Raw genomic sequence first — 70,669 nt, 5'->3', positions numbered from 1 at the left:
GATATGGAAGTCGATAAAACGTTATCTACAGTGAATCAGTACCCGCCATTTAGGGTAATTTAAATAGCTTGGATGATTTAATAATGGTTTTATTCCATACAATATTACATATACGTGGGAGATTTTTTGTTGTTACACTAACATGAGAAAGAGATTTGAGAAAGTGAAAAACAAACCCACTGTCCATTTTCTCGAAGCAACGAAAACATTTTCAAAACAAAAATGGTTAATAGTAATTAAATGGATTAATTTACGTGAGAGATTTTTTTGTAGGATATAGTAAATATACAGAGCTTAATTAACATGTAATTGTTATGTACACATAGTTGTTATTTTTATATAAAAAAATATTTTTAATAAAGAAAATTATTGGGAGCTGGTTTTGGTGTCAAGCTGGGAGAAAATATAAATACATAATGAGTATATGTTTGAGAACTGCATATTAAAAAATCTCGAGTGTCGGATTCATGTTTTGATATATTTTTTCTATTTTAATAATAGTTTGGATTTATTAAAACCATGTGACATATTTTGTGGAGATTTTTTTTTAAATATAGTATTTGCAACATAGGTTATCACATCTCAAAAAATCTCTAGTGTGAGAATTCATGTAGAGCTCTCATACATTATGAACTGTGCTGACCCGCCTAAAAGTGGAGTGAGACAGGACTAGGGGAGCCATAGGACCAACACTGGATGGCACGCTCAGAATAATGAAGTTTTAGGTTACGAGTATGTACCTATATCCTAAAACGTAAAACACGAAGATAATATCTACAGTATTTATTTCTACAAACTTAACATTAACTTTGGCCTAATATTACAGGGGGAACCACCTCTGCGCTCCGTCTAATCGTATGACCTCGCCGTTCAACATAGGGTTTTCCACTATACTTGATACGAGATGGGCGAATTCTTCCGGCTTGCCCAATCTTGAGGGGAATGGAGTCATACGTTTGAGGAACTCTACCATTTTCTCTGGTAAGTATGAGACTAGGGGCGTGTCGAAAATACCTGTAGACGAAAGAGTACCAATTTTAACATTATTACAAACCAGGGTTCGAAAGGATAATTATCAGTGATAGTTATCTTCATAATTATCGCAATAATTATCGTGATTTTTATGCCTGCTAATTATCGATTTGATAATAACCTATTACGCCCCGATTAAATTTTACCATTTAATTACACAAACGGGTCTACCGCGATATAATTTCATTGTTTTTACCTTTAATTCCGACGTTTCAGCTGAGTTGCACCAGCTGTGGTCACGGAAAGACTCTGACTCTGACTGAGACTCTTTGTGTAATTAAATATGTGTACAAAACGCGAGAGTTTAAAGTGTTATAAATTTTACTATCAAAGAATTCAAAGTATATAAATGTAGCACCATCACCACCACGAGTACCTGGGATAATTATCCGATATTTATCGGATAATTATCGCGATAATTATCAAAGACTATAATTATCTGGATAATTTCGAACCCTGTTACAAACGGTAAGACGCACGGCATGGCATGTACTCGTGTCGAAGGCCAAGACTCATTTTGTGTTGCTGCATCAATAAGTAGTAGTCGGATACATTAAGGACAGGCATACCGCCTGCACCCGCTTGATACTGATAAATTTCTAATATAGACAGGCATACTCATATAACAATAAACTCATGTTGTACAACTCACCAGCAGCGATGGTGACCACCCTGATCCCTCTGGGCGCCAGATCCCTGGCTATGGGTAACGTCATGCCCACGATGGCAGCTGTGGATGCGGCGATGGCGGCCTGCCCTTTTAAATTAAAAACATATCACTATTATCACTTCTGCATATAGGTCTTAAGTTCATTTAAATAACCAGCAGCTTGGATAGTTGGATTACAGACGAGGAAAGAACAAACTAAGCAGGTGTGGTCTGTGCTTACCACACATACTTTTAGGTGCACTTTTTAAATGCTATGCCGCGTGTAGAACTACTGAGTTGCATCCTACGCCATTTTACACACTTTTTACAAATATTTGTAGATATAACACTGATTTAAACTTTCACGATTTTTACACATTATTAAATTGTCAACTTAAGCCAGTCTTCTCCGAGACCACGGGGACAAGGCCGTCCTCGAAACGTCGGAGGTAAATCTTAAAACTTAGATACGCGATTAAGTCCCGTTGTACAATTTAATAATGTGTAGATATTACAAGAGGTCGTAACATAGGGCGCAGCTGATATGTTATGTGGCTGCTATACTAAATTTGGACAGGAGCACCTATGTATGTTGTGTTATGTAGGTATAGTTGTCATATGTAGGTATAAGCGTCTTATAGTTGAGGTGATATGTGCTTCAAAGTATAAATCATTCGCCAATAAATTGAGAGTATTAATTACTTTTAAAAGCTTACCTATGTCACCTTCATATGCTATTGTGGAAGCAGTGTTGACTACCACCCCTCTTTGTCCTTGCTCATTGGGTTTGTTTTGACCCATCAGTCCCACAGCCAGGCGGGTCACATTGAATGTGCCGATGGTATTTATCTGAAATTATAAGCTTTCATTTTATATAGGCCTTAACTAACAAATTATAAAATTTAGAAAGCTATTTAACAAAGAATTTCATATTTCCCAAGTTTTTGTCAAAGAATAAACTCCAAACTTTTTCTTATCACTTGTTGCCATGGTAATGTTCCCCCGGAGGTCACTCTTAATACTCGGGTTTTATGGTATTTAAATAAACAAAACATGATTTTATTGTGGTAGTTATAAACCCTTTCCATAATAGGCCATCTACTAAGCATAATGTGGAAAAATCTTCTAACAAACTATGCCACTATTGACACTATTGTCCCCTGGCTGACAGGACATAATAACAACAAGAAATAGTTGATCAACCCAATTTTGAAAGAAACCCCAATAAACAAACCTCAAAGTGACACTTACATTAACACATTTCTGGAAACCTTCCAGGTCACATGGTCTGTCTTTATTGAAGTTGTATATCTGGTGCGTGGCAACATGTCCGGCACAGTTGACTAGTGTGTCTAGCCGCCCAAACTTGTCCTTGGCCAGCTGGAGCGCTTTCTTCACATCATCCTCGGATGTGATCTGAAGAAGACTTGTCTTATAACTAATGATCGGAGACAGGTAGCTATTTATGTCAGTTTAAAGTGAAAGTTGAAAACGTTACCCGATTTTAATATACGAATTCAAATAAAAATTAATAAAATACTCACACAACCTGGGGAAGCTATAACTTCACTGCCAAATTGTTTAGCCACTTGCTCTGCTCGTGTGGCCTGAAGATCAAGGATAACAACTCTTCCTCCATGGTTTATGAACCTCTCAACTGTGGCTTTACCCAGACCTGAAGCACCACCGGTAACTAAACTAACCATACCCTGAAATATTACAAAGTGAGGTTATGTTTGATATACTATTTGCATAGTTTTAATTAGACCACAACCAAATTATTTATATACCTTAAGCATTTTGTTTAAATATTACTTTCTGTTAAAAGTTTATGATGTATCCAAGTTATCCAAATAGAACACAATTTTTAATTTCCCCTTTCCTTCCTTCGGCAAGTTTACTTTTTTTGCAAATGTCAAAACAAATAAAATATGTTCGAGCCATTGATAACAACGACGCTTTTGGTAATATTCAGGATGGTAATTAGGATTTTTATTGATTCCACATACTAAATATGATTTATAGAATATAGAGATATAGGTATTATAGTTACCGGAAAAATATGAAATAACATTTCTTATTACAGTAGAAAAATGTTGATAAAATAAAAAAAAATCGACCTCGTCGTAGCTCGAACAGCACAAGCCAAATTCAATAATTCTAATTCACCATTTTACTATGGTGTTTGTTTGTGTGATTTTTTCATAGTTTTTATTAAATTAATACTGAATTTTGACTGACAACGACAATAGTGAAGTATACTATAATTGGAAATGGCTAAAGTAGAGCAACCCATGTTTATATTGCCCAAAAAACGCAATGGCAAAAAACAAAATTCGATAACTGGTCATGTAGACCACATAATTGCTGTTCAGGTTCGTAATTTGTAACAACTAGCACATAAATTTACTTATTTGTGATAAGGCAAACTGGATTATTCCCACACGCGAGTCACTAAGCAATTTGAATCATATTAGAGCCATTTTTGGTCCAAGAAGCGTTAGCGTCATCGTCGCTCATCTTAATTTTTAATATTTATACGTTGATGAAAGTTGATGAACTTAAACTTAGACTACAAATTTGTATTGTATCCAATATATATTATATACTTAGACCTATTTACAAATTACTTACTTTTGTTAAAAGATATCCTACTTTAATTTGTCTCTTGATTCTATTACAGTAATTTGTTTTTTTTTTGAACAGGGAGCTGAGACTGATTTGCCAACCAAATACAAGAATGGCCTTTCACCAGTCACAGAACATGTTGTTAATGGAATCATACACTCCACCATGGAGGGACTCAAGTCCAACATGAAAATTAATCTTCCCATAATAACTGATGTCAATGATGAAGACATCAATGACTCAAACTTAGAGGCTGAACCCCAGAAGTCACAGAGTTCACAAAAAAATGGCTACCAGGCCCTCTCGATGATGAATAGCCGAGAAATCATTGACTTGTCTCCAATTTATGAGAACTCTTCAGATGCATGTTCAAGCCATGATGACCTCAGAGAGGCCAATGATGATATACAGAAAAGCTGCAAGTTTCTGAACGAACACAATGAGAGTAACTCTGCTACTCCAAATAGCATGTCTCAAACCCAATCGGAAAATAGCTTTGAAATGGGTCCACTTACTGACAGTCTCAAAAATAGTGCCAAACGAAAAAAGCGAGTCAACATTGTGCAAGAAATAATTGAAACTGAGAATACCGATACAGAGATCACAGCTTTGCGGATTGATTCTGAAGGGTCTACACCAGACTGCTCTTTGACAGACTATTCCAGAGAGTCCTACTTGACCATGACGGGAACAATAAAAAGAGGAAAGAAGAAAGGCCAAAATGTTGATGTCAAACTCAATATTTCTCGAGAAGAACTTGAAATCATTGAAGCAGCTATCGTAGCAGAGGAGTACAATAAGATGGACATATCTAAATGCTCAGTCTACAATGGTCCACACATTTTTATCTTCAGTCTCCTATGCATACCATTTGTGGCTTGTGTGTCTGCACTGTATTCATTTTACATGGGCACAATGACTTGGTACAACATCTTTAGCCATGTTACTGAAGATCTGAATTGGGTTAGGAAAGCAATGTTTGCACCGATAGTGATATTGTCTTATCCATTTTTGATAGTGATTTTTACTGTAGGCCTTGGCTTGTATGCAGGTATTGTGCAGCTGACATTCAGTGGAGCAAATTGGTGGAAGGATGTATGTGATTTTGAGAAAGGTTTTTATGGGTGGCTTTGTAACTCTTTAGGTATGTCAGAGTGTAGCCCTTATGAGGTTGTTATACTTATGGATGTTAAGCCATAAATTAAATGTTCAGACTGAATAATGCAGGAATATATACTGCTTACTTTAGAGGTATGAAAACTAATATATACCTAGAAACTCCACTTGTCTCAGAAGGGTTAGAAAATAGTAAAAAGCTTTTTGTATTGTATTGTATGGATTGAGTGATGTTGTAAGCTATGTGTTACACATTGTTGTGTATTGTAATAGTTTTTAATTACTATTTGAATGCAAATAGAATTGTTCAGAAGCCATATATCTAAATTAATCTTAGGCTTCATAAAATTGAATTTTGACTTTTCTAGTTTCAATTTAATGCAACTTAACTAAAAATTGCTGAAAAGTATATACTGGCATAAATCTCATAGTATGTAAGTTGACTGATGTATTCTAGAGTTATAAGTAATATTTACAATAATTTTATTTATATCAGCAGTAATGAACTGTGTTTAAATGATTGAAATAATTATAATACTTATTTTAGTACAATTATAAGTTATAGGACCTTCTGTTAGGTACTCAATTTATCTTCCATTTTTGGAGACATAAATTTTCTAGTCATATTTTATAATTTATGAATAATTTATATACATTTAATTTTATGAAGTAGATATATTATGCATGAAATTGTGTAGGTAATATTTTTACATATCCATGAGATAAGTTTAAGGTAAATAAAGCAAGTGAAACATTTAAATCATATGCTTAGGAAAATTTATTGATTTCTATAATGCTATAGTTGTTTGCGAGCAGCATTATGTGAGTGAACATAAATTTTGTATATTTAACTTACAACATAATCAGCATTGTAATGAAGACTGATGTATTCTAGTCACTATTGTGGTATCCATTTATATGCAATAAAATATTTTACAAAACAATATTTTTTTCTAATCTACTCTATCCAAGGTAACTACACTAAAAAGATTAAGATGTGTCTTTGGCTTTACTCTGGTCCGGGTCAGGTTGCTTCTGTTTCAACTCTGTATCTATCCTCTCTTTAGCTCTCACAATCTTGGACTGTAAGTAGAAAGAACCCCCTTTCGATTTATCATTGGCGGAAAACAAATGTTCATAGTTCTTTTGCACTTTTTCTGGATCTAGTTTATCTAAGTTTAATATTTGCATAGCTTCTTCTAACGTGAGTCCGGTTGACGCATTGGCTGCAGCTCTCCGGGCACCAGCTTCGCCACCACCAGCTCTCTTCGCTGCTTCTTGAGATGCAGCAATTTCTTGTTTCAAAGCTCTAGCAAAAGCCCGACCAACAACTTGAGCCCCAACAACTATAATTTGAGCTATGTATTTTGCCATATTTATTGCTAGGGTTATTTACTAGCTACTTTGTTTGTTAAAACATGAATAAGGTAGATGAAAAACTAAATTCGGTCCATAATATAAATATGGAAATCCACTAAATATATTATTACGACATAAGATGACTTATTTGAAATGAAAGACAGATGATAGATTGACATAACATTACCATATTTATAGGTTAAGGTTCATTCGTATAATGAGTCACTGGGCCAAACTGGGCTATGCTATAATCTAAATGATCTGTAAAATAAATTAACAAAAATATTTGTTTCAAATCGTTTTTTACTGTTTTTTTTTAGAACAAGTTTTGTAGTAATCCATTTAAATTGAATTTATTATAATGGTTCATGTTTTGAACGCATCTTTTACACCACGTAAACTATTTCAACTACTTATTAATCCGCTGACGGTAACGAAAGTTTGCAATAAAGTGATAGACTCGAACAAACTAACTGATATTTCGCGCGTATTTTGACATTTTATTTTTTAACCTGTTTGTTGTTGAGTGGCATCGTGTTTTTCTGTTATTTTATTGTAATTGTGTTAAGTTTCAGTGTTGTACCTTAAACTAGTAACTTTTACGCTTAAGTAACAATGGTAAGTCATTTTTTATTCGTTATTTAAGCTGGAATGTTGTTAAATCGTGTGGTGCTTTACAGCGGTTGGTCATCAGACAAAGCCTTGGATATCTCAGTGTTTGATGGTAGTTGTATGTGTCTGTGTAGAGTTCCCCGGCCCCAGACACGCCATCAGACCGCGATGGAGCGCGGTCCCGCATGACATCACCGGCGCGCGACTATGAGATGTTTGAGGACGAGAGCGCCATACTCGGAGACAACCCGCTCGAGGAGGAGGAGGAAGATGGGGAGGAGCTGTTCAATGATAACATGGAGGCGTGAGTTTATCATTTCTGCTCTTCATTTTGTATAATACTCTTTCTGTCTTTAGCCCTTTTCTACCCTTCAGGTCAGGTGTAGGTCTCCTTCATTTTGCGCCACTCGTCACGGTCCTGTGCAACCTGGAGCCACTTCTTCTGTATAATACTGTGAGCCAGTAAACTCTGAATCCAGAATGCTCTTGAATGAATGAAAAATGCTTATGTGCCTACCTAATTTATAGTGACTATAAAAAAAACGAATTCCTAAGAAAACAAATGTGTATATGTCAGCGGCCGATAGTAAGATCAGGCAGATCGTAATGTTCCTGTGTAATGTTTTGACGATAGTGACATTAAACCAATATATAGGTGGGATAGGTTCGTTAGGTTAGGTAATTCTTCCCTAAAACAGACATATTAAATTTATTGAAAACGGGTCACTCACGTATTTTAAGTCGAAAACGCTCGAATTGTTTCACTCCGTACCGAGGAACATCATCAGGAGCTTGCGTTAATGGTGACGGACTGGCGCAGACGTGAAAGTGAAACATGTCAAGAGTTTTCAACTTGAAACACGTGAGTGACCCGTTTTCAATATATTTAATATGAAGGTAATTAGTACTAGGACTGTGGGATGCTAGAGGTTAAACCACATGATCTTATTCTGCAGGGACTACCGCCCCATGCCAGGATTGGATCGCTATGATGCTGCAGACCTGGATGATGACAACTATGACCCCATGTCCATCGAAGACCGGCGGGCCGCTGAACAAGAGCTCCGCCGCAGGGACAGAGAGGAAGGGAGGAGGCGGGATGACCAGGGCCTGCTTTATGGTGAGCATTTAATTACTGAATTTCACAGGGTTGCTATCCATTCCCATTATTTTTGTATCTTTTACCTGAATTAAGTATGGTAATTGAAAGATATTTTTTTTCTTATATAATATCTACAATCAGTTGCAAGACTATTATCAGATTGGTTCAGGGAAGTATGGTGTTTCCAGAATGATAGGGCCATATACAGCTCTTTTAAGTCGCCTGACATAGTCCGGCTTAAGGATGGTCAGTGGATTTGGATGCATGGTCATCATAGCGCTTCATTATAGCGTTTTGCCTCTTCAAGGACAGTTGGCATTTCTAGGTATTTCGTGGATTTCACTGTTACGAGTGCTGGGTTGGCACCTTGGCAGCCCACAAAATCCTTAAAATATTATTTTGGGCTTTTTGAAGGCAGAGGATGTTTGACTTGCTGGTAGAAGACCATATCTGGATCCCATATGTCCAGATTGTTTTGATGATTGAACAATACATTTGAAAGATACATTGATACACAATTTTTAACTTTTATATTTTGTCCCAAGGTCTCACTAGGTATTGATAAAGTAAGTACATGGTAAAGGTAACAATAATCTTTTCTAATACTAGTATTTTAGAGACAAAAAAAATTAGAGCATATTTTTGTAACAACCTCCGCCTCCTAGCCTAGTTGTAGAGGGTTGCCACTGAAGCTAGAGGTCCCAGGGTTTTATGGTGTTTATCATGAATATTTATTGCTGAGTTATGAATATTGAATATACAATACAATATCTGTTATATATATCGTCGCCTAGTAACATAAGCCTCATTTAGCTTATTGTGGGGCTAGTTTGATGTTTGTAAGATTGGAGGTATTTATTATTCATTTATTTCTTAATTTTTTTAACGTAGATGAATCAGATGAAGAGGATGGTGATGCCCCGCGGGCCAAGCGTCGCCGGGCCGCCGAAAAGGCCGCCACCGGAGCCGAGGAACAGGTCGAAGAGGGCATCGAGAGTATTGAGAACCTGGAAGACACCAAGGGGTATACCACCAAGGAGTGGGTGTCCATGCTGGGACCCAGGACGGAGATTGCTAACAGGTAAACATGGCCAACAGCAAGCACACAGTACTATTAGTGTTTAATGTGCATTTGACGGCCTCCGTAGCCTAGTCGGTAGTGACCCTGCCTACGAAGCTGGAGGTCCCGGGTTCGAATCCCGGTAAGGGCATTTATTTGTGTGTTCATCACAAATATTTGTTCCTTAGTTATGGATGTTTTCTATGTATTTAAGTACTTATATGTATCTATATTATTATATATATCGTCGTCTAGTACCCACAACACAAGCCTTATGAGCTTACCGTGGGACTAGGTCGATTTGTGTAAGATTGTCCCATAATATTTATTTATTATTTATTTATTTGACTAATAAAAATAATATGATGGAGTCTGTGCGGAAAGAGAATTCAGAATTGTAGAATGTATGGGCTTTGGGCTATTACATTCCATAACTCTTCTCTTTCCGCACGGACTCTAAAAGTTTACGTTTTTAAACTCGAATATCTTTACTAAAAGGTAACAAAAAAGTGCGAATTAGTTTTGATGTTAAACATTTTTTTTTTTTTTTCAATTTGGGACAAATAACAGTAACACACAGGGTTAAAGTGTGAGACCAACAACAACCATTATAAAATTATATTTCATTTTGTGCGTCTACAGATTCAAGAACTTCCTCCGCACATTCACAAACAGCAAAGGCCAGTATGTGTACAAAGAGCGTATACGACGTATGTGCGAACACAATCAAGCCTCCTTCCATGTGGAGTTTGATGTCCTTGCCCGGCGAGAGCAGGTATGTGTATTTGTTCAGTCGCCATCAGATATATCGGAGCGGCCAAGGTGTTCACAATATCTGAACAAGCACTCTAACGCCTTGACAATAGAGGCGTGCTCAGATATTTGTGAGCACCTTGGCCGTTCCGATATATCTGATGGCGACTGTAAATGAAGACATAAACTACATTGTAAGGTCAATATGGTTAAGAAAGAGTCTCCTAACATTTCAACCATAGGCCACAATTTTTGTGAGAGAGACTGTATGGCTTTTGACTAGGCTTTCAGCTGGTCGAATTAAAGACTCATGGACCATAGGTCAAAGAACAATGGTTGAGAAGATTAAAATGTAATAAAGTTGCCCACTAACTGCAATCATTAAATGATTGTCAGATGACAACCAAAATTCAGTACTTAAGAGCCATAATGAACCATACTAATAACAAAACAAGGTAGATTTCTGTTTACTTATTTTTATGTTGCAAGACTAATTGTATCAGGCCATATTTATTTCCAGGTGCTCGCGTACTTTTTGCCCGAGGCTCCATTCCAGATGCTGCAAATCTTCGACGAGGTGGCTAAAGATGTGGTTCTGCAAATGTTCCCAAGCTACGAGCGAGTTACGTCAGAGATACACGTGCGGATATCGGACTTACCACTCATTGGTATTGCCACCCATACATTATCATAGTAATGTGTTGCATTATGTTATACTTACAAGCAAAATCGACTGCGACGCACGGCTTTCTTTTTCCACATATGGCTTTTACTCCTGGATTCTACCAATGTTGACGTGTAGACTTTTGACCAATATGAGAAGAAAATGTTCAGTTTCATTTTTAAGGAAAAATCGGCTGGAAAATTTAAAAAAAAACTAATAGGCGTGGCTTAGCTTTGGACGTTTTACTCGGCTTGTATCAAAATCAAGACTATTCAAGACTTACAAGTATAGGTAATGTTCATCATGATAACGTTGCACTGCAAAGGGTTTTCATCTTAAACTGCAAGCATACAGTAAAAGTAGTTTCGCAAATAGCATCAGTAAACTATAAATAAATGTCATATACTAAGAAAAAGTGACCAAGGCCTCCAGCATCAGTATAGTTGAAAAACATTGCTTCACTTCTTTCTTTCTTCCAGAGGAACTCAGAACCTTCCGCAAACTTCACTTGAATCAGTTGGTGCGAACTGTAGGCGTCATCACGGCTACCACCGGAGTACTACCTCAGTTGTCTGTGGTCAAGTATGACTGTAACCGGTGCGGATATATCTTGGGTCCGTTTGTGCAGTCGCAGAACTCGGAAGTGAAGCCTGGCTCTTGTCCCGAGTGTCAGAGTGCTGGGCCTTTCATGGTAAGATTTAACTAAAGGTACATTAGAATAAGTATCTGCGCGGCGAACTTTTGTTCATAGCGCAAGTAGGCATTTCTTACTTTTTACAGTTTTTACTTATAATTTAAAAAAGTTTTTTTTTTTCGTTTAACTGTTTTTATAGTGTCAAATCCCGATACACTTAACATCACTATCACTACATCGTATAAAACAAAGTCGCATCCCGCCCTCTGTCTGTCCCTATGTATGCTTAGATCTTTAAAACTACGCAACGGATTTTGATGCGTTTTTATTTTTATTTTTAACAGATAGAGTGATTCAAGAGGAAGGTTTATGTATAATTTGTTAACCCGTGCGAAGCCGGGGCGGGTCGCTAGTTATTGGAATAAATTTAAACCGCTTAAGAAAAAACAAGGTAGCATTTTCTCAAGGATTTTTTTTATGTGAAAAAAAATGCATTCGGAATTCAGTTATTGGCAAGAAGCTAGTAAACTACATAAGTACAGATACCTACATAGTACCTACAATATTAAGGGCCACCCCACATCTAGCGTCTTTCGAGCGTCGGCGTCTACAACTCTATGGCCACGCATTGCGTCGACGTTCGGCCATAGAGTTGTAGACGCCGACGCTCGAAAGACGCTAGATGTGGGGTGGCCCTAAATTGTATTTCATGGCATATTCTTTTTTTTTTAATTGGACAATCTGCTTGTCCATGATTTTGACCAATCACTGATCTTTCCAGGTAAACATGGAGCAGACAGTATACAGAAACTACCAGAAGGTGACCATCCAAGAGTCCCCCGGGCGTATCCCCGCTGGCCGCATCCCGCGCTCCAAGGACTGCGTCCTGCTGGCCGACCTGTGCGACCGCTGCAAGCCGGGGGATGAGGTCGACCTTACCGGCATTTACACTAATAATTATGATGGCTCGCTTAACACGGAGCAGGTAATGATTAGTTTAATGATGTTTTCTTTTAATAAAGGTATATATCAGCGGTCGGCGACCTTTTAACAGCCAAGGGCCACATAGTAGTTAACGAAGTTGACGCGGGCCGCACAAATATTTGTGACTTTATCAGGCATTGTCATTTGTCAATATTACATACGGAATAGCCAGGGGGGCTCGCGGGCCGCAAGTGAGAGATTTGCGGGCCGCACAGAACAAGACATCCTCTAGACTGCGCATAGTAACGCTACCCCCTCTGCCACTTATATGGTAGTTTTGCTCCATCTTCGAGTCAATCCCGTGCCGTGATTGGTCCTTGTCTTTGAACGGACCAATCACGGCACGGGATTCGCTCACCTCGTCCCCCCGCACCCCCGTATTTTTGGCAGCATCGGTTTCATGAAATAATTGCTCTAAACTCCGTCTAGAGGATTCCTAGTCTATGACTGTACCATATGTTCTCGTGAATATACTTTCATTTCATTTCATTTAAAAAGGTATATATAGAAGTATAAGTGCAAATTAAAGTAACAGGCTCCACTGACGCATAATCCTGCACTTTAGTCAACTGACTTCTTTTATTCCTCAAAACTTGTGAAATTTAAAATAAAAACGAGTGTTTGGTTAACTTAACTGCCATTAGCCGAGTCCACACAGCGAGAACGCGCGTATGCTCGCTCTGTGTGGACCCGCCGATTCCGCAACAACGGATCTACAGCTGACATTCACGAGACATGCATGCATCTCCCTTAAACCGCTTTGCGACGTATCGCCCGGAATTTTTACCTGGCACTATTTTATTTCTGCACATGTTATTATAATATACTTTTTTAAGCCTGGCCGTGGCCTGTTAAGTTTTAATTTAGTATATAGTTAATTTTAATGTAAAGTTTGTAAGATTTTTATGTAAATTGGTTTTGTTGCTTTTTTATAAATCTCTTTATATCTAATTAATATTCTTACACTAATCTCATTTCCCAGGGTTTCCCAGTGTTCGCAACAGTAATCATCGCCAACTACATAGTAGTGAAGGACTGCAAGCACATAGTAGAATCCCTCACAGACGAAGATATAGCTAACATCGTCAAATTATCCAAGGACCCTCGTATAGGGGAGCGTATTGTTCAGAGCATGGCGCCCAGTATCTATGGACACGATTATATCAAGAGAGGCCTTGCGTTGGCGCTGTTTGGTGGTGAATCTAAGAACCCAGGTGTGTATTAAAACTTAGTTGTAACTTAAGGGGTCCCTGACAAACTTAAGCGGGTATCACACTAGCCCCAGCTATTCTAGCCGTTGCTCTCTTTATAGACTTTGTTACTTAAGTAACATATGTGATTGATACAGCAATATTTTTTTTATAAACAAACAAACAAATATATTTTTGTTAAACAAATATTCCATAGCTGTTGGAATACCTTGTTGCAATAAATAAATAATAATAATAATAATAATGTGAGTCTATATACGTCCCACTGCTGGGCACAGGCCTCCTCTCATGCGCGAGAGGGCTTGGGCTATAGTCCCCACGCTAGCCCAATGCGGATTGGGGACTTCACATACACCTTTGAATTTCTTCGCAGATGTATGCAGGTTTCCTCACGATGTTTTCCTTCGAATAAATCAATAAATTACCATAAATTTAATGTGATTATATAATAAATAAACTGTTTTTCAACAGGCGATAAGCACAAAGTGAGAGGCGATATCAACGTACTAATCTGTGGCGACCCCGGTACTGCCAAATCTCAGTTCCTCAAGTACACAGAAAAGGTAAATGTCATAGCCACAAATGTCAAGTATAATGCCGAGTGAAATTCAACTTTGTTTCCAAGTCATAAAGTTTATTTTTGTTGTAGATTGCTCCAAGAGCGGTGTTTACCACTGGCCAAGGTGCTAGCGCCGTCGGTTTGACAGCTTACGTGAGGAAGAACCCCACCACAAGGTAAGCTGTAAGGTTAAGGCTTATCATATGGTTGTACCTTAGTACACAAACCAAAAGTCTTAATGACAACCAAATTTTACATTTAATTATTACATTTATTACGATTGAACTAGGGTATCAATATGCCAATCCTGGGTTTGAATCCGATTTAGGCCATTTATACTAAGAATATTAAATTTTGTGAAGTTAAGGGACGTTTAGAGACGGGCAGTATCCTGCCAAAAAACCGGCAAAGTACGAGTCGGACTCGCATTCCAAGGGTTCCGTACATTAAGTCCGACTCACGCTTGACTGCACATTTCATATAGGTTTTCCTGTCATCTATAGGTAAAGAACTATTTTGTGTATCTTTTTCAAAATGTTAGACCCAATAGTTTCGGAGATAAAGGGGCGGGGGGGGGGGGGATGGTCGTACAGACAGACAGACGCACGAGTGATCCTATAAGGGTTCCGTATCTTACTTTTGGGGTACGGAACCCAGTTTTCTAAACTAAGCTTTAATATCTTAGGGACTGGACGCTAGAAGCCGGCGCGCTAGTACTAGCGGACCGGGGCGTGTGCCTCATCGACGAGTTCGACAAGATGAACGACCAGGACCGCACCTCCATCCACGAGGCCATGGAGCAGCAGTCCATCTCCATCTCCAAGGCTGGCATCGTCACTTCCCTGCATGCCAGGTAACTACCCCGCTGGGATCGTCTTTAGCACTAATAATGTCTCATATTGTTAATGAACCGCATGCTAGATGGCGCTGTACCGTCCAGTGAAAATCCTGAATCGCGCTATTAAGATTTTTCTTGGGATTATGACCTGACTCGTACAGATTGTGTATAGTTTACTAATTGCTCGCTAGATGGCACTGTACCGTCCAGTGAAAATCCTGAATCGCGTTATTAAGATTTTTCTTGGGATTATGACCCCCTGACTCGTGCAGATTGTGTATAGTTTACTAATTACTCGCTAGATGGCGCTGTACCGTCCAGTGAAAATCCTGAATCGCGCTATTAAGATTTTTCTTGCGATTTTGACCCAGACTCGTACAGATTGTGTATAGTTTACTAATTGCTCGCTAGATGGCACTGTACCGTCCAGTGAAAATCCTGAATCGCGCTATTAAGATTTTTCTTGGGATTATGACCCCCTGACTCGTGCAGATTGTGTATAGTTTACTAATTACTCGCTAGATGGCGCTGTACCGTCCAGTGAAAATCCTGAATCGCGCTATTAAGATTTTTTCTTGGGATTCTGACCCCCTGACTCGTGCAGATTGTGTATAGTTTACTAATTACTCGCTAGATGGCGCTGTACCGTCCAGTGAAAATCCTGAATCATGCTATTAAGATTTTTCTCGGAATTATGACCCCCCTGAGTCGTGCCATGCTCGTGCGGATTGAGTATAGTTTGCTAATTGCTCGCTAGATGGCGCTGTACCGTACAGTGGAAATCCTGAATCGCGCTATTAAGATTTTTCTTGGAATTATGACCCCCTGACTCGTGCAGATTGTGTATAGTTTACTAACTCGCTAGATGGCGCTGTACCGTCCAGTGAACATCCTGAATCGCGCTATTAAGATTTTTCTTGCGATAATGACCCAGACTCGTACAGATTGTGTATAGTTTACTAATTGCTCGCTAGATGGCGCTGTACCGTACAGTGAAGATTTTTCTTGCTATAATGACCCCCTGACTCGTGCAGATTGTGTATAATTTACTAATTGCTCGCTATATGGCGCTGTACCGGCCAGTGAAAATACTGAATCGCGCTATCAAGATTTTTCTTGCGATAATGACCCAGACTCGTACAGATTGTGTATAGTTTACTAATTGCTCGCTAGATGGCGCTGTACCGACCAGTGAAAATCCTGAATCGCGCTATTAAGATTTTTCTCGGAATTATGACCTGACTCGTGCGGATTACGTATAGTTTACTAATTGCTCGCTAGATGGCGCTGTACCGTCCAGTGAAAATCCTGAATCGCGCTATCAAGATTTTTCTTGCGATAATGACCCAGACTCGTACAGATTGTGTATAGTTTACTAATTACTCGCTAGATGGCGCTGTACCGACCAATGAACATCCTGAATCGCGCTATTAAGATTTTTCTTGCGATAATGACCCAGACTCGTACAGATTGTGTATAGTTTATTAATTGCTCGCTAGATGGCGCTGTACCGTACAGTGAAAATCCTGAATCGCGCTATTAAGATTTTTCTTGCGATAATGACCCAGACTAGTACAGATTGTGTATAGTTTGCTAATTGCTCGCTAGATGGCGCTGTACTGTCCAGTAAAAATCTTAAATCGCGCTATGAAGATTTTAATTTGCCTAGCGTCTGATTTCCAACGTTAATTCTTCATTCATTATTTCCGCAGGTGTTCAATAATAGCAGCGGCCAATCCGATTGGCGGGCGGTACGACGCGTCCCTGACGTTCTCCGAGAACGTTAACCTGTCGGAACCGATCCTGTCGCGTTTCGACGTGCTGTGCGTCGTGCGGGACGAACCGGAGCCGATGCGTGACGCGCACCTCGCCAAGTAAGTTCATACTCAGCTCACTGGTTGTCCGGGATCCCGGGATCCGCTGGTCTATTTCGTATCTCTATATATCTAATCTAATTCGTAGAATAGGCACAGGAACTGGATTAACATATCGTGTGCGGCGCGTCATAGTGAACCTTGTCCGAATGCACGGAGTTTGATATTGGGCTGTAAGCCACGCGCGTCATTTGACGTCTATGGCCGTCAAAGGAGAAACTGGCCGCCATTTGTCCTTCCAAATCGAAAAGACACTAGGCCTTATTAGCTTATTAAGAGATTAAGAGTAGTAATTAAAGCCGGGTTCATATTTGTCTGTCGTGTTATGTTGTGATGCATCAGAACGGTATCGGTTTCATACATTTAATATAGTTGTCTTCACATTTCTCTGATGCCGTGTGTTGTGACGGTGTATGAAACCGATACCGTTCTGATGCATCACAACACAACACGACAGACAAATGTGAACCCGGCTTAAGTTGTATGCTCCAAAAACCAGAAAACGTAAACGTAAATTGGCAAACAAAAACGCTTACTTTGCGGTTTAACGTAGGTTTACGAAGTTACGTTTAATATTACCTACTGATCATCTTATAGGTATGGAGAAACAAGAATAAAAAATAAAATAAAGCATTCAGCAGACTACCTACACCTTGCTCAAAATATGTGGCTTGGCCGTTTCATTACTACAAAAACTAAAGGATAACATACTAACTAGTAATAAAGAGTGAATACATTTTTCACCTTACGTCCATGTGACGGTAGCGAAACGGCCGAGCCATATTACCTCTTCTCGTCAACATTTTACATGAAAATGTTTTTGGTGGGATCCCATTGCAAAACCGTGTGTAACACGTGCCTTCAACTATTGTTCTCAGATTCGTGGTATCCTCCCACATCCGTCACCACCCAACGCAGCGCGGCCAGGCCACTGAAGAGGCCGAGCCGGCCGACCCGGAGTTCGCGCTGTCGCAACACTTGCTCAAGAAGTACATCGTGTACGCGAGGGAGAACGTGCGCCCCAAACTACAGGTACGAATATATGAACAGTAGGTAGCTATACCTCATTCAACTTGAGTACTGGAAAACTCAGAATGCAAGTCATTGGCCAGAGATAAGAGCGTTGCATGCACATATGATGGGTTTACATGGCACTCAAATTTCAGTCAACTTCCGTCTCCGTACGGTGCGGACGTGTTTTAGTGATCTTCTTTTGTTTTCTTTTTACCTGGCTCTGTTATTGTAATTGTACTATTATCCAAACGAAGGCGTGTAAGCCGGGACTGCCTGTGAGGTGCGATGGTTCACGCCCATTGACCGTTTCTTGTCCCTTTCATTCGCATACAAAAGTGCGAAAGAGAGGGCGCTTTGCTAACTATTTAAGTTGAATGGGTAATGTTCGCGATCCCAGGATGACTGTCCAAACAGTACATTGTGGGAAACGCTGATATGTGTTTAGTGGGTAGGCTCCTTCCCCTTTTTCTCAGTAGAAAGAGCAGGAAGGTGAGAGTCCCCCCCCCCCCATATTGGACTCACCCCAGGGCCAGGGGGACGATGCGTAACTGCATTTCTACACCGACAATCTTAATCAATCTTCTTACAATACGATACAAATACTCTTTATTGCAGACCTCATTACAGAAAACAATACAAATACGTAATACAGAAAAGGTTCTTAATAAATTTTTACTGTTTTATTTATCAGAATATGGATCAAGACAAAGTGGCAAAGATGTACAGTCAACTGCGTCAGGAATCTCTCGCCACGGGCAGCTTACCTATCACCGTCAGACACATTGAATCTGGTAAGTTATCATTAGATTGGGAATATCAGTTCAATATGCAAAGTAGGTGCTGGTCAATTTTTGTGTTTTCAAAGAAAGTGTTTGCAACACTTGGGAGTACTAATCTAGAAAATGTCGAGTTATAATTATGTATAGAAATGACCTACATACTTAAGTAGCGGAGTACAAGATAGACGTTGGTAAACCGGTAAAAACAGCGTCATATTTTTCTTCCTCGCGTTATCCCGGGCATTCCCGGCATTTAGCCACGACTCATGGGTCCGCTTGGCAATTAATCCCAAGAATTGACGTAGGCACTATGTTTCACGAAAGCGACTGCCATCTGACCTTCCAACCCAGATTGGAAACTAGGCCTTATATTGGGATTAGTCCGGTTTCCTCACGATGTTTTCCTTCGCCGAAAAGCAACTGGTAAATATCATATGATATTTCGTACATAAATTAAAAACAGCGTGTTATAATATACCTAGATTAAATATACATGTATGTAAAGTTAAATAACATAGTGTTTAGTTTTAGCTTAGTAAGTTAAGTACATCGCTTTCTCTATCAATTTGCGCCTGTGTATTTGTAACTCTGATCTAAGCTGGTTTCCTACAGGACATGCATCGCCTAGTGTAGGAATCAGGCCAACTACAGGATAAGCATTCTTCATTCTTTCAAATTTTATATCTGTAAAGTTCACTCAGTAATATAAGTATGTATACCTATATTGTGTGTAATTAACCTGAATTTGTAAAGATAAATATAGTACATTATTGTCGAGGTTCGGAAGTAGCTACTTGCAGGCTGAGGATTCGTTAATTGAATCCGAAGCCAGCAAGTAGCCTTCCAGCCGAGTCATATATAGTGCTTTTCTCAAAAATGGTGCAAGAAATAGAAATATTTTACAGAAGCAACGTTCAAATTTTCACAGAAAAAGGTAAAACCATTAAAAAGATTTGCTTGCCGCCTTAAAAAAAAAAGAAGTTGTGCTGAAAATATGCCAACCTATTTGAGACACCTAAATAGTCGCGGTACCAACATTAAACCTGTAACAGAATATCGAGAAAGAGATAGGTATCTGTTTCTCGCTCTCACTTATGAGTGCGACGCTCCAAGGTCGCGGTGCGGTGCGATAGTCTGTTACAGGCTTTATAATAAGTGCTGATCATCTGTTTGGCTGTTTAAGGGACCTATGCCTTCATTTGATATGGCCATTTCAAGTTTTAAAAAGTTTGGAACTCGTTAAATAATGGAATTTGTATGCAACATTGCAGTCTCGATTTCGGGACTGCAATGTTGCATACAAATTCCTTTAACTTTTTAACTTTTTAATTTTTTGACTGACCATAAACTACGCACTTCGCGACCAATTTTTTAACCGGCAACGTCGACTTTGCCGTCCATTTTTGAGAAAAATATGTTTTATGTTTATATGTTTTTATACTCATCATAACATTTGCCTGGCAGTGATCCGCATGAGCGAGGCGCACGCGCGCATGCACCTGCGCGCGCAGGTGAGCGAGCAGGACGTCAACATCGCCATCCGCACCATGCTCGAGAGCTTCGTCGACACGCAGAAGTACAGCGTCATGCGCGCCATGCGACAGGTATGACGGCTTTACTTATGCCTATTGTGCTGCTTATTTTAATGGTCTCACTCGAGTAGGTATTTTTGCTTAAAAAATACTGAAAAGGAGAAAGTCAGAAACAAGAATTGAAGTTAGCGGAATGTGCCAACGGAAAATTCTCAAAATTGCAAAGTTTTCATTCAATCTTTTCAGTTCCGTTCCGACACTTTGTATGAGGAATATTTTTTTTTTTTTCAAAATGGATTCTTGTAATTTTTTTAGATTTTTTTTATAACTTTTTGGAAGTAATTTCACATCTGTACCTATCTGCCTCTAAGCCCGTATACTTACAACCTTATGTGCCAACGGAAAATTCTCAAAATTGCAAAATTTTCATTCAATCTTTTCAGTTCCGTTCCGACATTTTGTATGAGGAATAATTTTTTTTTTTTTTTTTTTTCAAAAATGGATTCTTGTAATTTTTTTAGATTTTATAACTTTTTGGAAGTAATTTCACATCTGTATCTATCTGCCTCTAAGCCCGTATACTTACAACCTTATATGCACACACCACTGACAATCCAACCTCTAGACTGAGCTTAGGCCAATTCTTTCATGAAACCGATGCTGCCAAAAATACGGGGGTGCGGGGGGACGAGGTGAGCGAATCCCGTGCCGTGATTGGTCCGTTCAAAGACACGGACCAATCACGGCACGGGATTGACTCGAAGATGGAGTAACGCTACCGTATGTGTGGCAGAGGGGGTAGCGCGACTATGCTATGTCTAGAGGTTGGATTGTCTGTGGCACACACTAATATTTCCATTTGTTCCAGACATTCCAAAAATATCTCTCGTACAAGAAGGACCACAGCGAACTCCTGTACTACATCCTCCGCCAACTCACGATGGACCAGCTCGCGTACATGCGCGGCCTGCACAACCACTCTCAATCCACCATTGAAATATCAGAGCGGGACCTCCTGGAGCGAGCGAGACAGATCAACATTACCGACCTGAAGCCTTTCTATGACAGCCGCATCTTCAAGATGAACAGTTTCAGCTATGATCAGAAGAGGAAGGTGATTATACATACGCTGCCCGAAACGCCTGCTGAGGCTTAGTTTTGGAGACTATTTTTGTATGGCTTAAAATTGAAAAGTTTTCGAAAGTAATTTTCGGACTCGTCTCATTTAAGTTCGGCCAGTGATCAGTGAATACTGTACTACATACTGTTTTATTCTCAAATCAAATCATCAGTTGCAAATTGTCGCCAACTAAAACTGGGTAATTGTTTATACAATACAAGTTATATATTTGGCAAAATTCTTACAGCATAAACCAAACCAGCAAGGAATGGAGCCATAAAAAAGGTACAAAGTTTGCCTTGTAGTTTTTGTAAATGCTGATTTTAACATCACTTTTTGATTATTATTTTTTTGATGTCAGTCAAAAACATGTATTACGGGTCATACTCGTATTTTTGTAAAAGTTTTGAAGATGTACTCGAATCATCACATATTCTCTTGTAATTATTAAAGTTTATAATATAAATAATCATCTACTTACAAGTCATTTTCATTGTAAAAATGTTCACTTATGCAGGACATAATTAGTAGAACTACCCACCTCATTGTAATATTTAGTTTTTAAGGTTGTATTGCTTTAAATTAAGATATATATAAGTGCCTTACTTTATAGTACAAAAATGAATCAGTTCTTTTACTTTTTGACCTTTTTTCAATAAACATTTTGTCTACAGTATTGCAGTGTGTTTACATTTTAAATGAAACTTTCCTGATACAAGTAATAGTCGCGTTTGAAAATAAAACTGAAAATATCAAATTACAAATAAACCCAAATACACAGCAGTGCTCCCAGTCGACAATCACCTCCGAAAAATATTAACGCTCTTGCATATTCGAGCGATAGAGAGGCAGATAAAGAAATTTCGATTTTCGCGGTAGGACCTCAAGACTCATTAGCACGACATGCGTTGTCGCGCGCGACTGTATACTGAAATTGCGCGCTTGACATATGGAGTCACTCTCCACAACGCAATTCGTAGGTAGTTAGGTAAAAAAAAAATGAAGTGTAGGGGTGTAAAGTTTCAAAAGCTACATGAGTTGTGTCGATTGCACAAAGAAATGTGAACAGATCAAGAAAGTTAACACAATGGATATTCCGGAAGGAACTTGATCAAAAAGGAAGGACAACGATATAAACTCTGTTCCGAGCTTTGGTGTACCAGTGTACCAAATACTAGAAGCTACCTGCACAAATTTGGCAGTAAGATACATCATACTTGACGTAGCAATTTGTATTTTTGGACGCCAATGACCGATATATCCACACCGTAGGTTCAACGCCAAAGACCGATTAGTCGGTCACATAATATCACAGAGCAACATTAAGACCTACGTACATTATGCATAAAGTTCAATTTCAGTTTTGACACTTCGGTGATGTGACGTCAGCGTGACAGCTTTTGTGTTTGACACGGCGTCGAAAAGGTTAAGCTAACAGTGAACGCATATTAAGCTAAGGACTAACGTCCCGAGCTTTGGTGTACCAGTGTATCCAATACTCACTAACTGCACAAACTTGGCAGGAAGATACATCATACTTGACGTAGCAATTTGTATTAACCTTTTCGACGCCGTGTCAAACACAAAAGGTGTCACGCTGACGCCACGTCACCGAAGTGTCAAAACTGAAATTGAACTTTATGCATATGCACGTAGGTCTATGTTGCTCTGTGGTCTGTGACCGATTAATCGGTCTTTGGCGTTGAACCTACGGTGCGGATATATCGGTCATTGGCGTCCAAAAGGTTAAAACTTGGCGTGGTCCGACTCTAGAACCTGAATGAACTGGTAAAACGTGTAAAGAGTTGGTGTATGTTCAGTTCAGCCAAATGAAACCACATAATGTCATCCATCAATTATTTAATTTACTTTTTTATCAAAATTCATGAGTTGACTATAGAAATAAACTAAAATGTATTTGTAATGATAATTTGAAGACATTTATTTGATCAAACATGTCTTATAAATATGCATACATACAGATATTCTAAACATGTACTCTACTGTGGCTACTACTGCTATCTTACGTCACTGCAAGTATAGTACAAAGCATGGAAACAATAATACACTAACATTACATGTCATGAGTAAAATTGTAAAATCTTAACTTAGTTCAATAGGTACAGAATAACACAGAAAATAAGATAATATTTCTATTCTATCATATCCTACGCCCGCATATCTCCACCATACGCCACGAGTATAAACTGCTATAAATCCATCTACAAATTTACATGGGTAATTCTATATACAATGGACTCGTGTTTTGTTCAATTATATAAACCGTTTGGTCTTTGACCTAATCAAAAACTCTAAAATTACCCATGCAAATATCTCAGGTGACCTAAACATAGTATGTATCTTCACTAATCTTACTCTAATAAGTTAAAATCCTTTTTATAAAATTACCCTCATCACCAATAAACAAATTATAATGTTTCAACAATATCTTCACAACACAGACTAACTCACTGAAGTTACAATTTAATTGTTTATTAGCAATTAGGTAACAGACATCACAAGAAACTACACACATTCATAAAACCTAAGTCTAGCATTGTAAATTAAATAAAAATCAAATCACACAAAAAAATATCAATCAAGTGGATTTATACAATACTAGTTACTGGCATGCCTGCTCTAATAGTGGTAACACACTATCGCACCGCACCGCGACCTTGGTGCGTCACACCCATAAGTGAGAGTGAGGAAGAGATATCTGTTTCTCACTCTTACTTATAGGTGTGACACACCAAGGTCGCGGTGCGGTGTGATAGTGTGTTACAACATTAAGGATGCTAATGTTTACAGACATGAATGTTTACAGTTCAAGTACAATCCAATTCTAGAACTGGCTAGCATGAAAAAGCACTTTTCCTTGAGGCGGGCACCAGCAAAAGGAATTGTCTAAACCACGTTTTATACAAAAAATAATCTTTTTAAATAAAATGACCAGCATTGTTACTGCTTCTAAACCTCCTATCTCACAGTAAGTGTTTATGGCGGTAGTGTGAGGCTTCACATCTCATCATTTTTAAAACACAAGTGTAAAGTAGGGTAGTTATAATATGCATCATCATTAGGGCCTTCTTCTACAGCCAATATATCTGTTACAAATTGTCCTTGATGTCTTAGCTTAAAACACCAAAAACAAGTGACTAACTTCCATTTTATCTAATTTTCCTGGTGTTGTCCCGGCTTTTTGCTACGGCTCATGGGAGCCCTCGGGTTGGGGCAAAGAACATATAAAGATATAGATATCTAACAGTTTCATATAGAAAGCTCAATAACCTAGAGAAAATTGACACTGCACACCTTTCTAACCCAACTGGTTAAGTTTAATGCTAATAAAAACTTTACTGTGAGAAGGTCCTACAATTACCATGAGCTTATTTATGCATCACTCCCCGAGCCAGAGTTGCTGCTGTCGCTGTCACTCTCCGAGTCGCTGCTGCTGTCACTGTCTGAGGAACTGGAATTGGAGCTTGAGGAGTCAGAGTTGTCTGAAGAGCTGTCAGAACAGTCAGAGCAGCTGGACTCATTGCGCTTCTTTTTCTTGCTTGGAATTTTGCAACTTCCACCACTGTTGACAAAAATAACATTTTAAAAGTTGTATTTAATACATTGGGTGCAGGAATATGTGTCACATAAAAGTATATATAAACAGCGCCGACAGCTCTTCCTGAAGACTAGGGAAGAGAGAAAGTTGATGATAAAAGTAGCATGATTATTTAAATAGCCGTTATTTTTAACTAAATTTCTTTAAAAATCCTAATGGTATATAGAGGTATAATGCATAATCCAGTTATATTTGAATTCAGTTACAACTAATTTAAATCCGAGGGTAGTTTTAAATTTATGACAGATTTAAATTAAAAACGCAGAAACTTTTTTATTAAAATAACTGATTTGTTCATGTCGTGTCTTACCTATAAATAGAAGAAAAGAAAAGAGGTGGTTGACCTGAGGAATACTATTGCCAAGAAATGACTCTTACCTGCACTGCGGTTCTTCTTTAGTTTCCTTAGCCTTCAAGTTCTTCTTAAGGACCTGGGTTCGGGACGGGCGAACCAGTATCTTGCGTTTTCCTTTGCACTCGTAGCTCCAGTGGCCGAACTCGAGGCACTTCTGGCATTTGATGCCTTGAGGGAATGCCGCGGCCAAGGCTGCTTGCCTACAATTAAAAAATCCGTAAATACCTGGAAAAACTATTAAACTGCACTAAACCATTTAGTTTATTTAAAGAAATCTTACTTTTTCCTATCGGATTGGTGTCTGTTGTACGGCCCCAGAGTCATCTTGATATGCTGAAGAACGTTTGAGATTCAAATTAAAAGGTCGGTTACTTTTGTAGGTAGTCGCGAAACGAAAAATAAGACTGGCCAGCTGTTTTCTTTAAGGCACCGGTTCTCGTGGCTCCCAAAACAATAATGATTTTGATTACAAATCTTCACAAAAATAGTCGAGCGTGGAAAACGGACGACAACTTAAGTGTCAAAATATTTACGTTCTGAAATATTATGTCTGGTCATAAACAATGTAACGAGGCGTACTTTCCTATGGATTTTTATTTTTCACTGAAATATACTCTACTTCATAGTTGATTAAGGTTAAATCTATTACAATTTGAGCATAATATGTTTAATTCATAAATTAATGCTTAATTTTAGACAGTGTCTAGTATTAGTATAAACATGTTTGCAACAGGCGTATTCCTGAACGATTTGTCTATTGTCTATATCCTGTCTTGAATTTTGAATCATTTTTCACTGAACATTATTTATATGAGATTTAAATTTAGACTTTACTGTAAGGAGATAAGGAGTAATTTCAATAATATGTTTATAGAAAATTAACGATTTTCGCTTACTTTCATTTACTTGAATGACAGTTTACGTCAATTACGTGGACGTGCCCGGACTTGCTTTTGCGTGTTTTCTTCGTCATCCGTTTAATGTTTAACATAATTTCCTCCAATCATAGCGAAGTAAACTTGTTACTGATTGGTTCAGTTAACCCAAAATATGATAGGTTTCGAAGTGTATTCGTCCAGTCAGTGAAAAAAGCACAGTTTTTGCGAGAGCCTTGGAGCGAGGGCTGTGATATTATTGAAAGTTTCGTAATAATAAATTAATAACTATCTTTCCAGTTTGAAATGTCCGAAAATAATTTTACGGTAGTAAAATGTCGGAATGGTATTGGAAGGTTATAGCTTTGAAGGCCGCATTCGTTCTTACATGCTTTGTAAGTTCATTTCGAGCCGAAGACACTGTCCATAAATTACCGTTTTGTAACCCTCACAATGTAAATACGGACAAAAATGAGTAAGTATCATCTATTTACTTCATTTACCAGCTCCTAGTCATATTCAAACCTGTAATTTATCTCAAATAAGGACAGAAATAGTTGCTTTAATTTTGTAAACAAACTTATGTATATCTTATTTGCGTTCACATTCATATATTTATTTTAGAATTACCTGAACACTACTAAATTACTAAACCTGAGCTTACTAAATTATTTGCCTGCCTGACTTGTTCTAAATATAATGTGTGATCTGAAATGGAAAGTATTGTATCCTTTACAGTCTTTACACTTTATCTTCTTCTTCTTTCTTGTTTGTTATTTTTACGTATTGTTTGCTTTATACATCACAATAGCATTGCATTACATATGCGTTCCTTTTATTACTGTATTCTATAAACCAGCAGTTCTCAATCTTTTTTTTGACGGAACCCTTTTGGAAAGCGAAATACTTGATGGAACCCTACAATAAAACAATAGTTTTTAGAAGTGTATTTTTTTATTAATAAGCATAATAATTATGCTTATTTTATTATTCTAAATTCTTGCGGAACCCCTGCAGGGGTGTCGCAGAACCCTAGGGTTCCGTGGAACACACTTTGAGAATGGCTGCTATAAACAATTTAGTTACTACTTTGTTGATTCCTTTAATTTGCACTTTGTGAAACTGTAAAGAATAGATACTTGACTAATTGCAGCCATGTTTTCAGTCTAATGATAGTAAGCACGTTAGATGGCAAGCTGACAGCGTTCTCAACAGTGGACGGATCCAAGGCTTGGGAAATTGCGACTCAGCCCCTTCTGTCATCTAATTTACATCACGTTGAAGTAAGAAATATTTTTTATACATAAAATCTGCCATATATTTTTTATTTATAATCTGGTATTGATTATAACTATTGCATGCCTACTCTTAGGGCTAGATGTGGGGTACATCTAGCGTCTTTCGAGCGTCGGCATCTACCGGCGTCTGGTCAGCGCTATGGAAAATGACGTCGCTGCGCAGTTGCGTCGACGTTGCGTCGAGCGCGGCCATAGAGTTGTAGACGCCGACGCTCGAAAGACGCTAGATGTGGGGTGGCCCTTAGTCTTTCATGTGCCTAAGACACTTTGCTACAGTATTAACACAAGTATATTTAATTTTTCCCTATTGCATTAGTAAAATATATTATATTTTAAATAAATAAATGTATTCCTTCCCTACAGACAGAATCGTAACTATGATTATTTTATTAGAAAATTGCCTTCAAATGTCAAACACAATCCCTTAAATGTACCCATATTCTTAGTTCTATTATAAGCAGAGATCGGACAGATTGGCGTCATTGCTCGCAATAATGTGGACATGACTCCAAACTAGATTAAATAATTAATCATTTAATTATTTTTTTTACCTGAGATTTAACTTTGTTCCCTAGTCAATAAATAGCACTTAAATATATTTTTGATATAAAAAATGAGTACCTATAGAAAATTTGGAAAACATACTGATTATTTTCTTTAATAAATTTACATTATAAGAAATATTTGTGTTATTTATTGATTAGGAATCAAAATTAAACCTCAGGTAAGAAATTAATTAAATGATTAATTATTTAATCAAATTTGGAGTCATGTCCACATTATTGCGAGCGATGACGCCAATTTGTCCGATCTCTGATTATAAGCTAAATCAGATATAAAAAAAACTGATCCTGTAACATTGCATTTATCATAATAAATAGCCATCTTCAAAAATATATCTGAGCTTAAAGTGCCACAACCCAACAAAATGTATAAATATTATACACAAATTATATATTTTATACACAGATGTATATAAAAAAAGTGTTAGCAATAATCAATATATTTTTTCAGAGAGTGGCCATAAAAATACCTATATTGCACTGAACTAAAGAGTTATAATGTATTTAGCTCACAGCAGGAGGCAAGTGGGTGCGCCTGGTGCCGTCTCTCCGAGGCACCCTGTACAGCCTCAGCGGAGACAACATTGAGCCTTTACCTTTCGATGCAGACCAGCTCTTATCATCCTCATTCAAGTACTCCGAAGACTTAGTCATAGCTGGTAAGTTACAGTTTTACATCATCATCATCTTCCTCGCGTTGTCCCAGCATTTTGCCACGGCTCATGGGAGCCTAGGGGTCCGCTTGGCAACTAATCCCAAGAACTGGCGAAAGCACTAGTTTTTACGAAAGCGACCGGTTTCCTCATGATGTTTTCCTTCACCGAAAAGCGCCTGGTAAATATCAAATGATATTTCGTACATAGATTTCGAAAAACTCATTGGTACGAACCGGGGTTTGAACCCGCGACCTCCGGATTGCAAGTCACACGCTCTTACCGCTAGGCTACCAGCGCTACAGTTACAGTTTTACATATGTACTTAAATTAGATGGTGAATACTTATTTACTTAGAAAAGACCAACTAATTTGCATACTATCTGTTATTACTCAGACTCATTGTTTTTTTTTACATTGCATTGCGAGAGTTTTTTTTTAAGCACAGAGTGGTTTGTTGGCAGACGAGGCTCCTTTATGTTTATGCTATATGTTATTACTACTGTGCTGTGTAATTACTCTACTAACCTAAGCTTTTCGACAAACATGGCCAGATAGATTTACAGAAATGTTAATGATTACTTGAATAAGAAATATTATAAAAAACATTCCACCAGATTGTTGCTACAAAATCTACTATTTAAAGTTTTGATATGCTATGTTTTGCTTTTACACCCTTATATTATGGAAAATCATAGTATCAAAAAATTATTTGCTATGATTTTCGAATGTATGAAAAGATCTGCTTTCATAAGCTTTATCAGTGGTCAGGTTAGAAGACCAGCAATGTTCATGGCATTCTATATATCTGCCGTCAAATGGTAAAAAGCTGCAACTCAAGTTACAGCGTTTTAAGTAACCTTGGATCAAATGATTCCTTTCATGTTCTTCTATATCATCCCCTTTTTACAGATTTTTGATATCTCTTTTAATTAAGTCTGTAGAAAACTGTCAAAACGCGGCAACTATACTCGGAGCATACCAAAACATTGTAATAAGAGTTAACGCGTTTTTATTTCAAATACATGATATGATATATTGATGACATTGGGTAAAGCAGAACGCTGTAAGTGCTACCTGCAGCGTTCTGCTTGCATTATAATATTGTTAAATTAAGAGCATAGAATACGCCAAAATGCGGCAAGAGACTGAGAAAATGATCGTTATATCGTTTATTAAAGTTTTAAATCATAAAGTCCAATTACTTAACTAAAATTAAGTTAATTTAATTTTTTTAAATTATATATCCATCTTAAGCACTGCACTTACAATGTTTTCTTTTTTCAATTAATCAGTTTATGAGTTATAACTTATAAACCTAATAGCCAAAACGATGTAACTAGGAAATAACTGTGGCAAAATGATGTAACTATGGAGTTACAGCATTTTGCTAAGACATGTTATTTTTTGTAGAATCTATTGGCAAAACACTTTATAGCTAATATTTAAGTAAATACACTAATTTATAAAATTTTCTTTAGACGTCTATATTAAATGCACTATTAGTTATATATTGATTAAATTTGAATATGGTATGGAGTTCATAAATAATAGGTGTTACAAGGCCGAACTGTTTAAACCTTTAAACGCGTTTTTCTCAAAACTATGTTTTTTGACTTGCAGCGTTCTAGCATTTGACGGCAGATATTCTATATATTCTTGTTATAAAATACAACAGGCTATATCTTCAGTGAGTCAACATTTTGTTTGGGTGTACTATAATTTCTTATCAAGCCTTGTTGATAAGAGTAATCTACTCACAGTAGATTTTAATTGTTTATCAAATGTGGACAGGTTGCATGGCGTGGTTGATAAACTTGTTAGGAGACAACAGAAATATATAATCTCTATTTTACCTAAACTTTAACTGGTAGGAAGCCTTTATTCAAAGAAGTTTTACTGTGCAATCACTACATAGTATAAAATAAAGTCGCTTCCCGCGGTCTGTCTGTCTGTCTGTATGTATGCTTAGATATTTAAAACTACTCAACGGATTTTGATGCGGTTTTTTTAATAGATAGAGTGATTCAAGAGGAAGGTTTATGTATAATTAACCCGTGCGAAGCCGGGGCGGGTCGCTAGTAACATATAAATAATATGAAATAGTAATAATTGTTGTTAGGAACAAGCCAGTACTGGGTTATAATAGGTATTATAAGAAGTTTAAATTAGTATAATATGCCAGATGACTTCAGAAATTAACTCTTATCACTGATTTAAACTTTCACGATTTTTACACATTATTAAATTGTACAACGGGACTTAATCGCGTATCTAAGTTTACCTCCGACATTTCGAGGACGGCGTTGTCCCCGTGGTCTCGGAGAAGACTGGCTAAGTTGACATAAAACGTCACAAAACTTAGATACGCGATTAAGTCCCGTTGTACAATTTAATAATTAACTCTTATGTTTAAAAGTCATATACCTAGTAGAGGTTTGCATGTGATAGGATACATAATTGCGAATACCATTGTGCGCTTCGTCACTTTAGGTCAGCGGTCGGCAACCTGCGGCATAAATATTAACAGAGTGCGGCCCGCGTCAACTTCGTTAACTACTATGTGGCCCTTGGCTGCTAAAAGGTTGCCGACCGCTGCTTTAGGTAAATGATGGTGGTGTGATTTTCCGTATAGTTCTATCATCCACATGGACCATTTGGACACCTTATTGCGAGGGCATAAGGTCCACCAAAATCAGTGCAGTGTTAGCTTCGACTGCATAGACGAACTCTAGACACGATACGATTATTTAAACTAGTAATATGGTTCATCGGTCAAATTACCTATTAAAAATGTATTCTTTAGCTGCTATATATAACAACACTAATTATTATTTATTTCTAAGAGCATTAAACATGTTCAAGGTTGTGCTTAATGAAGATTATCCGATTCCAATGAAATGGAATATTGATTTAGTAAGGTTTCCGAACAGATAACTTCGTAGGTGTGTAGATATCCAGATAGAATGGTAGTAAACAATTAAATCACAAAAATCGTTATTTAAAAAAACAAAAAAGGGTTCTACAAAAAATCATTGAAAATTAGGTTTTAGTATTTTGTATTAAGGTTCCTTTTTGAACTATACGCGCCTAGTGTTCGTGTTTAAACTGGTTTACAAACGCGCTACGGCTATGAGTAATTCTGGTGATATTGACAAAGCAAAGTAAAAGTCTACGGTGACTCATCGTAAAACGAGAGTTATGCCTAACATCAGTCAATAATGCGTTCAAGGCTGTGCCTTTATTAATTACCTGCACAACATAGGTGTTATAGGCATGTGGCGCATCAATACTGGCTGATTTTGAAGCAAAATGTAGGCAACTCTACTCTAACAAGGTAACTTGTTGTTTCGTAAGGCGGTCAAATCGTTATTGACAAGATATATTAGGAACATAAATATCTTCTTAAAACTTCACATTGGATAGGTATAGAAGAAAAACTTGTTAAAAATATTCGTTTTGCTATTGTGCGTTTTTTTTCCTGTTACGCTTTTTCACTCGAAATGAAAGAAATGGCTTATATTTATATGGTGTGGAACTTTTAGTGGGCGCAAGAATCGTAACATAGGTACTGGTACTACTTATAGTTACTTTACTTTTGTCAACTTTCAAATATGACTGACACACACAGAATGACAACATACTATGTATTTGTCTGTTTACAGGTGCAAAAGAAACTCTCTGGCAAGGCATAGACACAACAACGGGCAGCGTGCTCTACGAATGTGGCTCCGCGGGCTGCAGCACCGAACAGCAAGCAACCGCCGCCGGAAGGCATGTGCTAGTGCTCCGCCGCCATGCGAATACTGTGCGAGCCCTAGACCCGCGCTCCGGGCAGGAGAAGTAAGTGTATACAATGATATTATATAACCATAGATAGGTTATACTCATACTTGAGGAGCACAAAAAATACTTCCATATTTATTTCTGTGCCTACGAAAAAATCTGTTATTTTGGATTCATTTTCTCATTCCATCCATCATTGTCACACTCGTTGTTAAACATAAGGTCGTCTCTTTCTCTTTCGGTGTGCGGGAGCTCGTTAGCACGTGCACATGTCTCGCTTGTCCTGCCGCGAATAAAGGTAACTTGTCCAATTTGTCACAAGGTAAGCGCTAATATAACCTATCTTGAGTTATAAATCATTGAGTGCATATACTTTCCCCTTTATTATATATTATAAACGTCTGCTAAGTTAATCAGCTGATGATCATCGTTCCTCCCTCTCCATGACATAACGACAGATAGGGACAAACGACGATCATCCACTGATTGAGTTAGCAGCTGTTTATGATTTAACGCCATTTAAAATTACCTAGATTGTCCGGCAGATGGCGCTGTTAAGGGCGGGGCGAATGCTTCAACGCGCAAGCGTTCGTTTTTACGGAAAAGTAGCATATTTGCGCTCCGGGCAGGAGGAGTGAAGTTTACTCATTTGTTCGATAGACGGCGCTGTCACGTGCAGAATGCTACATCGCGCATGCGCTAGTTATACGAAGAAATGTATAGTGCTATGAAGTCCAGTAGGCGTATTATGGCTGAAGTTTTTGACAACCATACAGAAATATCAGCAACTTAAAGATACCCTACAAACTTTCCTCTAACATATTTTGGTTGTTCATGTCTCAGTGTAAGGCCTGAGTGAACGCTCGGAGCGGAGCGTTCGGCGGGGCGTGCAGCGTGGCGTCGGGCTCACAAGTGATTTGAGCAGCGTGCACTAAGGCCGCTCCTATACGTTTGCATATGTTTGACATGCACGCCGCACGCCCCGCCCCGCTACACGCCCAACATGAGCGTTCACTCAGGCCTTACACTAAAGCTTTGGATTCCTCCGAAAACGGTGCCGTCATATTACGGCCGCTATATAGCGTTGACTGACGTCACTAGAACGTTGTCTATGTAAACAAGATGGCGCGGTTTCCTAGACGTACGTTACGTTGATTGTCAACGTAACGTAAGATGACGGCCGTCATGACCTTGTCGATAGTTTCGTGAACGTTTTATTAGATAGCGGTGACGCCATTTTGAATAAATGATTCCGTACTACGATTATTTTCCTCTTCTGATGATATTTCATCCTCCAAGTAAATTATAGATGATCAAGCAAATCTTGTCAGTAGGAAAAGGCGCGAAATTCAAATTTTCTATGGGACGTTATCCCATCGCGCCTACATTTTTCAAATTTGCCGCTTTGACCTTGGTGGATGACGGTGTGTTATGACGCCGTGGTACTTTCCACATGTCGCCACCGTAAAGACGACCGTCTTTTGCGGCCGCTATATGACGGCCGTCATATGACGGCACCGTTTTCGGAGGAATCCAAAGCTTAAGGCAACCACGCTTATGGTATTGCCCTGTTCACAGATGGAACTTCAGTGTAGCCGAGCATCAGCTAGCTTTATCAGCCAGCCCGGACTGCTTAGGTCCGGCCTCGGCCGGTGCCGGTCCGGTGGCCGTGCACGTCGCCATGCCGGAGGGTACGGTCGGCGTCGCAAGGCCCGGCGAGACCGAGTATCTGTGGCAGCAGCAGGTACAGAATACCATCCTTATTATTAGTACTACACTCAGAATTGTAGGTTAAGTAAAGTCGGTCAGTTATCCGTCAGTTCGAACTGCTTGGTTCCTGGTACTTAGTGACAGTCGAAACGGTTTTTAGGGTTCCGTACCCAAAGGGTAAAAACGGGACCCTATTACTAAGACTCCGCTGTCCGTCCGTCCGTCCGTCCGTCCGTCTGTCACCAGGCTGTATCTCACGAACCGTGGTAGCTAGACAGTTGAAATTTTCACAGATAATGTATTTCTGTTGCCGCTATGACAACAAATGCTAAAAACAATAAAATAAAGATTTAAGTGGGGCTCCCATACAACAAACGTGATTTTTGACCGAAGTTAAGCAACGTCGGGCGGGGTCAGTATTTGGATGGGTGACCGTTTTTTTGCTTGTTTTGCTCTATTTTTTGTTGATGGTGCGGAACCCTCCGTGAGCGAGTCCGACTCGCACTTGGCCGGTTTTTTTATTAAGTTATTCTAAGTCAGGGGTTACCAATTATTTTTTTCAGGGGTCCGGTTCTTTATATATAATGACCATTGCGGTCCGTTTCTTCTTGAGTTTATAAAAAATAAAATAGGTCGGCGGTCCGCCATTTGGTGATCACTGTTCTGAGTATTATAGTTATAAGATGACATGTGAAAGAGCTAGCTTAAGCCTCTTTACATAATAAACATTTTAATTTAAAAAACACGGTCACAATGAACGGAGCTCACAAGGAATTATTCTAGAAATGAGATTGTGTTTATTTTAAAATAATTTTGGAGCAAAAACATGTTTCTTCGGATCATTCTAATTTCTACGTATTCTGATAGTACATTTATTTTTCTGATGTCGTTTTACGATTTACAGCTAGAAGCGCCAGTAGCGGGCATGTGGCGCCTCCAAGCGGGCGCTTTGAAAACTATCGACGTACTGTGGGAATGTACGAGAGCCCTGACAGATGATGGCGCCCTACCTCCACAACTTTATATTGGCGTGCACCGGACACAGGTAATAATAGGCTACTTGGGCCATTAGCAGGCATGTGGCGCCTGCAAGCGGGCGCTTTGAAAACTATCGACGTACTGTGGGAATGTACGAGAGCCCTGACAGATGATGGCGCCCTACCTCCACAACTTTATATTGGCGTGCACCGGACACAGGTAATAATAGGCTACTTGGGCCATTAGCAGGCATGTGGCGCCTGCAAGCGGGCGCTTTGAAAACTATCGACGTACTGTGGGAATGTACGAGAGCCCTGACAGATGATGGCGCCCTACCTCCACAACTTTATATTGGCGTGCACCGGACACAGGTAATAATAGGCTACTTGGGCCATTAGCAGGCATGTGGCGCCTCCAAGCGGGCGCTTTGAAAACTATCGACGTACTGTGGGAATGTACGAGAGCCCTGACAGATGATGGCGCCCTACCTCCACAACTTTATATTGGCGTGCACCGGACACAGGTAACACTATAGTCTACTTGGGCCTATTATGAAACGTGGCTCCCAATAATACCTTTCTAAATATAAAAATTTAAAATGTATTAATTTCTATGTATTGATTTATTTGTTAGATCCTGTCCTCTCCCAAGGCTCAAATATGGGTCAAAAAAGGATAGGGCCATACGTACATTATTAAACAACTTTCATTTTAAGTCGATGCTCTTGGGACAGGACAAGTCATATCAAGGCCACATCAATTTCTTACTATAAAGGTGTACCACGATCCCGACTATCGGGTCGTCCGGCCTGGTAACGAAATTATAATACCCGATAGTCGGGATTTCGGCACTAAATGTGTTAAGTCAGAAGTCAGAAGTGACCTATGTAAAATGGATTCATATCTTTTCTCCGTGGTATCTTAAATGTTTTCTGCGTTATAAGTGCTATCCGCAATACAAACTGATGCCCGGTCTAGGGTTGTAAAACTTCTCATTCGGACTTGGATGATCGTATCGAGAGCACAGAATAAATAATAGTTCTAGGTACAGAACATTCACTCTCTAACAAAACGCGTCTATTACAACAGACATAACCGCTAGGTGGCGCAAGCGCGAGCAGGCGTGCGTTCCGTAGCGGTGCGCGGCAACTACTATGGCTAGACACCAAAATTGGTGTGGGCCGCATGTACCTACTTGTAGGTACTTGTAGCGACGCGACGAAATCGCGGCGTGACCCACGCCTGGCGAGAGTGAAACGGGCAGTAATATGACCCCGTCAGTTTGGTTTGAAAATTTTACCTATTACCTACTTGCCTTGCCTTGTTTATTGATAGCTTAAATTAATTTTGTCCATAGCTATACATCCAAGAAAGCCACCACTACACCCAGAAACTAGAAAGTTCTGTAGCAGCGTCACGAATACCTTGGAAGCTGAAGCAATCACGGCCATTACTCAACGGCGGCGACACTGCGCTCTCACTACAAGACCCTCCGGCCAATTCGCTCGTCACATTATACACGGCTCCGGTGACTTGTAAGTAGAGACATAACTGCTTTGTAATAAGGTCTAATTTTGATTATAAATGACGGATAATTCCGTTTGCATGAGTTACTTGACAAGAAAAAGATTATAGAAGCTAAAACAATCGTGTCCTTTATTCAACAGCGGCATTATTGCGTTGAAAGAGTTGCGTTAAGAAAGTGTAGAACTGTAGAAAACTCACGTGGGTTCGCCACACACGTATACTACCTCTATGACGCTTAAGCCACGAGTTAGTCTTCGGGCTCACGATCTAGATGCTAACTCTCGGACGGCCTTTAAGTTCGTTTTAGGGTTCCGTACCCAAAGGGTAAAAACGCCAAAAACGGGACCCTATTACTAAGACTCCTCTGTCCGTCTGTCTTTTACCAGGCTGTATCTCATGAATCGTGATGAAATTTTCACAGATGATGTATTTTTATATTTGCGGCTAAAGATGTATTTTATAATTGTTGATGTGTTTTTAGAGTTCCGTACCCAAAGGGTAAAAACGGGACCCTATTACTAAGACTTCGCTGTCCGTCCGTCCGTCCGTCCGTCCGTCCGTCCGTCCGTCCGTCTGTCACCAGGCTGTATCTCACGAACCGTGATAGCTAGTTAGTTGAAATTTTCACAGATGATGTATTTCTGTTGCCGCTATAACAACAAATACTAAAAACAGAATAAAATAAAGATTTAAGTGGGGCTCCCATACAACAAACGTGATTTTTGACCGAAGTTAAGCAACGTCGGGCGGGGTCAGTACTTGGATGGGTGACCGTTTTTTGCTCTATTTTTTGTTGATGGTGCGGAACCCTCCGTGAACCGTCCGACTCGCACTTGGCCGCTTTTTTGTTTGTATGTAAATTCCATGTTGACGTGTAAAAGTGCCATTGTGGCCTATTTGCTGAATAAATGTTAATGTTTGACTATTTCCAGCTAACCGCGGCTTTTTCCTCTACCTCCAAGAGACCTGCGAGCAGGCGGTGCAAGTGACCGAGGACTTCCCCGAGCCCCCCCCCACCAACGAGCACCACCACATCCACGTGCACGTGTCCTCGCTCTGGTTCTGGTGGAAGGAGGTGCTGCTCATCGCCGTCAGCTCCGCGCTGCTGATGAACCTCATGATCTGGCCGAGGTTCTTCGCGCCCAAGTTCAGGCCACATACCCCGATGCCTGTAGACCAAGTTAGTTGACGCTGATTCTAAGTTCACCTCAGTACCTTATGTTATTGCAAAGATTCATTAATTGTAAAGTGTCATTCAATTGAACTTGCTATGTAAACAAAAGTCACTAGTAAATTGACATTTAGAGACAGTTTGAATATGGCGGTTTGTTTACATAGTTAGCAAGTTCCATAGAATGACACTTTAGTTATAAGTAAAGTCTATGAAAATATCATGACATCGAGACAGCTGAAGACAATAAATAGCACTGCACGGCCCCATGTTTTAGTGGTAGACCGAAATGTCACACGTAAATTTTTGGGATACATCCCAGTTCGCAGTCAAACACTAAACAGGAATTGAAGTGTCTACTTAGATAAGCATTTATTATTGACATACATTACGGTGCACAAACTTGGTCATTAACTGAGGCTCTAAAATCGAAACTCAAGGTTTGCCAGCGTGCGATGGAGCGTAGTATATTAGGTGTTCGCAGAACTGATCGGATCAGAAACACGGAACTACGCTCCAGAACTAGAGTTGTAGATGTAGGCGTCAAGACCGCTAAGCTTAAGTGGGACTGGGCTGGACATGTCTGCCGCATGCACCCAGAAAGGTGGGCCAAAATGGTTACTGAGTGGGACCCACGGAACACAATAGACGGTGCAGGCCGGAGTTCAGGCAGACCGAAAAGGAGATGGCGGGACGATTTGGACGCATTCTACCCCAAATGGTGGGAAAATGCCGATGACGGTCGAGTGGAAAAAACGAGGGGAGGCCTTTGCCCAGCAGTGGGACACCAAAATAGGCTAGAGAAAAAATACTTTCCCAATTATTTCAAGTTCAATGGAGTATCAAAAGTTACCGACTTGGCACGCCTTTTGCGTCTCCTCATAACTACCTCTTCGTTTGCAGATTACTTTACATTAATATGTTTCAACTGTTTTAGGAGGTGGTAATAGTAGAGCGGCATTACGACCGCCCCCCTTCAACCGTGGCTGAATACTGCGGCCGCTATGAGAACGACTTCACGCCGCTGCGCTGTTTGGGGCAAGGCGGCTTCGGAGTCGTATTCGAGGCGAGAAACAACATAGACCACTGCTCGTATGCTGTCAAGAGGATCACACTACCTAGGAGGTATGTATAACTGAAAATGTATTGTTACCTTATTAGACATCTAGGTAACTAAAATGTGAATTTGATTTGATTTTAAATCTGTTTGAAGTTTACTAGTCCAGTGAAACTATATTCGAATTACTTGGGTAATGGTTGCTTTTATTACGTTACCTCTTTGGCGTCTTAAATAATAAAACTCCAGAATATCTCTTTTCCAAAATTAACATTTCAACATTTCACAACCGTCATGGCACTAGGTCAACTCGGCGCTGTCTCTTAGAAATTTACCCTCATAGAACGATTGCATTTACCGGTTGTTTCCGATATCTCGCGACCAAATGCTGAAATGATATCCCTCCACCTGTAAGACGGCTCAAAAATAAGCTAACTTTTAAACACCAGTTTAAAAAGATACTGCTTGATAAACAAAAAACAGGGATACCATACGGCTTTTTGGTTGCGGATTTCAGGATCTAATCGGTAATTCGGAGAATCTCTAGGAGATCTTGAGTCAAACCCTACGCACTTTCTCACTTTAATTTTATGACCACTGTAATTCTTATTTTTGTTTTCGTCGTGTTTGTAATCTACTTACCTATTTGTAAAATGTGTGTTGTTGCAGCAAACAAATAAACGATTTATCTATCTATCTAAAGTCTATTTTTTTATTCGGTAGACTGAAATGACAGTTAATAGTATGAAATGACATTTCATGTTCATACTATTAACTGTCATTTCAGTCTACCGAATAAAAAAATAGACTTTATCTATCTATCAATGGAAAGCCACATATTTGTTCTCAAGTATGTAATAATTGTTGCAGAGAATCGAAGCGTGAGCGAGTGCTGCGCGAAGTCCGCGCCCTAGCGAAGCTCGAGCACGAGAACATAGTCCGGTACTTCAACTCGTGGGTGGAGGAGCCCCCGCCCAACTGGCAGGAGCAGCGGGACGCCGTGTGGAAACGGTATGTACTTGTTCAAGAGAGTGTGTGTGAGAGAGAGGGAGAGAGGGCGAGTGCTGCGCGAAGTACACGCCCTAGCGAAGCTCGAGCACGAGAACATAGTCCGGTACTTCAACTCGTGGGTGGAGGAGCCCCCGCCCAACTGGCAGGAGCAGCGGGACGCCGTGTGGAAACGGTATGTACTTGTTCAAGAGAGTGTGTGTGAGAGAGAGGGAGAGAGGGCGAGTGCTGCGCGAAGTACACGCCCTAGCGAAGCTCGAGCACGAGAACATAGTCCGGTACTTCAACTCGTGGGTGGAGGAGCCCCCGCCCAACTGGCAGGAGCAGCGGGACGCCGTGTGGAAACGGTATGTACTTGTTCAAGAGAGTGTGTGTGAGAGAGAGGGAGAGAGGGCGAGTGCTGCGCGAAGTACACGCCCTAGCGAAGCTCGAGCACGAGAACATAGTCCGGTACTTCAACTCGTGGGTGGAGGAGCCCCCGCCCAACTGGCAGGAGCAGCGGGACGCCGTGTGGAAACGGTATGTACTTGTTCAAGAGAGTGTGTGTGAGAGAGAGAGGGAGCGAGTACTGCACGAAGTCCGCGCCCTAGCGAAGCTCGAACACGAGAACATAGTCCGGTACTTCAACTCGTGGGTGGAGGAGCCCCCGCCCAACTGGCAGGAGCAGCGGGACGCCGTGTGGAAACGGTATGTACTTGTTCAAGAGAGTGTGTGTGTGAGAGAGAGGGAGATATACCTTCCACGACTCTTCTCTTTCCGCGCAGACTCTAATTATATACATTATTATGTGTCCATGACATAACAGTTAAAATAGTGAGTAATTAAATTTTAACTAGGTAAATATAACTTACAATTATTGCGTTTGTAAAGTTGAAAGCCTAGAATTTTAGGCATTCAATGATCAAGTCGCGCACTCAATCGCGCAACAGTTCATACTCAGGATCAGTTTATTACCCGAATAAATATAGTTTAAACCTTTGTTACTTCTGTATCATTTCAAATCTAACCATCTGTCTATTAGCATGGGTATATGCAAATATGCATATTCAAACGCAATAAATTCTGTGTTATCTTATTCCCGTAGGTTGAAATTTGTTTGTAAAAGTACTATTTACAAAATAACACTTTAAACTCTCGCGTTTTGTACACATATTTAATTACACCAACGGGTCTACCGCGATGTATATAGTTTTGTCAACGTCGGAATTTAGGGTAAAAACAATGAAATTATATCGCGGTAGACCGTTTTTGTAATTAATTAAATATGTACTACTTACAAAGTTTTAGATTTTAAATTGAAAGGAATTGTGATATGCATCGTCACGCTTATCGACATTTGATTGTACCCGTCTCTCGTCCCCAGTGAACTGAACGTATCAGTGGAAATGTCGGAAGATTACACAGTGGAGTCGCCAGCACCAGTCAAGCGGCGCGACGCGAGCGTCAAACTCAACCTCCACAAGACCTTGGACGAATGCGTGGACGCACTCGACTTTGAGAAGCAGCTCTCTGCTAAGAGAAACAGGTCAGTTAACTTCTGTTTCTCATTCACCAGTGAACTTTACGTATCAATGGCATGGAGTCACCCACACCAGTCAAGCGGCGCGACGCGAGCGTCAAACTCAACCTCCACAAGACCTTGGACGAATGCGTCGACGCGCTCGACTTTGAGAAGCAGCTCTCTGCTAAGAGAAACAGGTTAGTTGACTACTGATTTTAGATTTTTTTTTTTCCGATTAAATATGCTGTCAGTTTTACCGCAACTTTTTTGTCACATGACTCCCTGGCCTGAATTTACTGACTTACATATGATTATTAAATTGCACAACGGGACTTAATCGCGTATCTAAGTTTTAAGATTTACCTCCGACGTTTCGAGGACGGCGTTGACCCCGTGGTCTCGGAGAGGACTGGCTAAAGTTGACATCAGCGTCTTCTAACCGCGCGAGTTTTTCGAACTACCCGCACTTGGTCTTGTTTATCAGCTTGAACGTTTTGCGCACTAGGGATGTCACTCTGTCGACACACAACACTAACGATATTCGATTTATCGACTGTCGATATTCGTTTACGCTTACATTTACTAATGACTGGATTCCATGTGTTCCGCCCTCAAAACGGCGGAGGTAAATCTTAAAACTTAGATACGCGATTAAGTCCCGTTGTGCAATTTAATAATGTGTAAAAATCGTGAAAGTTTAAATCAGTGTTACATATGATTGCTACCAATTTTCCATTTGCCACTGATTTTATTTTGTATTAGTCGATAAACTCGCCGTCATTAGAACTTGCGAACTATGTAAACAAACAATGTAACTTTGTTTTGTGACTGTTTCTCCTTGAATTTTCACACTACCCCATCAAACACAATTCAAACTATACACATATACACAATTGAAACGGTCCATTCCGTAAAATACATAAATATATAACTGTATCTTGGATATTTAATTAAAGGTTTAAAATGGTTTCATAAGTTAGGTTATTAGGACCTGATGGAATGACGTTTTTGTTTCTTTTAAATTCTACAATTGTCTATGATGGGTAGTGTTGTGACTAAAGTTTGTGATATAAACCCGTTACACACTACCCAACTCACGCTCTGTACCTAACGCCGCAGTTGTAAAATACATCAATGCATCATTCTTAAGTACCAATTTGTCTTCTGATCGTGATTAAACAAATTAAAAATAAGTAACTACTTATTTTTTTAATTTTGGTATTTTATTACTCGATATGTTTTGACATTAGTAAAGTAGTAAGTCTTGCCCATCACTAGTAAATTCATCATTCAGAGACAATTTCAATATGGCGGTTTGTTTACATAGTTCGCAAGTTCTAATGACGGCGAGTTTACGTATCTCAATACTATGTTATTCATTCAGGTCGCTAAGCTGCAACGAATCATTCAGCATAGTATTCGACGAGCAGCCAACAGGACCAACACCCACTTTACCCCGCACCCCCCCCAAGTCCACCGACGATTCGTTCATAGTGTTCGCGAACGAAGCCGAAGTCAGCAAGGCTTCTGAGGCGAGGAGAGACAGCTCCGTGGACAAGAGGCTGGAGCGAGTGAAAGAGTGCGATAGCTATGTGAAGAGTACGAGTAGTACGGGGAAGAAGAAAAAGGTGAGACAGTTTTTAGGGTTCCGTACCCAAAGGGTAAAAACGGGACCCTATTACTAAGACTCCGCTGTCCGTCCGTTCGTCCGTCCGTCTGTCACCAGGCTGTATCTCACGAACCGTGATAGCTAGACAGTTGAAAATTTCACAGATGATTTATTTCTGTTGCCGCTATAACAACAAATACTAAAAACAGAATAAAATAAAGATTTAAGTGGGGCTCCCATACAACAAACGTGATTTTTGACCAAAGTTAAGCAACGTCGGGCGGGGTCAGTACTTGGATGGGTGACCGTTTTTTTGCTTTTTTTTTTGTTTTTTTTTGTTGATGGTGCGGAACCCTCCGTGCGCGAGTCCGACTCGCACTTGGCCGGTTTTTTATATAATACGATCGGTGCCCCAACTTAAGTACGCACGTCGCCATACTAATGGGGAGTATTACTGCAATGTTCTGCCGCCAGCGTGGAGCATTAGTGCACATCCTAAACCATAGAGTAACTTATCCATACTATGCCTTAAGCAGTTTTTTGACAAGTTTTCACTATGACATTCGTTTTGACAGACAACGAAATGCGAAAATCTACATTTCGTTATCTGCCTCTCAATCGATCGAATATGCAAGAGTGATAGAGAGGCCGAAATCGAACTTTTGATTTTCGCGTTTCGCGGTAGGCCCTGTGATTGTGCTAGTGACGCCCTCTACGCAGAATTATGCGTAATAGTCCCTATTGTATAAAAAAAGTAGATACTTATATTAGGGAACCGACTGTACATTAATAAGGGATGAAAGTCACCCATTTCTGTCGAGGTAGTTTGACGGAAACTGCGAACGAAAGTTACTAGTTTTCTATACAAATCTTCCCTTTTGTTTCCTTACTGCATATATATTGATACTGGCAAAATTTATATTAAAATACTGACCTAAGTTCCTGTCTTTCCAGAAATTGTAGCTCTGAAACACTAATCATAAGTTTTAATTTTTTACAAGCAGAAGCGTCTGCGACCGATGCTATTAAGCTTAGAATAAATTTAAAAGTGGAAAAATTACTGTCTTGGTTGAGACTTAAATTAAATTAGTATGGGTAGCACATCGTAACTGGTGAATTTCCAATATGACTTGGAACTAGCCGTTTAAGAAGTGTAACGCTCTTACGGTAGATGTCGCTAAGGGTCCCCTAGACCCATAATATGGTGGAAAGATTTGCTGGCTATGGATGAGGTCTTGGTGGCTCAGATGGCGGAGCGCTGGAATATCGATCCAGAGGCCGTAAGTTCAAGTCTCACCCAAGACGGTAATTTTTCCACTTTTCAATTTAAACATAAGTTTTGTCAACAGAAGGGCCACACCCGGCACTGGTCGCTCGACATGGTGGTGCGAGAGAGTGTCACACCGATGGCGTCCAAGATGTACCTCTACATACAAATGCAGCTGTGTATGAGGGATAGCTTGCACGATTGGCTCAGGCAGAACAGGACAAGGGAGTCCAGGGCCGATAAAGTAAGTGTATTAATATAAAAAGCTTTAAGTATATTAAAATAACCCCAATTAAAAAGAACCACTTTACTAAACAGTTTAAAAGCCAACATTTCATGATCTTCATCAAAAGGCCTACTTCAAAAAATGGTAATTTCAAAAGTAAATGCGAGTTACTATAAAATATACCTGAATTATATGTACATACATACATACATACATATAATATTTGAAGAGTTCCCACCATTTCTCCAAGACCCTAACCTAACGACAATGTGACCAACTGTGGAGTATCGAATCTTAAACCAGTCTAGCTGTTTTAGAAAAATCGGAGATTGTATATGTGACCGTAAAATTGTAAACACTCGTCATATTATAATCTCGCTAGTTACATTATAAACTGACGGTAGGGAGATTATAATCTAACCTAACCTAACCTATGTTAGATTATAAACTAACGGGTTCACAATCTTACGGTGTCATATATAGAAAACAAAAATCTAAGCGAATAGAGAAGATATGTGCAATAATATAAGTGTGTTCTGTAAATATAGTTTTTGTACATATAATGACATTTTATTTCCAGATAAAAACCCTCTTCAGCCAAATAGTGTCAGCGGTGGAGTACGTGCACCTGGCGGGGCTCATCCACCGCGATCTCAAGCCCAGCAACATATTGTTCGCGCCCGACGGCCGGGTCAAAGTTGGCGACTTCGGGCTGGTCACCACTATGGGGGACAGTTCGTCTGACGGTTCAGCGCCGGAGGATATGGACGTGTATGCTAGGCATACGTATAAAGTCGGTAAGTTGTTGCACCTAGCGGGGCTCATCCACCGCGATCTCAAGCCCAGCAACATATTGTTCGCGCCCGACGGCCGGGTCAAAGTTGGCGACTTCGGGCTGGTCACCACTATGGGGGACAGTTCGTCTGACGGTTCAGCGCCGGAGGATATGGACGTGTATGCTAGGCATACGTATAAAGTCGGTAAGTTGTTGCACCTAGCGGGGCTCATCCACCGCGATCTCAAGCCCAGCAACATATTGTTCGCGCCCGACGGCCGGGTCAAAGTTGGCGACTTCGGGCTGGTCACCACTATGGGGGACAGTTCGTCTGACGGTTCAGCGCCGGAGGATATGGACGTGTATGCTAGGCATACGTATAAAGTCGGTAAGTTGTTGCACCTAGCGGGGCTCATCCACCGCGATCTCAAGCCCAGCAACATATTGTTCGCGCCCGACGGCCGGGTCAAAGTGGGCGACTTCGGGCTGGTCACCACTATGGGGGACAGTTCGTCTGACGGTTCAGCGCCGGAGGATATGGACGTGTATGCTAGGCATACGTATAAAGTCGGTAAGTTGTTGCACCTAGCGGGGCTCATCCACCGCGATCTCAAGCCCAGCAACATATTGTTCGCGCCCGACGGCCGGGTCAAAGTTGGCGACTTCGGGCTGGTCACCACTATGGGGGACAGTTCGTCTGACGGTTCAGCGCCGGAGGATATGGACGTGTATGCTAGGCATACGTATAAAGTCGGTAAGTTGTTGCACCTAGCGGGGCTCATCCACCGCGATCTCAAGCCCAGCAACATATTGTTCGCGCCCGATGGCCGGGTCAAAGTGGGCAACTTCGGGCTGGTCACCTCTATGGGGGACAGTTCGTCTGACAGTTCAGCGCCGGAGGAGATGGATGTATATGCCAGACATACGTATAAAGTCGGTAAGTTGCAATTTCCTAGCTCTCTCAAAGACAAAAACCCTGGGTTAAATAGTGTCAGCGGTGGAGTATGTGCACCTAGCGGGGCTCATCCACCGATATATCAAGCCCAGCAACTCGAGTCAAAGTGGGCGACTTTGGGCTGGTCACCACTATGGGGGATAGTTCGTCGAACGGTTCAGCGCCGGAGGAGATGGATGTGTATGCTAGGCATACGTATAAAGTCGGTAAGTTACAATTTCATAGCTCTTTCAAAGACAAAAATGCTGAGTTAAATAGTGTCAGGTGGAGTACGTGCACCTAGCAGGGCTCATCCACCGATATCGCTAGCCCAGCAACTCAAGTCAAAGTGGGCGACTTCGGGCTGGTCACCACTATGGGGGATAGTTCGTCGGACGGCTCAGCGCCGGAGATGGATGTATATGCCAGACATATGTATAAAGTCGGTAAGTTGCAATTTCCTAGCTCTCTCAAAGACAAAAACCCTGGGTTAAATAGTGTCAGCGGTGGAATACGTGACCCTAGCGGGGCTCATCCACCGATATCTCAAGCCCAGCAACTCAAGTCAAAGTGGGCGACTTTGGGCTGGTCACCACTATGGGGGATAGTTCGTCGAACGGTTCAGCGCCGGAGGAGATGGATGTGTATGCTAGGCATACGTATAAAGTCGGTAAGTTACAATTTCATAGCTCTTTCAAAGACAAAAATGCTGAGTTAAATAGTGTCAGGTGGAGTACGTGCACCTAGCAGGGCTCATCCACCGATATCGCAAGCCCAGCAACTCAAGTCAAAGTGGGCGACTTCGGGCTGGTCACCACTATGGGGGATAGTTCGTCGGACGGTTCAGCGCCGGAGGAGATGGACGTGTATGCCAGACATACGTATAAAGTCGGTAAGTTGTAGTTACTAGTCCGTAGACCGATTCCTTTCTCACTCTGATATATACAGCTTTATGGCGTGAGGTCATTAATAACGGTCTCTAAAAAAACCCAAAAGGGACAGTACAGTGATCCCCACACTAGGCTCAGCCTGTAACGTGGGAATCTTAGAGAAATTGTAACACATTTACGAGGTAGTGGGGTTGAGCCTCTGCCTCCCGAACTAGGTCCAAGCCTGTGAATCTAATATTCGGATTTCTTACTCCTATACTAGTACGTGCGGCGTTCTGAGTCGAGTGCAGATAATTTTCTGTTGCATGCAAGATTGTCGGCTTGCGGTCAACTAATGTGTATTATGTACAAATTCTCTTCCTTTTCCGTGTGCTTATTTTAACAAATATAGCAAAACTTTTTATTTGACAACTGAATTAAAGAAAAGAGTAAACCACCATTTTTAAGTGCTTTACCTCCATTTTTAACCGACTTCCAAATCTCAAAAGGAGGAGGTTATCAATTCGGTTGTATGTTTTTTTTTCTTCCTTTTAGGCACCCACTTATACATGTCGCCAGAACAACTAGCGGGGCGGCCTTACAGCTACAAAGTGGACATCTACTCGCTCGGCGTGATCCTATTCGAGTTGCTACAGCCATTCGATACAGAATCGGAACGTGTCGCCAAACTTACTGCGCTGAGGGCCGCGCACTACCCCGCTGATTTTACCGCTGACTGTCCCAGTGAGGTGAGCGATGTTAAACTTTATGGCAATGCTACTATGCTATACAGGGTGGATTTTCTTTTTGGGTCAGTAAGGGCAGCTACCAGATCCCGTGCTGCTACGAGAAAATGGTCTTAGAAGACCTTCCCTCGATTTCAAATTAATGAAGATTGGCTTTTACAGATTTTGGAAAAAACATGGGAAAAGTTTTCCTCGATTTGTGGCTTTTCTAGCCGGAAATTTTTTTTTGCTTCCATACAAGCTTTTGATCCTCAATAGAAATGGGATCGATTGGCATAAAAAAAAAAGTTTGTCAAAAATGACCTTTTTCTCGCACCCTGTATGTTTTTTCCAAAATCTGTAAAAGCCAATCTTCATTTATTTGAAATCGAGGGAAGGTCTTCTAAGACCATTTTCTCGTAGCAGCACGGGATCTGGTAGCTGCCCTCACTGACCCAAAAAGAAAATCCACCCTGTATATTGCCATAACAAGCACTGTACAGATATTAAGTCTACTCTTTGTGTGATCATATTTTAACTGTTCCATACTGAGTCAGAGCGTGTCGCCAAACATATGTATCCATTAAAGGCCTGTGCACACCGGCTGCGTGTGCGTGGCGTGCATGTGCGCGTGCGGCGTTGTAGTATACATATCCTTATGAGAGACGGCACACCGCTTGCGTGACGTGTGCGTGTGCGGCTCCAACATCCAACAGTGCACGTCACGCACACGCAGCCGATGTGCACAGGCCTTAAACAGATTAATGCTATATTGAATTAAGGGTTGATGGTTGCTCCAAACTGTCTTCGTTAAAGAGTTCGCTAAATTTTATTGTATTGAGAGTTTCATAGTAAACCGCCGCGGCGCGCCGGGTGACGTTGATCAGTCTGTCAAGTACGGATGGTGCAGTTGCACTAAAGGTTCCGTCACACAGGCGCGTTTTCCGGGCGGGGCGTGAGCGTTTTATATGTAAAAGCGGCGCGTCCCGCTCACGCCCGGCCCGGAAAACGCGCCTGTGTGACGGAAACTTTAGTCCGTCTTATATAAACATCAAATATGTAAGTAACTGCAAAAGTATAACTTATGTCATAGAGAAAAAAATACATAGAGTGCTCACTCCATACATCAGTTCAGACTATTAATTTCAGTGTCTACATCTAGCATCTTGACAATACTACACTATACTATTGACAATAGATGTAGCGCCGACCGGAAAGTCTTATCTCAACAGCATAAGACTTTCCGGTCGGTGGCGACATCTATTGTCAAGTAGCAGTACTGATAGTTCCGCTACTCGATCCTAGATGCTAAGTCTTTTTGGTACTAAAACTGATGTATGGAGTGGGCACTCTATTTTTTTCTCTATGCTTATGTATACATGTCAGGTGGAGGTGCTAAAGCTGATGCTGAGCGAGGACCCGTCGCGGCGGCCCACGGCCAGCGGCGTGCGCGCCCGGGCGCCGCTCTACCAGCGCACCGAGCAGTCCCACTTCACCCTTCCTGCCCCTGCGGTCGCGTGAGCTATTTCCAACCTTACGTCAACAGTTTACAATTCTATGCAGGCTAAAGCTTTGGATTCCTCCGAAAGCGGTGCCGTCTTATGCGGAAAAAAAACGGCCGTCTTTACGGTGACGACATGTGGAAAGTACCACGCCGTCATAACACGCCGTCAGCCACCAAGGCAAAGCGGCAAATTTGAAAAATGTAGGCGCGAAGGGATATCGTCCCATAGAAAATTTGAATTTCGCGCCTTTTTCTACTGACAAGATTTGCTTGACCATCTATAATTTACTTGGAGGATGAAATATCATCAGAAGAGGAAAATAATCGTAGTACGGAATCATTTATTCAAATCTCGTGTCATTTATTCAAAATGGCGTCACCGCTATCTCATAAAACGTTCACGAAACTATCGACACTGTCATGACGGCACCGCTTTTTTTACGTTACGTTGACAATCAACGCCGTCTAGGAAACCGCGCCATCTTGTTTACATAGACAACGTTCTAATGACGTCATTCACCGCTATATAGCGGCCGTCATATGACGGCACCGTTTTCGGAGGAATCCAAAGCTTAACCACATTTTTTTCCGGTTTTGGTCCTTCGAACCGGATCAGCAGGCAAATCTGCCATGAAGTTTTGAAGTTAAAGTGAAACTTGTTGTCTTTTGTAGAAGAATATTTTGCTCATATTAAGGAGGAATTGGATGGTAGGTTTTAAGAGATGTCAGAGAGATAATGACTTATTTTATTGAATATCTAAAAATGGCTATTAAGTGCGAAAATGGCATAACTGCATACAATCAATAATTATTGTTTTAAAATAAAATAAGACGCTATGCATTTATATAATTAATCCAGTTTAAACTATCACAATTAACATTTTATCTTGTTTATGAGTCAAACTTTAAACAAAAGTATGTCCGTACGTTTAATATATTGCGTGAGTGTTGCATACCTACGTTTTAATGACTTGTTAGAGACATGAAACGCGCCAATAATTTTACTAATACTACTAAACTTTTGACGAATGTTTCGGAATGTTTTTACTTTGCGCTATAAAATTTTATTTTATTTTCCGTATCTTGTAACTCGAAACAAAAGTTATCAAGTTCTCCAAAGTAGTAATTCAGTTACGTATAGTTTAAACTTAATTTTGCAAAATTAAGGAAATTACAAAGAGTAATTAAAGATGTATAGATATAAGTTTATTTAAGTATTTCTTATACATTTCATGTCGCAGCTATTATTCGTCAGTTTAGACATAGCCTTTTAATTTTTGACGTGATAACGTCTTATAAATCGATGAACGCCGGTAGCATGCACGAAAAAGTGTCACGTTGTGGACAGATCTCCATGGTAACGTATAAAAGTATGCAATTTTCCATCAATGTTGACGTTATCACGCAAAATTATCGTCCTTAAACCGACTCTACAGACAACCATATTTTTTATGTTGAAAATAAAAAGCTGCGACTAAATGTTGTGTTGTCCAATAACGGTAACAGCTAGAGGCGGAATTCGGGATGTTTGTTGATATCAATATTGCCGATTTGGGATGTCACGAAACTCGACAGATCGAAAATGTGCAATATCACGAGATATTTTCAAAACATTTGAATAGTTTGGCCCTAGTAATAGGATGTTTTATTACGATGGCAAATTAGGCCTTTAATAATGAGGTATGTAGAATCAAGTCATAAATAAACATTTCTTCACCTTAATCCGTTGAAATAAGGTGAAAATTTGAATACAAACTTTTGGCCTCAACTGTACTTAAGAGTCGGACCACGCTAAGTGTTCATGACAAGCGCTACGTCAAGTAGTATGGAGCTTATAGGGATATGTATGCATTCTTACTGCCAAGCTAGTGCAAAGTTATTGTGGTCAGAGTCTAATACAGCCAATCCTGGATACGTGGATTACATAAACGTTCCCAGTTATATTTATAGATATCTTAGTTAGTAATCCCGTATCAAGGTTCGGCGGTATTTCAAGACTAATTTAGCGATATTCATAAACGCTAGGCATGTCTAACAAGCCCTTTATAATCCGTCATTTTGACATTTGTGTTTGTTAGAAAGGGAAAAAATAACCCTTTCGCACGCCCATCGTGTGCGGCGCGTCATCGTGAACCTTGTTGGAATGCACGAAGGTTTATATTGGGCTGAAGACGCGCGCGTTAGTGACGTATTTGGTGGTCAGAGGGTTAACAAAGGTTTGCTAAGTTTTATGAATAAGTGGGTATAATACTTTATCCTTTAAAAGCCTGATTTGTCATAAATTATTGTAATTTTTGTTAATACTATACGAAGTTACTTAAGGTGGCCGGCTGACCTAGTAACGAGGGTGCGATAGTAGCGTTTACCTCTCACTTTGTATGGAGGCTTTTATGTACGATAGTGGAAATTGACGGGCCTCAAAATCTTAGTCTAAGCTAACAGGGGTAAGAGACGGCCTTTTTAAAAACACAAAAGTTTTAACATGCTAAATTGTTCTAAAGGCCTCTTTCCATTGGTGGTTATTCGATCGTTCGTCCATTTGTTTCTTTAATGCTTTGGCAGTACAACAATGACATAGACCGATAGTCGATTTACGATTTTGTAAGTTTCATAAAATAGTCCCAAAAACTCGGTAAACGTTAGGTCTAGGGATTCTTGAGAATATAGTACTCGCTTTTACCCATTTCTAAAAACAGCTGAGTTTTAAGTTCTCGTTTTTGCTGTGTTATTGTATCTTTAGTTATAAAATGTAAGACTAATATAGTCACGTTTTTGCCCTTTATTACCGTTTTTTTAGCTTTAACATGATTTTTGAGGCCCGTATAAACTTCTAAAAATTACTTTAAGATTAAGGCAATAAGTGTGTATGCATTGCAAATGTAAGACTGCCTCCGGTATTATGAATGAATGTTGGTATTTTTGATAATGTCCGTTATTTAAAATAATGAATTAGAAATAAATTTATTACATATATTAGTTAAGTTGGACACTTGTTAAGAATCATTTCGTAGCATCACATGCATTGTTTAGTTTTAGAAGTTTATTACTACTGTATGTATTGCATAATTATTTTTGTGCGAGTCATTAATAAATTAATGTTGACACATTTTTGTTTTATTACTAATTTTTAAAATTTGGGACCTTGATTTGGATTTTTGGTGTTAGTGTTAAAATAGGAAAACTTAGTTGTGGACTTTTTGTTGGCTTTCACCTGTTTGATAAAATAATCCACCCTTTTAAATTATTAATTAGATATTTAAACCTACGAATGATCTACTACTACGTCAGTGGACAGTGGTCACACAAAACAAAACCTAGACATGGTCCATGATCTAGGCACCTTCGTGGCTATAGTCCCTGCTCTCCAATTCTGCCTGCTCTTGTTAGCCTGTGTCTTGATACAAGCAAGCAAAAGTAAACCTCAGATGAAATCATGAAGATTTGACAGTGCACGCCATAACACTTTAGGGTCATTGGCATGTAAATCTAGGCGTTCAAAGGGTTGATAAAATAAGTCGCACAAATTAGGTATATATTTATAAAAACGATATATGTCTTATTAAGATGGTCACACGACACAAAACCCGGGCCCGTTCGGCGGCTCAGCCAGCACACCCCGCCTAAGCATACGACACGCTTGCTCCTCAATACGACGACGAACATGGTCCATGATGGCCTCTGCTATTGCTATCCTGCCTGCACCGCTACAGTCGCTATCCCATTCTGTTTGCTCTTCAGTTTGAATGTCGTCGCGGGACGCCTCAGACCAGAGTCGCTCGGCGATGCCGCAGGCTCGTGGCCATACCCTGTCCAAAAAAGTTTAAAGTGAGCAGATTACTTTTCTTCTTCGTAAACAAGTACTAACACTGATTTAAACTTTCACGATTTTTACACATTATTAAATTGTACAACGGGACTTCTTCTTCTCCGAGACAAGACTTCTTCTCCGAGACCACGGGAACAACGCCGTCCTCGAAACGTCGGAGGTAAATCTTAAAACTTAGATACGCGGTATAAGTCCCGTTGTACAATTTAATAACAACAAGTATTCACTGTTACGTGTAGTGTCACATCCCTTTTTATTTTAAATTATGAATATTACGAGTATGTAAACTGAAATAGATCATATATTAAAGAAAAAGTGACGAAGCCCTCCAGTGGTGAAGGCAGGATTCGAACCGGCGTCTTTAGCAATCCGGGCTAACACCTTGAACCCCTAGGCCACCCCGCCACGGTGGAACCAGTCCCAATTTCTCGACTATATGCCATCTTACTAAGACTAGGAGTCTTTGATCAACTCTAAGGGCAAGCAGTAGGCGCTTGCACCTCCTATACGAATTCCTATGAAATTACGATATAGCGAGAGACTGGTGATTCCATCTATACACAGCTGTGTATGAATATTAGGATTTATCCACGTCCTAATGCGTCGTAGAGAAACTAAAAGCGACATATGTACCAAGTGATACCACTTCGTGGAGAATAACGTAACAATTATATAAAGAATTTACTTGCGACGTACTGACCTCTGTATGAAGTTAGTGGTGTCAACGTACTCCCCCCACATGCAAGCTTCCCCCCCGATCATGTTGCGGACTAAAGCTCTATCGGTGACTTGCAGCCGAGGGTCGAACTTGTAGAAATTCTCCCAGTCGCCACCACCCCCTAGGACGGAGAGGTACCACTCTGATGAGAATAGAGCTTTCTTGCCCGCTTCTAGTACCTGAGTAAAAAAAAATACGCTCGTCATTATTTACCGACTTTTCGACACAGGTTTCACTGGTCGTGGTCGCGGCTAACTGATGTCCCAGCAAAATGTCAAAACAGAGATTTGTGCAGCTGAAACAAAACAGAGATATGTGCGACGAAAAGTGTATGAAAAAGTTTGGGGTAGACATCACATTTTCAAACCACCCACTACACAAAATGTTAATTATTGTCAATAGTCCGACACGCAACACTCACAATATCCACGCACACATCACATCCGAAGATAGATCCCTTGGCTTTAACTTCTGTATCGACTGTATCACTGTATCTGTATAAAGAAATTTCGCGATAGACCCGTCTATAAATGTGAGTTAATATGTATTATTTATTAAGTCAAAATATAGGTACATGCAAAGACGGACAAACCCGGGTTCCAGTTGTCATGGTATTCCAGGAAATATTTACCTCATTAATCTTAGGTGCCCATGCACCCAGCCAGATTTGTACCACCGTGTCATTTGATAGGGGCACGTTCTCGTCAAACACCTCCTGAAATGAATAAGAGTTGCAGTCATATCATAAATCAATCATAGTAGACCATCTAAACTACTTAGTATCTGATTCGTACTTCAACATACTGAGTAGGTCAACACAAGTATTAGTAAGTACGGTAAGGAGAGTTAATTCTAGATGGTCCTAATATTAATCGTACCCATATTTTATAGAAATTTATGGTGAGTGTTCACAGTAGCTCATTTTTAAACTACCTATTATACTTCGTTTATTTAATGTTATGCTTCTACTGTATGTATTCAAACACAATTGTATCGTTTTTTTTAGGATTAGAAATTTGGTAAACAATCTTGATGTGTCTTTTGATTGAAAAACACATTTTAAAAATAAGTTACGGTAAATATGTAACAATTATGAATCTAATACGATCTTTTATAGTCTTCTGCTTTCATAAGTAATAGTTATTGATTTTTAAAAAGTGTTTTTCAATTAAAAGACACATCAAGATTGTTTACCAAATTTCTAATCCTAAAAAAAACGAAGTATAGAACATGGTAAAAAATGTCTAAAGTGATGTACATAGTAGATGGAGTTCTGTCATCTGTCATGCCTATGGTTGGCTACTTCAGTCACACGAGAGCTTACGAACGGGAGGAATTTATTTCCGATAGTCGAAATAGTCTAGGAAGAGGGAAGACTCTGGCGTTATTCATAAACGGCTGCTGCTAACTTAATCAGTTGATGATCGTCGTTTGTCCCTATCTGTCGTTATGTCATAGAGAGGGAGAAAAGTTGATCATAAGCATGAATAAGGGGATAAGTATTAGACGAACTTGCCTCCCAGACGATGATCTTTCTGTCCCCGACGAGCGGCGTGGCCCGTTCCATGAACAAGCTGTGGAGCTTCGTCCAGGATGACATGTTGTGCTGCATCATGTACCGTAACAGTGACGGGTTTGAGATCCTATATAAAAATGTTAATGCCTTGATTACGTCAAATACGTAAGAGTCATAATATTTGAGGTACAAACTTAATTAAATTTAAATACATTAGCTCAACTGTGAATAATAAATATAAAAAATAACAAGTTTTAGGCTAGTTAACTAGTTTCGAAAGGTACCTACAAAAATCTCGGTCGTTTTGAAGGTTAGGTTAGTAGGTACGCGTGAGCAAAGAGCCCCTTTCAAAAAATGTCCCGTGTTAATACCTACTCTTCTTTTTACCGAAATGTCCGGGATGTATTACGACTGGAACTTTTAACCTTTCTGATACAGGACACATTTTATTTGCTCTAAGTATATAGCACGAATTAGGTTTTAAGCCACCAGGATATTAGCAGCTCACATGGACACGAAAGGTTAAATATGGAACATTTGGCGATAGGGGGGACGTTTTGCGAATGAGACTGGAAAAGAAAGGGATAATTAGGGTTCCGTACCCAAAGGGTAAAAACGGGACCCTATTACTAAGACTCCGCTGTCCGTCCGTCCATCCGTCCGTCCATCCGTCCGTCCGTCCGTCCGTCTGTCACCAGGCTGTATCTCACGAACCGTGATAGCTAGACAGTTGAAATTTTCACAGATGATGTATTTCTGTTGCCGCTATAACAACAAATATACTAAAAACAGAATAAAATAAAGATTTAAGTGGGGCTCCCATACAACAAACGTGATTTTTGACCGAAGTTAAGCAACGTCGGGCGGGGTCAGTACTTGGATGGGTGACCGTTTTTTTGCTTGTTTTGCTCTATTTTTTGTTGATGGTGCGGAACCCTCCGTGCGCGAGTCCGACTCGCACTTGGCCGGTTTTTTACTAAAAGGATGTCTAACAAATGTGGCTTGATTTTGAACATGAGTGAGGCATGACGCGATTAACTTAACCTACTTACCAGCACCTAGAATTGACCTCATCTCCCCCCAAATGCAGGTACCCATCCGGGAACCACTCTTTCACCTCCTCCAGTAGTTGCCCCAGAAACTTGTAGGTGTGCTCGTTGGTCGGGTCGAGGGGCCCCAGAGAGGTCACTTTCTTGCCCGTGTAGCAAGGCGTGAGGAGCTGCGGGTATGCCTCGCCCCAGGAGCGGACGTGGCCTTATAAAAATAAAAAACATTAACCATCTACTGGGTGGACTAACTATCATCATCTCCTAGCCGTTTTCGGCCACAGCGACTGCTTTCTACCGCTGAGAGCGTCGCTGGTGCTCTCTCAGCTGACTGACATAGCCAATCTTTGCAGCAAATGCGCGGCCACACTCGCTGACTAACTGTGCCTAATTACCAAGGCTGAGTTACTCTAAACATAAAACAAAAACTCCTTACCTGGAACATCTATCTCAGGTATTACTCTGATCCCGCGGTTTCTCGCATATTCAACGATCTTCTTGATGTCTGCTTTCGTGTAAACCATTGAACGATGATAGGCTCCTTTTTCACTAAATATAAAACATATGACTACTTATAGTTAATATAGTTTAGTTGAATGTATCTAAGTACCTATAGTGATCATAAACATCATAAACAATATTTTCGACCAGAGCTTTCAAGCAGTAGGTATCTACGAGTACCTATATGTATGTACCTACTGTGCCTAGACCATATTGTTCCTATATTTCTCACCTTAACTCAGGAAACTTTTCGCTCTGATACGGGAACGAGTGGTCGTCCACGATGTGCCAATGGAACACGTTAAGTTTATTCATCGCCATGGCGTCCAGCGTGGTAAGGAGTTTGCTCACTCGTAGGTAATGACGAGACGTATCCAGCAACAACCCGCGGTGGGGGTGACGCGGGTAGTCATGAATCTTCGTACCTTGTATTAGGAGAGTCTAAAAATTTTATTTGGTTAATAGGTGGTTAGTTGAAGAACTGTCGTCCTAGAAAATGTGATCAGTTTCAGATGATTGAGACTAAATTACGAATAATCAGGCGTGGCTCACTCCGCGATTTCGTCGCGTCGCTACAAGCACCGGCCCACACCAATTTTGGTGTCTACTCTGTGTCTAGCCATAGTAGTTGCCGCGCACCGCTATGGAACGGACGCCTGCTCGCGCTTGCACCACCTAGCGGTCATATCTGTCGTAATAGACACGCGTTTTGTTAGAGTGAATCTTCTGTACCTAGTACTATTATTTATTCTGTGCCATAATTTACCTACCTCGTAATCATCTGATTGGTAAAGGAGGTGTATAAAGCTCTCGAGCCCGTGTAAGACGCCCCATATTGAGTGGCCGGTCAACCTCGCCGTGTCCGATACCGTGAGATTGTCTGAAAAGAAGAGTAAAAGTAGGTAAAAAGTATTTAAGCATGCGAGATTTACTAACGCAGAAAAAGAAAGAAGATATTGGTATTCTAAAATATGCAGTATGCAACGATTTCCGAGGAATTGGAGGTAGTTTATGGTAGAATAGAAGGAAAGAAGCCTCGCTTACCCTTCGCACCTTCTTCCCGATCTCTTCCACGCCATGCCCATGGCATCTGTGCCCAGATGGGAATAGGCGAATCATTCATTAATTTGTCTCCACCTGATGTATGGCGGCGGTCACAAATGGCAATACCACCACCACTACCATTTTATCGTGGTTTATTTCGGTAAGTGTCACATGGGACCGTTCCCGTAATAACTGATTATAAAGTCGATAATTGATTATCTTGATTAATTAATTATCGGACAGTTTGTCGATTTAATTTACTTACACCGTCACGAATTTTGCGCGCCGCGGTTTATATATTTTTACACTTACAACTTTCGTCCATTCCATGATAAGGGTACGCCTCGCACGGCTGAGTCAACTCCACGTCGATCGTGCCCAAAGTTGGCGAGCTCAGATCCACACCCCGCTCGTTGTAGTTACGCTTTGCGATTTTAGACAATTTGTGGAAGGTTTTCTTAGCTCGCTGGATAGCGTCCGTTAAAATTTGACACGACTTTTTGGTTACCTGTTAACAATAAACGTTCGAAAATAGTTTACTTTTTTTTATTAATTTCCTAATGTCGATAAGTGTGGAAACGCCTTCGTAATTTAACGATTCTAATTATTATTTTTATATTATACCAAATACCTATCATAATTCAAATTTACTAAAGTCCAACCGTCGCTATATTTTTACCTACAGATAAAAAATCGATAAGCGTAATAAAACTGAACAATCGAACCGTGGTTGAACAAAACAGGGGAAATAAAATAACTCTAATAGATACCTATTTGTAGGTAGGTAGGTACTTATTGTTACCTACATTATGAGAACCGGAGGTTTAAATTATATGAAAATGTTAACGTAGAAATGCAAAGTTAACTGTTAATTTTGTTACTTACCTTAAATTCCAATGTATCCTTGTCAACTAAATATACCGCTTTATCCTTTTTCTCATATTGAGGCTTAGGCCATATTTCTCCTTTGGTAGGGGTATACTTGGGTCCCGGCACAATAGCTTGGCAGAACACAACCAAAACCGACAATAATAAAACACAATGTACCATCATGATGGTACAAATCCAACTGAACTGAACAAGCAACCACAACCTAATGAGGAAGTTGAACGCTTTTATTACTAGGAAAGTGTTATCGGATACGGTATTTAATATTATTAAAACAGTTCGCATCGCATGTTTGCATTTATTTATCAGTCAAAACATTGACTACCTACAGAATAAATTGTTGTGTCGTTTAGACAAGAATACACCTTATTGTAATAGCAATAAGGGCATTGACACTTCGAAGTTAAGTTTGTGGGGGTCCCCCTTCACAAGGAACTGTCAAAATAGTGTTGCCAATGGGAAATTATTAAAATGTTAAATAGGATGAAATCCGATAGGAGTGATAGCACATTATTATTTTGCAGCTTTAGCCCCCATTCCCACGGGCGCTTTAAAAAAGCGTTTGAATGACACAAATGGATACATGTGTATTTATTCACACGACAGCGGTGGCGCTTTTTATCAAGCGTTGTTGGATTTTCGACTTTAAGCCTTGGTCGTTAAATCGAATTTAGAGCGCGGACAGATTCAAGCGCTTTTTTAACGCGCGTTGAAAAAGCTCTTGTGCGGATGGGGGCTTAGTGCACATAACAATAATAATAATTCTGCTTCTTGTCAACCACGAATTCCTCAATACAGTAATTGTATTAAATAAACTAAATTCAGGAGCCCGACAATACAAAACCACTTCATACCCCAATTAACGAAGAAGCTTTAGAAGGCTACAAAACACATATATAGTATACTTACTCTGTTTTTTGGCGAATATGAATAGGTATATAATCCATTCAGCTCTAATCACGACACTTTTTTCTTTACGTAACATTTTCGCTTCATATCGGGAAAACTATGCTACAGCGCGCTGCTTCCGTAGCTTATCATTATCAGTAAATGAGTAAAAATATGTAAAAAAAAACACGTTTTCAAGCAAGGATATAACATAGCAAATTAGGTAGGTACATTGATATAAAGAATTTGTGTCTTTCTATTCCTGCATTAATATTTTAGTGTCTACATTCCATTGCGTTCGTTTCCATAAATAAGGGCTGATTTAGACGGCGCGCGAACTCGCATGCGATTTTAGTTACATTGCGGACTGTTGGCTACGTCCAATTCAACCGACAGATCAAAACCCGCAATGTAATGAAACTAGCATGCGAGTTCTCGCATAGCCTAAATGAACCCAAGTATTGTTGGTCATGAAGCTCCTGGGGTGTCACACGACTCACATGCACAATGCACATTGTCGATCCTTTTAAGATCGCATGTTACGTTACACTCCTTTAAATAAATAGCTGACGGTGTATATTAAGGTGTCTAAATTTCCAAAGCAACGCAACGTGAAATTAAAATTCAAGACTACATTAAAATAATTTTAATAATAAATTAATCAATACTTAATAAAATATATCAATCCTTTATATACTTACAATACAATGCACAGTTTAATCACAAGTATAATACTTATAAATGAATACGTCTTTGCTTATTACTACTTAGAATGGTAATTCTTTCAAGTTCGTGCGCGTAAAAATAAACTTTATTCCCACGTGCAACAAGTCTATTTTTGTTTTGATGGAATTCCCCTTTTTACCTAACCCAAGTTGTACTACAACAAACTCTTCATTGTATAATTACCATATCTACTTTTTAGTGTCACGTACAACAATTGATTTACGGAACACTTTTTGCTTATAGGCAGGGTTGGGCAAAATACTGGCTTCCACGTATTTGAAATACAAATTACAAAATACATTTTTAAAAGTATTTGAAATACAAAATACAAACTACTTTGGTGACGGGTATTTGAAATACAAAATACAAATTACAGTGTTTAAAATAATGTATTTCAATTACAAAATATACCTTTATTTATTTTTCTGTTTAGCATTTAGTTTTAACGTTAACGAATATCCTTTCATATAAACTTATAGGGTCATTGCGCTAGTTTTCGTCCAGCTCTAGTTTACGTCCACTTGACGAAATTTGAATATATACCTACATTCCTGCACAAATTTGGACTGATTTCAATCCTTATGTCTAAGGCGTCTAAGCAATATATCTGTCTACATATAACAATGATATTTCGCAAAAAGGAAGCGCTGGTGGCCTAGCGGTAAGAGCGTGCGACTTGCAATCCGGAGGTCGCGAGTTCGAACCCCGGCTCGAACCAATGAGTTTTTCGGAACTATGTACGAAATATCATTTGATATTTACCAGTCGCTTTTCGGTGAAGGAAAACATCGTGAGGAAACCGGACTAATTCCAATTACGGCCCTAGTTTACCCTCTGGGTTGGAAGGTCAGATGGCAATCGCTATCGTAAAAACTAGTGCCAACGCCAATTACTGGGATTAGTTTCCAAGCGGACCCCAGGCTCCCATGAGCCGTGGCAAAATGCAGGGACAACGCGAGGAAGATGAAGATTTCGCAAAAAGTAGTAAATTAAAAATGAAATATATATTTGATAATCCGTCAAGTCGTCGAAAACTAGTGCATGGACGGAAACTACTGTAATGACCCTATCCCCTAGATTTAAACGAAAAGTTCCACGCAGAAGTTGACCTAATATAGATCCAGTATCCAGCCAATGAAAATTGTATCTCGGCTGGATCGGAGGTTCGCGGTCGGCTCACAGCTTGTGCGAGAGATTAGACATTTTAGGATTAAAGAATTTAATAAAATGTATTTATAGAAATGTATTTTGAAGCTTGAAGTATTTGAAGTACAAAATACTAAATACATGTGAGTGCAGTATTTGAAATACCAAATACAAAATACTTTTGAGGTAATATTTGAAATACAAATACAAAATACTAATTTGTATTTCAAATACGTATTTCAAATACATGTAATTGAAATACTGCCCAACCCTGCTTATAGGAATCGCCAGCGAATCGGGTTCCAAAAAAACTATAGTTATATTAAAAAAATACCTCGCTAAATTAACTATAAAATTGAATTTTACAGATTTGGAAGGCAAAATTGTTGCCATGTAAAGAATCTCTAGTTCCAAAAGCAACATTATAGACCTTCATATAATCAGCATGATTCACGCCTATAAGTGATTTTAGAAATTACTAGCGGAGTAAAGGTAAACCTAGTTTATTGTTATCTGAAAATTGGTATTGAAAATGTCAGTGCTAATTTTATCGGTAAATATAGTTATAGTTTAAAAGAATGTCAACTCTAACACAAAAAAGTATGTCATTATGAGATTTGTCAATTTAAAAAAAATACTTTTCTGTTAGCACCACAAAACTTTTAGGTACATACATCTCTTTCTTTGTATGCTACAGTGAGAAAGTTATACAGATTATTTAGAAAAATCTCAAACAAGATTATTCTACTTCTCTTAATTTAAAAATAATGTGTGTGTATGTGTTAAGAACATAAATAGAACCACGGGACTCAGGCATTCGAGCAATGACATAATTCTATAGATCAAACATGTTTTAACTTTGACCGAATGACCAAGTCGCGCTGTGTTTTTGTTTACCTTATTTTAACAGATACAAGTTTAATGGCCCAGTATTAAACTTGTGTTGTCTTGGTATCCCATAAAAATGTCAGTCCATGGGCTCTATTAGTTACATTATTTATAAGTCTAGTTTCATACCGTTATTATTACATTTTCAGACAGTTTTACGGAATACAATATATCCAATTTGATCAACCTAATAAGGCAACATTTAACCCTTGCTTTACAAATTACAACAAGGTCACAATAAATATTATCGTATTGCTATAAAAGTATAATTAATTATTTATTATCACGCACATTAACGAGATTATAATTTTACATCAATTTAGCGTCAGGGTAATAGTGACGTTATTATAAAAATAAAAAAAACAGGAATATGGTCTAGTTACTAAAAACACGCCTTTAACATTCCGGTGTTGTAAGTCCATAAAAACAGTCTTTGCAAGACTGTACAAAAATTTCGAAAGACAATGATTAATGAATATTTACAATATGAATGTCAAAATAATTACTAACCGGCTAAGTCAGTAGCTACCTCTTATCTATCAAAAATAATTCAAATTTACACATCAAATTGTTATATTTACAAACCTAACTGTCAACTCCTATTGAAACAATGGGTAGTGTTATTGTTCTGCAGAAAGCTCGGAGTCTTCCCCTCTTTCACTACCCTTAAGGCCTGCAGCACCCTGGCTGTATCCAGCTCTTTACCCGACGCCCTTTCATTGTCCAAACAAATCTCTTCCATTCTAGCATTAAACTGCTCCAAAACTTTAACTCTATAATCTACTGTCGAAGCTACAGGGTTTGCGGTAAGCCATAGATATTCTAAAACGGGGAGTTTACAGATATGCTGAACCTCTTCGACATCTGTAACGCAGTTGCAGCTTAAATCCAAGCTCTCTAAGGAGTATAACCTCGAGAATCCTTGGAGAGATTCCACTTTGTTCTGTGAGAGATCTAACTTTACTACGTTACCTATTTTGGAGTGCCAGCTCTCGCACAGTTGGAAGTTGTTCATGGATAGGTTGAGGACCCTGAGCTCGTGAAGGCAGGACACGTCGCACAGCTCGGCGAGCTTGTTGGAGGATAAACTGAGATGCTGCAGTTTTGGGACGAGTTTGATCGCCCAGTCCATGTCCTTTATGTTGTTGCTTGCGAAGTTCACTATTGACAGCTTCTTCCATTTCTGTAGAAATTACATAGAGTTATATTACGAATACATATGTACATATATGTTTGGATCAACTTTTTTGTCATACATCTAATTTAATCATGGTTTTATAGGATTTATAAATTTGCCAAACATGCGTTTTTGTGGTAAATATATACCTTTTAATCCTTCTCCGTAATGGTCCATCTACTAAGCAAGCATAATAAATACCTTATGTAGATATTTACATAATACATATTATTGGACCGACAGTCCGTAGTTAAATTGACCTATAGTCGCTCTTATCGCTATGGATACAATATTAGTATTTACTAGTCGGAATGTCTTTATCTACAGCTATAAGCGTGACAGTGACACGTGTAACCCTTAACTAAGTAATAAATTATATCAATGCAAAACATCTACAGAATCTACACAAAAATGATTTCTATTTTTAAACTATACGACAAAATTGCTGTATTATGGTCCCCCTCATGCGGCGACCGGAACCGCCGAGACGAGTTTATAAGCCTGACATTGAACTCGTTCAAACTCATTGGATAGGCCAGTCGGAGGAGACGAGTATCTCAAATAACAATATATGTACCGCCGCCGTCGCCAATTACAGAATTGTGCTATTTTTAAGAAAATATTATTAATAATTTGGATAGGCAAACGTAACAAACGTTAGTAGGAGATAGATCTGACAATGGACAAGAAAAAATACAGGCCTGAATAAATGTATATTATCATTATTATCCCTCACGATGAGAGACGCCTTTTATTCGAAAGTGCTTGTTGCTACTTTAATAAATAATGTTTTAAATATGAATCTTAAATTTAGTAGTAGGTAGCATCTATACAGACGGATGATACTGATAAGCATGTAAGCAAGCTCATGCTATAACACGTGAATAAAAGAGTAGCACCACAATCCAATCCATCTAAGCTGTTAATCGCTTTACGCCTACACAATAGTCTGTTGTATCATTTTGTGAACAACATAGAGTACCTAACCATCCAGACTGACAATACTCAAGACGTTGGAAATATTTACGAGTATGAATAGAACTTGAAATGTGAAGTGTAAAGTCCCAAAAAAACCTGCCTTAAATTTGACAGCTGTATCAGAATGGATTAGGGCTCATTTAGATGGTGCGCAAACTCGTATACGATTTTAGTTACATTGCGGACCATTGAGGTTACGTCAATTCAGCCGACCGATCAAATGACGCAATGTAATGAAACTCGCATGCGAGTTCTCGCACCGTCTAAATGAGCCCTACGGACAGAATAACGGACCCCAAACACTACAACACAAACTTTATGTTTGACAATTCAGATGCCACAAAACATGTGGCATCATACAACGCCATCTACTTTACTATTGAGGGCAAGGTTTTTTCTTAGGCTTTACTCATCTCATACAATCAATAGATATTTATTTTAGGTACCTATAGATAGACCAACACAGTCGTAGAGTAACTATCCAGGCCGACCACAATACTCAGATAAGGTAATCTGCGTCCCCACATGACCTATTTAGATGAGCCTAGTCTTTCATAAATAGATTCATGGACGCGTGCCCCGTTATCATTATTTAATAACATACATGCTTATGTCATTAGTCAGATTAATCTGAAATGTAGTTTATGCGTTTAAGAACACTGTTTATTTGAAAAGCTGTATTTAACTAATATTGTCTTTCGTTACCGCGATAGTTACTCATGAAATAAAACTGTTAAAACGGATTATATCGCGTATATTGAATTTATTCTACATCCCGACGTTTCGAACCCTTTACAGCGTTCGTGACTAAGGAAAAAAAAACCGGTCAAGTGCGAGTCGGACTCGCGCACGGAGGGTTCCGCACCATCAACAAAAAATAGAGCAAAACAAGCAAAAAAAACGGTCACCCATGCAAGTACTGACCCCGCCCGACGTTGCTTAACTTCGGTCAAAAATCACGTTTGTTGTATGGGAGCCCCACTTAAATCTTTATTTTATTCTGTTTTTAGTATTTGTTGTTATAGCGGCAACAGAAATACATCATCTGTGAAAATTTCAACTGTTCGTGAGATACAGCCTGGTGACAGACGGACGGACGGACGGACAGCGGAGTCTTAGTAATAGAGTCCCGTTTTTACCCTTTGGGTACGGAACCCTAATTGCTTTTTAAAATGGGCTTTCTTCTTTTCACTCATGATGGAAGCCATCCTGTTGGTGGGTGCCACTTAATACACCTAACATTAATATAGACCCTTTTGGTAGCTAACACACTGTATAAAAGAACAATCGCTTTATTTAACAGATTAGGGTAAATGCCCGAAATATCACCTAAGTTTAGGTCTACTATTTAGTTTATGCCCATAAACGCCAGGGTCGCCAGCACAGACAAGACATCCTCTAGACTGAGCATAGTAGCGCTACCCCCTCTGCCACAAATATACGGTAGTTTTACTTTTTGTGTGACGTCTGTGTCTTTGAACGGACCAATCACGGCACGGGACTAGCTCACCTCGTCCCCCGCACCCCAGTATTTTTGGCAGCAACGGTTTCATGAAATAATAGTTCTAAACTCCGTCTAGAGGATTCCTAGTCTGTGGTCGCCAGGCTGCACCAACCATGTGCTAATAGATATTTTGATACTGTTAATGTGACTTACCACAGTATCAGCTATGCTGGAGGGGTCTTTATGTAGTATGTCCACTAGCAGGAACTCATTCATGGACACCACACTCGCTACTAGCACTGACAGGCCGATTAGAGTGTCCCGGAGGGAACCTGTGGGAATAATCATTTAGAAAACATTAGTAGAGTGTAAGTGGTACATTTTCAAACAGGTTATTTCACCAAATTACTAAAATGTAAGAATGCTGATATTTTCTCAATGTAAAATCAGGCCTAAGGAACTCTCCGCGCGAGCTCGGATTTATGATACGGAAAGATAAAATGTAATTAAAAATACATTGATTCAGCCCAGAAGTCAATACATATTTTATTTTTTAAGAGGGCTTTAATATGCTTTAATACAGGATGCCATTGGAGCAATCAAAGTACAAAGAGGGCTTTTAAAGCTTGGTAATCTATTTAATCTCCAGAGATATTCAGCACTTAATTCAAAAGTGCAAACTCACCAACACTCTGAATACATCCCATAGGAACTCCAAGTATTGTTAATTCCTGCAGAGACTTGAACGGTATCAAGTCAAACTGCAGCTCATTAGGGACGATGGTGCTGGAGCCGAGCTTCTCGTAGCTGCCTTCGATGTTGAGGGCTTGGAGCTGCGAGCAGTAGTCCAGGATGTGGCTGAAGTCGTACATTTGGTCCTGTTTCTCCGTTGGTGGGCAGGCCATTTTTAAACGCTCACTTATTGCATGCAGCTGGAACAATTATGGAATGAATATAGGATGAGGTTGTGGATTGGACAGGCAAGCATATTTCTTATCTTTTTTAAAACACTAGGTAGCTGGACTGTAGTACTGCAGACCAAATGACTAATAGCATTGAGTCATTTGTGTATAACTTTACAACCTACAACTGCCTATACCTACTTAACTTTACCTACTTGAAAACCTTTTAGTTAGGTTTTCCCCCAAGAAGTGAGAAGCCTAACTTTAAAGCCTGACAACTCATAAAATAAAAATAATACATAAATAAACAAACCTCCATTGGCGTGAATTTATGTGATTTCTCATTCTCTAACAACTTGTCTCCTTCTAAAAACAGAGTCTTCGCCAAATCCTGCAGCAGGAAAAATATATCATACAAATGCATGTCCAGAAAGTGGGCGAATTCGTACGGCATGGACAACTTCAAATAGTTGAAAACATTCTTCAAGTACACGTCCAACGCCTCCCTTCTTTGTTCTACAAACTTTGGTGTTTTATTCCGTATAACTTTCTTTGGGGGCAATAACTCCTTGGTCACTCCATGGTTTGAGACGAGCTTGTCATGGAGCTCTACAAAGTCATTGTAGCGATGCAACACGTTCCAGTGCACAGGGCCAACTTTCACTGTTATTCTGTAGTAAGTTACAGTTTCTTTCGAGCTCGTCTGGTCAACGCTCACCGACGCCTCATTTCTGTGATTTACAAACGAAGACATATTTAGTACTTGAAGAACAAATGCGTCGTGTCACTGAATTTACACGCTTTACTATTTGAATAATTATTTTGTTTTCACATTTCGTGTGACGCAATGAACGGGGGACTTCTTCCGCGAAATGAGCCTTTTTGACAATCACCTGACACTGACAGATGACACTTTGACAGCTAGAGTTTTGAGTCCGTATTGTACTACTAAACTTGGCTCTTAAGATTTTTACATATAACTAATAGCGCCATCTAGCGTGTTGTTTGGCAACTAAACAAAATCATTCTGGGGAAAGTAGAGGACATAAAGTACACAATGGGCCAGCGTGGGCCATTCTGGGCAATGGGGGACGCATTTATGTGTTAGAGGGAGCAAGTGATATTGCTATCTCATTCTACCGCATGGCTGCGTCCCTAGGACTGGCCGGCGATGGCCCATTGTGTACAGAGGCCTTAAGAGTAAGTGTAAAGCCGGCCACACACACTAGGTTATAACCGATGGTTATGCCTGCACAGTTTACTTGTGCAGGCATAACTGAACGTGTGTATGACATGACTCCTTGCCTGCGCAAGCAAACTCCTTGCCTGCGCAAGCAAAATTGAAAATATCAAAATTTATATTTTTTGCCTGTCGGTTGTGCTTGCGCACTTCGCTTGCGCAGGCATAACTGAACGTGTGTGGCTGGCAGGCTTGATAGGCTTCAGTTATCCAGTGATTGCCGAGGGGATAGGTCGCACGTCACTGTGCAACAATGTCGTCTCGCAAACGAGATGCAATTGTAGAGGATTTTTAGTAGATTTTTAGGGTTCCGTAACCAAAGGGTAAAACGGGACCCTATTACTAAGACTCCACTGTCCGTTCGTCCGTCTGTCACTAGGCTGTATCTCATGAACTATGCTAGTTAGACTGTTGAAATGTTCACAGATGATCTATTTCTGTTGCCTCTAGGTATAACAAATACTAAAAAACCGGCCAAGTGCGAGTCGGAGTGGGGCTCCCATGATTTTTTTTCCGTTTTTATAGATAATGGTACGGTACCCTTCGTGCGCGAGTCCCACTCGCACTTGGCCAGTTTTATTATTTTTTAAGTGTGGAGTGGATTCATGGTTTGTATGCGTGTATGGCTGACGAAATATAAACCTAATAGCGCTATTGCGTCGACGTCAACGACCGCTACCGGTGCCATGATGGTTTGAACTGAGAGTTTGTGCAGGTTTGTCGTTACGTGTGTGTGCCCTATGGAACTCGGTCCTGCCTGTTGGTTTTGCTTGCACAAGCAAAACCGACACGCAAAACCTAGTGTGTGTGGCCAGCTTAATGTAAGGCCTGAGTATTTATACTTATTTACTCTTTGGCCTGAGTGAACGCTTGAGTTGGGCATGCGGCGTGCATGTTAACAAATGCAAACGTATAGGAGCGACCGAACGCTCCGCTTCGAGCGTCCACTCAAGACTTAACACTAAGAAGCCCAAAAATAGGTAACTTAGTGTTAATGTTTACTTAGTTCCCTTTAATTTAAACTTGCTCTTTATTCTCAATGAGTGAGATATAAATATATACAAAAGGTTTTTATTTTTATTGTCTCAAGAATTAAAATTAAGTAAATATAAATAAAACAAATCTAGACTTTAATTTATTTTATTGACATTTGTATTGTCCAGATTGTAATTGTGGAGTACAATTTGTTATACTGGCTACAGATTAGCAATTGGCAAGCGTATTTCGCAAGTACAGTCAGCGTCACATGTCTCACTATAAAGCTAAATAAGTATTATCGGCGATGGCCAAACATTAGCTGCTGAGCGTAGAGGGATTCTGGAGTGATGTCTTTTAATTTGCTGGCCGTGTTCCATTACGTTTTTAATGTTATGTAAAAATACTAATGCTTATATAATAAGTGTGTGATGTGATGCAAACTTACGTAGATAAAATTCTAGTGTCAGTGATGCTGGTTGTACATACTATGAAATAAACAATACAAAAACATTGACCTCTAGACGCCCAGAGACCTATAAAAAGGTCTCCTGTTCCATTCTAATTTGAACTTTGTGTTGACAAAATAAAATTTCATTTTGCTTGGCAAGGTTTGACGTATGGGCGGCTAGAGGTTAAAACAGGTATAATTTTTGTGTCAAAGCTATTATCAAATTTAGTTTGTGTTCATGACGTAGGTACTTACTCTTACAATCAATAAATTGACTTATTACACAAGTTAGAAATATAATATGTATTCTTATTTAATTAAAAATTTGCGCTTACATAACCTTATATAAAGATGTTTATATCCGTTGGACGGAAAAGGACGTGATGAAGTAAGGACTAGAGTCCCGATAAGTCCTGGATTTACATTTAGCATTGCGTAACAAATACTGTCAAACTATAAAAATATAAGAAACAAAATACAACACAATATAAATGTTCGTTTCACGAAAATAACCAATTCATTCGCAAGTTATACAATAAAACATAATAATTATGCAAAACGAAGGAAGTCAAAATCTGAATAATTAAAAACATTTCAATAGAATAAAAAGTACGGACATATTAATAATAAAAGTTTTAAGAAAAAATCATAAATCTTGTAGGTAATTAATAATTGTTATTAGTATTAAAACACACGCGGCTACTGTTTTAAAGTTATTTACGAAATACTGAATATATTTACAATAAATAAACCAGTTTTGAACATCACAAAATCACAGTTCAAAAT

The 70,669-nt window shown here is 39.6% G+C and overlaps 8 protein-coding genes across 8 annotated transcripts; 3 read left to right on the top strand and 5 right to left on the bottom strand.

The window, feature by feature from the left end:
• Positions 1-791: 791 nt before the first annotated feature.
• Positions 792-3,596, bottom strand: LOC134659626 (3-hydroxyacyl-CoA dehydrogenase type-2-like). The gene is made up of 6 exons (XM_063515339.1): positions 3,472-3,596; positions 3,226-3,390; positions 2,933-3,097; positions 2,398-2,530; positions 1,685-1,789; positions 792-1,014 (listed from the first exon to the last, which is right to left on the bottom strand). Exons 1-6 carry the CDS (start codon positions 3,478-3,480, stop codon positions 821-823), a joined length of 771 nt encoding a protein of 256 aa, XP_063371409.1. The 5' UTR covers positions 3,481-3,596; the 3' UTR covers positions 792-820.
• A 203-nt stretch (positions 3,597-3,799) lies between these two features.
• LOC134652718 (uncharacterized) lies at positions 3,800-5,515 on the top strand. The gene is made up of 2 exons (XM_063507883.1): positions 3,800-4,056; positions 4,388-5,515. Exons 1-2 carry the CDS (start codon positions 3,955-3,957, stop codon positions 5,507-5,509), a joined length of 1,224 nt encoding a protein of 407 aa, XP_063363953.1. The 5' UTR covers positions 3,800-3,954; the 3' UTR covers positions 5,510-5,515.
• Positions 5,516-6,185: 670 nt separating this feature from the next.
• LOC134659723 (mitochondrial import inner membrane translocase subunit TIM16) lies at positions 6,186-6,942 on the bottom strand. The gene has a single exon (XM_063515453.1). It carries the CDS (start codon positions 6,797-6,799, stop codon positions 6,416-6,418), a length of 384 nt encoding a protein of 127 aa, XP_063371523.1. The 5' UTR covers positions 6,800-6,942; the 3' UTR covers positions 6,186-6,415.
• Positions 6,943-7,264: 322 nt separating this feature from the next.
• Positions 7,265-21,569, top strand: LOC134659530 (DNA replication licensing factor Mcm2). The gene is made up of 17 exons (XM_063515232.1): positions 7,265-7,402; positions 7,531-7,700; positions 8,353-8,516; positions 9,390-9,579; positions 10,201-10,333; positions 10,832-10,979; positions 11,455-11,666; positions 12,391-12,594; positions 13,576-13,807; positions 14,276-14,367; positions 14,454-14,539; positions 15,049-15,216; positions 16,914-17,075; positions 17,954-18,107; positions 18,781-18,880; positions 20,333-20,472; positions 21,269-21,569. Exons 1-17 carry the CDS (start codon positions 7,400-7,402, stop codon positions 21,554-21,556), a joined length of 2,646 nt encoding a protein of 881 aa, XP_063371302.1. The 5' UTR covers positions 7,265-7,399; the 3' UTR covers positions 21,557-21,569.
• A 3,200-nt stretch (positions 21,570-24,769) lies between these two features.
• Positions 24,770-26,016, bottom strand: LOC134662092 (zinc finger CCHC domain-containing protein 10). The gene is made up of 3 exons (XM_063518367.1): positions 25,775-26,016; positions 25,518-25,694; positions 24,770-25,103 (listed from the first exon to the last, which is right to left on the bottom strand). Exons 1-3 carry the CDS (start codon positions 25,816-25,818, stop codon positions 24,914-24,916), a joined length of 411 nt encoding a protein of 136 aa, XP_063374437.1. The 5' UTR covers positions 25,819-26,016; the 3' UTR covers positions 24,770-24,913.
• A 555-nt stretch (positions 26,017-26,571) lies between these two features.
• Positions 26,572-49,546, top strand: LOC134652703 (eukaryotic translation initiation factor 2-alpha kinase). The gene is made up of 16 exons (XM_063508241.1): positions 26,572-26,844; positions 27,535-27,652; positions 28,739-28,889; positions 32,549-32,726; positions 34,248-34,413; positions 35,284-35,424; positions 36,714-36,891; positions 37,816-38,063; positions 38,992-39,179; positions 39,982-40,122; positions 41,483-41,644; positions 43,005-43,248; positions 44,579-44,740; positions 45,303-45,519; positions 47,856-48,049; positions 49,412-49,546. The coding sequence occupies exons 1-16, from the start codon at positions 26,705-26,707 to the stop codon at positions 49,544-49,546; spliced, it is 2,763 nt and encodes a 920-aa protein (XP_063364311.1). The 5' UTR covers positions 26,572-26,704.
• A 3,551-nt stretch (positions 49,547-53,097) lies between these two features.
• On the bottom strand, positions 53,098-59,344 carry LOC134659442 (beta-hexosaminidase subunit alpha-like). The gene is made up of 10 exons (XM_063515116.1): positions 59,066-59,344; positions 58,493-58,688; positions 57,907-58,016; positions 57,369-57,577; positions 57,072-57,184; positions 56,642-56,843; positions 55,590-55,716; positions 54,705-54,788; positions 54,056-54,252; positions 53,098-53,335 (listed from the first exon to the last, which is right to left on the bottom strand). Exons 1-10 carry the CDS (start codon positions 59,231-59,233, stop codon positions 53,098-53,100), a joined length of 1,644 nt encoding a protein of 547 aa, XP_063371186.1. The 5' UTR covers positions 59,234-59,344.
• A 3,867-nt stretch (positions 59,345-63,211) lies between these two features.
• LOC134659337 (nischarin) lies at positions 63,212-68,090 on the bottom strand. Its single transcript, XM_063515040.1, has 4 exons — positions 67,531-68,090; positions 67,001-67,247; positions 66,529-66,647; positions 63,212-63,899 (listed from the first exon to the last, which is right to left on the bottom strand). The coding sequence occupies exons 1-4, from the start codon at positions 67,969-67,971 to the stop codon at positions 63,309-63,311; spliced, it is 1,398 nt and encodes a 465-aa protein (XP_063371110.1). The 5' UTR covers positions 67,972-68,090; the 3' UTR covers positions 63,212-63,308.
• Positions 68,091-70,669: the final 2,579 nt, after the last annotated feature.

This window comes from Cydia amplana, chromosome 1 (assembly GCF_948474715.1).
Source record: "Cydia amplana chromosome 1, ilCydAmpl1.1, whole genome shotgun sequence".
In the NCBI taxonomy this organism is placed as follows: Eukaryota; Metazoa; Arthropoda; class Insecta; order Lepidoptera; family Tortricidae; genus Cydia; species Cydia amplana.
This window is presented reverse-complemented; position numbering and strand designations above follow the sequence as displayed.

Coding starts and splice junctions, on each gene's coding strand:
- LOC134659626 (XM_063515339.1), bottom strand. Junction 2,531..2,932: donor GTTTCCAGAAATGTGTTAAT/GTAAGTGTCACT, acceptor TTATAATTTCAG/ATAAATACCATCGGCACATT. Junction 1,015..1,684: donor GGTGGTCACCATCGCTGCTG/GTGAGTTGTACA, acceptor TTTCGTCTACAG/GTATTTTCGACACGCCCCTA.
- LOC134652718 (XM_063507883.1), top strand. CDS start 3,955: ATGGCTAAAGTAGAGCAACCCATGTTTATATTGCCCAAAAAACGCAAT. Junction 4,057..4,387: donor ACCACATAATTGCTGTTCAG/GTTCGTAATTTG, acceptor TTTTTTGAACAG/GGAGCTGAGACTGATTTGCC.
- LOC134659723 (XM_063515453.1), bottom strand. CDS start 6,799: ATGGCAAAATACATAGCTCAAATTATAGTTGTTGGGGCTCAAGTTGTT.
- LOC134659530 (XM_063515232.1), top strand. Junction 12,595..13,575: donor GCTCGCTTAACACGGAGCAG/GTAATGATTAGT, acceptor CTCATTTCCCAG/GGTTTCCCAGTGTTCGCAAC. Junction 14,368..14,453: donor TCCTCAAGTACACAGAAAAG/GTAAATGTCATA, acceptor TTTTTGTTGTAG/ATTGCTCCAAGAGCGGTGTT.
- LOC134662092 (XM_063518367.1), bottom strand. CDS start 25,818: ATGACTCTGGGGCCGTACAACAGACACCAATCCGATAGGAAAAA. Junction 25,695..25,774: donor CACCAATCCGATAGGAAAAA/GTAAGATTTCTT, acceptor TTTTAATTGTAG/GCAAGCAGCCTTGGCCGCGG. Junction 25,104..25,517: donor AAAGAAGAACCGCAGTGCAG/GTAAGAGTCATT, acceptor TTTTGTCAACAG/TGGTGGAAGTTGCAAAATTC.
- LOC134652703 (XM_063508241.1), top strand. CDS start 26,705: ATGTCGGAATGGTATTGGAAGGTTATAGCTTTGAAGGCCGCATTCGTT. Junction 27,653..28,738: donor CTAATTTACATCACGTTGAA/GTAAGAAATATT, acceptor TAATGTATTTAG/CTCACAGCAGGAGGCAAGTG. Junction 34,414..35,283: donor AGTATCTGTGGCAGCAGCAG/GTACAGAATACC, acceptor TACGATTTACAG/CTAGAAGCGCCAGTAGCGGG.
- LOC134659442 (XM_063515116.1), bottom strand. CDS start 59,233: ATGATGGTACATTGTGTTTTATTATTGTCGGTTTTGGTTGTGTTCTGC. Junction 57,185..57,368: donor GAAAAGTTTCCTGAGTTAAG/GTGAGAAATATA, acceptor TTTTATATTTAG/TGAAAAAGGAGCCTATCATC. Junction 55,717..56,641: donor GAGGTCAATTCTAGGTGCTG/GTAAGTAGGTTA, acceptor ATTTTTATATAG/GATCTCAAACCCGTCACTGT.
- LOC134659337 (XM_063515040.1), bottom strand. CDS start 67,971: ATGTCTTCGTTTGTAAATCACAGAAATGAGGCGTCGGTGAGCGTTGAC. Junction 67,248..67,530: donor ATAAATTCACGCCAATGGAG/GTTTGTTTATTT, acceptor TAATTGTTCCAG/CTGCATGCAATAAGTGAGCG. Junction 63,900..66,528: donor CCAGCATAGCTGATACTGTG/GTAAGTCACATT, acceptor TAATTTCTACAG/AAATGGAAGAAGCTGTCAAT.